The 72,089-nt window shown below is 42.2% G+C and overlaps 1 non-coding gene and 2 pseudogenes across 1 annotated transcript; 2 read left to right on the forward strand and 1 right to left on the reverse strand.

Moving 5' to 3' along the window:
* Positions 1-10,705: 10,705 nt before the first annotated feature.
* Positions 10,706-11,076, reverse strand: LOC135965320 (cyclin-dependent kinase 2-associated protein 2 pseudogene; annotated as a pseudogene).
* A 3,990-nt stretch (positions 11,077-15,066) lies between these two features.
* On the forward strand, positions 15,067-50,616 carry LOC135965265 (POTE ankyrin domain family member B-like; annotated as a pseudogene).
* On the forward strand, positions 26,047-26,153 carry LOC135965805 (U6 spliceosomal RNA). The gene has a single exon (XR_010578918.1). It is a non-coding gene; the product is annotated as a U6 spliceosomal RNA (small nuclear RNA).
* Positions 50,617-72,089: the final 21,473 nt, after the last annotated feature.

A 72,089-nucleotide genomic window follows, 5' to 3' on the forward strand; every position in this document is an offset into this window, starting at 1 on the left:
AGTCATGTTCTTTTAACTGGAATCCACAGATAAAGTTATGAAAGCATGGAAAAGGATGAAGAACCTTGACTCCTTCCCCTCTCCATCCCCCATTGAATTCAGTTCGGCCCAAACTTGTATTTGTTTTATTCTTCTGGAAAAGAAAGTATAGTCATTACCCTCAATAAATATACAATCTAGTTAGGGAGATAGGACTTCAGAGTAGGATTTCTTAGTTTTGATTTTGATTATCTTACCTTCAGATATTTGGAAAGACCCAAATGCTGTATGCTTGTGGACTACAAGCAGTATGAGTGGAAAACAAAAGTAATAAATGTTACTTATGACTTTATTATAATGTTAGGATTGTCAATAGTTAACACTTACTGAAGGAAGATTTAAATTGAATATTTCTAAATGGGAAAATTTTAAAAAGCAGGTGAGTCAATAAAGTTTAGGACCCAGAATCTACTGAGATAAAAACTCAATGAGAATTAATTCTCTATTGGTGGTGTAGCAATTCTCGAGGTTATTTTTGAAGACTCACATGAGAGCTAAACAGTAAAAAAGGGCTGAGACCATTTCAAGGGATGGAGAACACCTTCCTTTCTTGTTCAGATGATGCTCTGAGACATTGCCATTTATTTTTAAACAAACTTCCACTTAGGAACTTTAAAACCACTTATAAACCAATAGCCACAAAATAAGTGAGGAACTCAGTGTCTAAGCACTATTGTTCTGCCAGACACAGTACTGGGCACATATATAAATGCTATGATTTAAGCATGACATTAATGAGATAGGAATTGTACTATTATTCCAGTTTTACAGGTGAAAGAAATCGAGGTCTACAAAATAAATCAAATAATATGTTCAAATTCATAAGGGCTTTGATTTTAGAACTTTGAGATTTTTTGTTTAATACCTATTATTTTTCAATAATTCGTCTCAACGCAGAAGAAGTTAAAAAATACTAAAAAGAATGACCGTGTTATTTTCAGTCAGCTTTTCCCAATGATTATATCTAACGTAACCTAGTACGTTGCCAAAATCAGGAAATTGACATTGTTTCTATACCATTAACTCAGATTCAGACCCTATTCATATTTTGAAGGATTTTACATGTACTCTTGTGTAGGTGTGTGTGAGTGCATGTGTGATGTGTGTATAGATCTATGAAGTGTGGATTTATGTAACCATTACCATAATCTGGATGCAGAACAGCTCTATCACCACAAAGAAAGTGCACCATGTTTTCAGGTTATCCCGCACTAATCACATCTTCCAACCAACCCTAACCCTTGGCAGCCACTGATCTGTTCTCCATCACTAGGATTATGCTATGTAATTCAGGTATTTTTGAAGCCAAAGCTCATGAGGTTGCAAAATAATAATGTTTTATAAAATATTATTTTCAGTCTTTATAAATGGCAAACTGTATCACATATTCAAATGTGCTATACATGTGTAGGTGGCAAAGTTTGAACATGGATCTAAGTGCCTGAATGTAAAAAATATTGTACGTGGCCGGGCGCGGTGGCTCAAGCCTGTAATCCCAGCACTTTGGGAGGCCGAGGCGGGCGGATCACAAGGTCAGGAGATCGAGACCACAGTGAAACCCCGTCTCTACTAAAAACACAAAAAATTAGCCGGGCGCGGTGGCGGGCGCCTGTAGTCCCAGCTACTCAGGAGGCTGAGGCAGGAGAATGGCGGGAACCCGGGAGGCGGAGCTTGCAGTGAGCCGAGATCGCGCCACTGCACTCCAGCCTGGGCAACAGCGTGAGACTCCGTCTCAAAAAAAAAAAAAAAAAAAATATTGTACACTTTTATCACAACATCCTCATTTGTAATCTTTTCCCCCAAAAGCTAGTAGTAGCGATGTTTGCTTTCTCTTATTTAAACTATCAGAATTATAGTCATTACTAATTGAAAGTATGTTTGAATAATGCCTGATTCCACTTACATTAGGTATGTAAAATAGTTAAACTCCTAGAAACAGGGTAGAATACTGGTTGCCAGGGACTGGAAGGAGGGGAAATGGGGGTTGCTGTTCAATGGGTATAAAATTCAGTTATAACAGATGAATAAGTTCTAGAGGTATGCTGTCAACAGAGCACCTATAGTTAACAAGATTTTATTGTGCAGTTAAAAATTTATTAAGAGGCTATGTCTCATGTTAAACGTACCTACTTCGTTAACAGAAAAAAACATGGAATATTTTATGCATAAAAATTATGTATGTGTCTGAATTTCACATTTAGTTTCACAAATTGAACTGGTGCTAAAAAGGTATTTTTATATTGAAAAACATGTAGCTGAAGGAGAAGTTACAAATGAGGGATCATTCATAAATAAAATACAATCCTAGGGACTGCTGTTTTTCTATTTTGAATACCCTCCACAATTAGTCTTACTAATTATGTTGATTCAATGCAAAATAATGATTTCTCGAGAGACAATAGAGAGTAGAGAATAAGTCCATTCTTGAGAAAATTTGTAGTTAGTCAAAGTAATTTTTTCATCTTCTTTTCTTATTTAAACCTCAGGTACTCTCTGCCACTCTCTGCTCTTCTTTTCTGGTATAAAATATGCCAGCTATCCAGAGAGTCAGGGCTTTCTCTAACCGCTCCTCCCTAGAGATGTCAACAGACTTTTACTCAGCTAGACTGTCTAGTTGCCTGTCTTCATATCAAATTCGCAAGACCTGTGGACCTTTCTCTTAGGCCCTTGCAGGGCAGTGCATAATATATTCCATGCTAATTATCTAATGAAGTTCACTAAGTTAATATTTTATTATACCACATAAAATATTCTTAGATCTAACAGTACAAAAATTTCCAATTATGGGCTGGGCACGGTGGCTAGCACCTGTAATCCCAGCACTTTGGGAGGACGAGGCGGGCAGATCACAATATCAGGAGATCAAGGCCATCCTGGTTAACACGGTGAAACCCCATCTCAACTAAACATACAAAAAATTAGCCGGGAATGGTGGCGGGCACCTGTAGTCCCAGCTACTTGGGAGGCTAAGGCAGGAAAATGGCATGAACCCAGGAGGCGGAGCTTGCAGTGCGCCCAGATCAGGCCACTGCACTCCCACCTGGGAGACAGAGCGAGACTCCATCTCAAAAAAAAAAAAAAATTCCAATTAAGTCACTCCTTTGAATTACATCTAAAGGCTAATTTAAAGAGGGTATCACAAAAATAGAAATGATAGTGACAGAAAATGGTCCCAATCTTCACTGCACTGTTGCTGAGACCACCTTGCCACTCATGATTATAGAATGCCTTTCAGGTAACATAAAAAGAGCCTGTGTTAAAATGGAACCTTACTACACCCATGTGTGACAGGCAGGACCTCTATTATTATTCAAAGCTTACAGATGAAGCAGTTAGATTCGGCCCAGGTCACTGGCTTATTAAATTACAGGCTAAGACAGAACCAAGTTTTATTCTCAAAGAAGACCATAAAGAAGAACATTGATCCAAATGAATTATAAGTTTCTTACAGCCCCAGTAGCAATAATTGATAAGCTAATGATTTCTTTAATAAAAATCTGATAGGACAAGTAGAATGTGACAGAATCAACATGATCTATTAATCAGATTTGGGTAGTAGTTGGTAGCTAAATTTTGGATACTCCTGGACATAAAGATGACAATATTTATGACTATAAAGATGGCCATTCCACAGTTTCAGAATTTCTACAGAGAAAGAGATGAAGAAACTTTCTGAAGTGAATGAAACTGTGTGAAGATGAATTATTTGGTTGATAAACTGCTGTCATTCTAAATTGACTTCACTTTCTGAAAAAAAAAGTGCATAAGGATGAAATATGTATTGAATGAAAATTATCTTTTGTTTTTCCATTTTTTACGTAACAAAAAAATCAGAAAAACAGATTAAAAACAAAAAGAAAAGATGACAATAATAGACAATGGAGACTACTAGAGGCAGTAGGGAGGGCAGCCAGGGTTGAAAAACTACAGGGTACTAAGCTTCATACCTGCGTGATGAGATCCATCATACCCCAAACCTCAGCATGGCACAAAATACCCAGGAAACAAAGCTGCCTGCATACCCACTGTATCTAAAATACAATTCGAACTTAAAAATACTAAAAAATAAAGCATATCACTACTGTTAGAGTAGGACATTATTTTAATTTGGGCTGCCAGAACATATTTCCATAGACTAGGTAGTTTAAATAAAAGAAATATGCCTTCTCACAAGTCTAGAGGCTGGATGTGTCCTAGATCAAGGTGCTGTCAAGGTTGGTGTCTTCTCTAGCCTCTCTCCTTGGCTTGTAGAGGGCTATCTTTTCCATGCATCTTCACTTCATCTTCCCTCTGTACCTGTTTGTGTTCAAATTTCCATTTTAGCTTAATTACCTCTTTAAAGACCATGTCTCCAAATACTGTCACTGTATTTTAGGTACTGGGAGTTAGGAACTCAGCATATGAATTTTGAGTGAACACATGAGGCAAGGGTGAAATACAGTGATTATTTAAAAGGCTGTTGCATTATCCAAAAGGAAACATTTTTCTAATTGCACTAGAATACAAGTTATGAGATTCAGTAATTATATAACTTTACATAATTTTGTTGTTTATTTGGTTTTTTTGGAGGTTTTCTGTTTTGTTTTATAAGTAGGTTTCAGTATTACTTAGTGATAGTCATGGTGGATATTTGAAGAATAATTTCTCTCTTTCGGATTATTCCTCTAACACTACAAGCAAGTATCACTGTGTTCTTTCTCTAAAGGAAAATATAAAGCATAGACAAATTAAATGCTGCTCAGATTCTAAAACTTTGAAAATACAACAATGGAGAAAACAAATAGAAAGTTTGTAGCTACTCAATGACTTGAGCATTGAGTGAATCCTAGCATGCCTATTTTTGCATAGAATGAAAAAAGACACAGCAGGTTCCTTTGGAACAACAAAGTAAGAACATTGACTACAGCTTTAACACCCTTCAAAGAAATTTTTGGCAGAATGCAAAAGTATGCATAATTGAGAAAAGTACCCTAATCTGTAGAATAAAATAGGTATAAAAAGAGGCTAAACAAAAATGCTGCTGCCTGTTCTTTTCACAACAATTTTCCACCTGTCCCTGACTGCTGTGTTTAGGGAATCCAAGTTTAGAGCTGAAAAAAATAGGAGGTTGGAGAGTTTAGGACGAAGGCAGTGTAGGGCTGTGTAAATTGCAGAGAACTTGGAGCCAGAAGACTTGAGTGGAATGCAATTGTGGGTGGGCTATGAATCGGGGAGCCTGGCTTTAAACCCCAACTCAGACATGTACTAATCCTATGATCCCAGGCAAATACCATATCCCCTCTTTGACTCAGCTTCTACATTTTTAAGTAGAGATAAAAATAGTGCCTTACGGCCGGTTGCAGTGGCTCACGCCTATAATCCCAGCACTTTGCGAGGCCGAGGTGGGCGGATCACGAGGTCAGAAGATCGAGACCATACTGGCTAACACAGTGAAACTCCATCTCTACTAAAAATGCAAAAAATTAGCCGGGCGTGGCGGGCGCCTGCAGTCCCAGCTACTCGGGAGGCTGAGGCAGGAGAATGGTGTGAACCCGGGAGGCGGAGCTTGCAGTGAGCCGAGATCACACCACTGCACTCCAGCCTGGGCGACAGAGCGAGACTCCCTCCCAAAAAATACATAGATAAAATAAAAAAATAAAAACGGTGCCTTACTTTCTCAGTGCCTGACTCATATTATTTATTAAATATTAGCCACATTTTTATTATATAACTAGATTGGAACTGGGTACGTCACCTTACTTTGTGTCTCAATTTCTTCAACTGTAAAATGAAGTAGTTAGACAATGTGAGCATGTGATATCACAACCAGATGTGAAATTCTGTGGTCCTATCAGGACAGCAACAAGAAACTCACTGGATGCTATCACCCTACCATTAGAATAGGTTTGGAAATTATTTGAAGCCAGCAAAGTGAATATGAAAATAAAGAATTTGAAGCACAGTAGGGGAGAAAAGGAGAGAAGAGAAATAAGAAAAGTCACTTTTACAGAAAGATTTTTTATATCTACATTTATCATCTGAAGCTATAATTATATCAAATATATGATTGATTGCATAGGCAATAAAGTTACTCTAAAACAGTCATTTGTGCACTGCAAGAAGAGTGGTTTTTTCCAACTTCCTTTTGTAAGCCAAAAAGTGAATGAGGCAGATCTCAAGTGATTTAGAGATTTTGCTTTGCAAAGTGGAGGATACTTGCAAAGGGAAAATAGGAGGTTGGAGAGTTTAGGACGTAGGCAGTGTAGGGCTGTGTAAATTGCAGAGATCTTGGAGCCGGGAGACTTGAGTGGCATGCAACGGTGGGTGGGCTATGAAATCGCGGAGCCTGGCTTTAAATCACAACTCAGATATTTACTAATCCTATGATCCCAGGCAAATACCATATCCCCTCTTCGGCTCAGTTTCTACATTTTTAAATAGAGATAAAAATAGTGCCTTATGGCCAGAAAAAAGAAGCACAAGTCACAAGTAGGTGGTGTCCTGTGCTTTTTCTAAAGAGGGTTTTGGGAACTTAAGTGTTAAAGGAGAAAGAGCAAGCAGGCAGGAAATTAAAACCGGGGAGGAAAAGAGAGAGAGAGTAGGCAAGGAAGTTAATCGCTACATTCTTGCAAGGCTCTGATAGTTCTCAGTGAATCTGTATGTTACATGTGGCAAAAAAGAAAAAGAGGAAGGAGTCAGTTGTGCATGCATCCTCGCTCTCAATAAATCTACATTTTACATAAGTTAAAGTAAGCATGTGAAATTACAGCTATCTGTTTAGGAACAAAAGGATGGCAGTTTTCGCATGACTCAGGTTCCAAGCTTAATTTTCCTTTGTCATAGTGAGTTTGGGGTCCCGAGATTTTATTTTTGTATCACACTTTCTCCTAATATAAAGCTTCCTCATAGTTGCCTTCTTTTTTCAAACATTAACAGCCCTCGTGGTTTTCTCTCCTTTTAAGTACAGAAAAACATAATACTGTATAATAATCTTATCTGTCTTAAATACAAGACTGCTTATGATTCACTTAAAATTTAAAAAAAGCTCCACATTTCTGGCTTTTAGCTGGATTATGATTTCAAACACAAATCAGAGCTTTTTAACATTGAGCTTGAGTTTCATAGACACAGTAAAGTGGAAATATACACTTTTTCTTAGAACAGTGTTATGACAGTCAAAAGAATCGTGGCCAAAATTAATTACCTGTTGTAAACATCATTGCAGTTTTTTACTGAACTATCAGACACTTTCCAATGCCTATCACAGTGTATACTCTAAGTAAATATTATGGGTCCAGGCACACTGGCCCAGGCCTATAATTCCAGTGCTTCAAAAGGCCAAAGCAGCAGGATTGCTTGAGGCCAAGAGTTTGAGACCTGCCTGGCCAACATACCACAACCCCATCTCTAAAAAAAAGTTTTTTTTAATTAGCCAAGTATGGTGGCAGGTGCCTGTAGATCTAGCTACTTGGGAGGCTGAGATGGGAGGATCATCTGAGCCCAGGAGTAAGGTTACAGTGAACTATGTTCACACCACTGCACTCCAGCCTGGGTGACAGAGTGACACCCTGATTCTAAAAATAAAAAATAAATTAAAAACACATAAATACATAAATATTATGGAATCAGCAAATAAATAAATTGAACAAATGATTGAGTAAAATTACTTGGTAATGAGGCCTTTCTTGTCTATTCTTCCACAAAATAAATCCCCAGGCCCCCACATCCCCCTTACTATTCATATTTTCCTCCATACCATTCATAGTCATGTTGTACTACATATGTATTTGGTTATAGTCTTTCTCTTGCTGCTAGAATGTAAACTCCATGATAGAAGAGACATTGTTGGTGTTTTCCTTTGTATTTTTTTCACTGCTTAATTCCCAGTGCATACAGTAAACACACAATAAATATTTACTGCATGAATACTTAAGCAAGTCACTTCCCTAGATTTCTTTGAATTATTTATGTTACTTTGAAATTAAAATCTCTCTTCTGTACATCATTTTTCCTTCAATCTTCACTTTTAATATCTGTCACCAGCAAACTTAACAAGTCTGCTCTTTGTCCAGGTCAACAATGAGAATTTTTAAGCACTTTATTCAATGTGTACTGAGTGCTCCTCCATAATGGACACTCTACTATACATTTCTGCCTTACCTGTGGAATGTATTCAATGTAATTATGCCACACACGTAGACTTCCAGATCCTTGTGTCAAACTTGCTTTCCTTGGCTTTGTGTGAGAACACATACTCTTATGAAGCTCAGTTTAAGGCAAATATTTCTTGAAAATACAAAACTGATGGATATATGTATGCAGGGTTCCTTCTTATACGTGTTTTATAAACAATGAGGTTGTATTTCTCCTTTAGTGTTTAATGTGTTTCATCAGATAATGCCCTACAAGTTTTATCAAAGTTTTCGGTCTACGTTTTAAGGTTGTATGAGAGTGAAAAAACTGCAGTGTGCTGTTTCACTAATAAAACTAGGACAAAGGCCATTTAAACTTAAATATGTGAAACACTTGGTTTTATTAATTTCAAGCATTTTAAATGTCTAAATTTGGACTGGAGTAAAGACATTTCATAGAAAAACAAATATTTGTACTTGTTTATTTTTTAATCTTGATAACTTTTAATAGTTTACAGCCACAGTGGCAGCTTTTACATGTGTACATGCGTTTAAATATAGTTTCATACCATAAATAGCCATGTGGCAAAATACCTGCCTCTAGGCAAAAAACAAAAAAAACAAAAAAAAAAAAACAAAAAAAAACTTTGCCATTACATAAACACATTTAAGTAATACTGAAAATAGATGTGAGGTAACTTTTTATCTAAAGTGACTGTAGCCTATATTAAGACATATTCACTGTAACAATTCAAGTTTTAAAATCCTTGTTTTATAACTCTAAAATGTGCCTTTTTTTAAAAACACATCTTTACATTTATTGCTATTGTACATTTATTTGGCAGGAAACAGGGGTGTTTGATGTCTTGCAATGATAAAATTATCCTATTCAATAGAATATTATCTCACATTCTGCATGACTTTTGAACATTCTATAAGACAATTACATAAGAGAAAAACCAATTTGTAGATATCTGAGTGAGTACAACCATTTAATAAATGTGAATAAAAACATTTCCGAACATTTTAATATACACTGCATTTTCTGATAGTAAGATTTTAGGTTAAAATAAGATCATAATTTAAAAAGTTTACCATTTTGAAAAAAATCATATCACTGTTTGCAATGCCATTTTCATACTTGAGATGCTAGTCCAACATATTGCTTATCCATTTGCTTTTGTTTGATTTTATTGTTATTAGATTCATGATAATGCTAAAATACACACATGCACACACACAATTACTTCGGGTTTTTTTTATTATTATTAAAAGCCCAAAGAAAAGTGGTGACAATGTTCAGTTGAAATTTTGAAATTGGGTTTTATAATTCTGTCCACATAGCAAAAGTTGAAATCGTCGATGAAGAGGTAGTTTTTGAAATAATGCAGCAAGTAGTAAAATCAACAACACCAAGTGAAAATTATACAAGGAAACACAATAATAAGTTAACAAAGGAATTATATATAATACACTTTTTCTTCGTGTTGACAAGACATGATTAAATCCTTTTTAATATTTTCCTATCTCATAAATAAATAAGCTTGCTTGTTAATACTTTGTCTAACTCTAATTTTTATTCTGTTACCAATGTCAGTAATACTTTATTTTTCATTATTTCTCTTATAAAGTGACTTCTGAACTTCCTAGTTTGTTTAAACTATCACAAGGTCAGAAAACCAAACACAGCATGTTCTCACTCATAGGTGGAAATTAAACAATGAGAACACTTGGACACAGGGCAGGGAACATGATACACCGCGGCCTGTCATGGGGTGGGGGGCCGGGAGGAGGGATAGCCTTGGGAGAAATACTTAATGTAAATGATGAGTTAATGGGTGCAGCAAACCAACAGGGCACATGTAAACATATGTAACAAACCTGCATGTTGTGCACATGTACCCTAGAACTTAAAGTATAATAAAAATAAATACATAAATAAAATTAAATTAAAAGGTAAATGCAAACATATTAATCATAAGTAAATGAAATATCTGATGATCTCATTATGTCTGGTAGTAATGTCATCTCTGAGTACTTAAATATTCATCTATATATTCCGTTGCTAAATTTCCCTTTATTTCTCTTTTATATTAAACTTTTTTTTAGAGAGCGCAACTCCAAATCATCTTTTATTAATGTAGAAAGGTCATATTTAGCAAAAGACACAAGGCAGGGAAGTGTCAGACCTGAGGCCTGAGCCCGTGCTGAGGGAGAAGGAGGCTGGGGGCACGTGGGAGAAGTGCTGGGAAGGGCTGAGTGGTGGGGGCCGCAGAAAGTTCCAGTGGGCAACATTGTGGGCAGATCATGGGTGGGACTCACGGGGACCTCGCTGCTAACTCTTGTTGCTTTGGCAGAGTGGGGTGGGGGGAAGGGAGGATCGTTAGTGCTGCCACCTGGAGTGAGAGCCGCCCCTTGGTTCCTGAGGGCACCATCAAGGGACACAGGACAGGAAGCCCAGGATGGTTAGGGCAGCTAGGGATGAGGGCCAGGGAGAAGCAGGTGCCCTGGAGTGGCCGGGAAAAGTCCAGACACGGAGGCTTAGGAGCTTCCTGTTAAGTGTGTGGGTTCCGCCCTGTCTCTGCCAGGCACTCTGACTAGGGATGGATGATCTCCCTCTTCAGGTGCTCCGTGGTGGTCTTGCTCCCAGCAAAGGTGGTCCGGATCCCTTTGCCCATCTCCCCTGTGACCGACAGCAGTTCCCTGTGGGTGCTCTGGGAGCCCTGGGCGCCAGGTGGTGTCATGGCCTGCATGCAGCCGATGGAGGCGGTCCAAAGTCGTTAAATAGCGGTCTGAAAGGGACAGCAGCTCCTGGCACTGAGCCCAACGGCGACGGGACACTTCCTGTAGGGACCGGGGTGCCCAGCCCAGGGGTGCTGGAGCCTGGGGTGCTGCTGGGGGCAGGCGTGATGGGTTTGTAGGACATCCTCAACTCCTGGGCGCTGGGGATGCCAGCAGGCCGCTCCTCGGGGGTTGGCTGCCTGGCCGCTCAGCAGAGATCTGATTTGCAAGCTGGCTGCACGGCCCCCCTACTAAATCTGTGTTGAATTTTTTAACTGCAGTTTTTATTAATCTAAATACAGTTCAGATATTCTCGATGAAAATTTCACATTTGAGTTAGTTGAGACATACTAAAATGTAAAATACACAATGGATTTCAAAGATTTCATATGAAAAAAGAATGCAAACTATAGTAATTTTTACATTGATTACATGTTGACACAGTATTTTGGATATATTGAGTTAAAATATGCAATTATTTTTTTAAAAAAATCTATGCTACATTTTTGTTAAAAAATTTAAATAAACTATGAAATTACTTCTTGGGATAGAAAAGGGGACATTATTAAATATTTACCTAAATTTTTTCAAAAACGTATCTTTAACAAAAACACATTTTCAAACAAAAAAGTATTTTAATTTTGAATAGGTAAAATAAACTTATTCCTGCTGAAATTCAATCCTGGCATGATTTCTTTTTTATGCATTTGAGGACTCGGTTTATAACCCAGATAAAACATAAAGCTTATGAAACTCCTCTGAGAATGTCGAACACAAATTACCTGTATAGATATCAGGGTGCAGATGATGCTGAGGCCGGGCTGGCTGAAGAAGAGCAGGATGAAGATGCTGTACTGGCACAGGGGCTGGCCCCGGTTACCCGTCCTTCATGTACGTGGCGATGGTCACCTGGCTCACCAGCAAAGTGAACAACAGGTCGTTGGTGGCCAGCCGCATACCAGTGTGTAGAAGGCGGTCTCCTTCTGCTCCTCGCGCGACTTGCACAGCAACACGATGGCCACCAGCTTGCCCACCACCCCGAAAATGGACGGTCCCAGGCTGTCCAGCAGATTGGGCTCCAGGTGAGGGACACATTGACCTAGGAAGGGGTTAACATGACGGTGGCTGGTGGTGTGCAGCCCTGGAGTGTGAAGCTGAGTCTGGGGTGATAGAAGAGAGACAAAGCCTCCATGAGTGAAATGACCACCTGCAGGATGTCAGAGCCACGCCCAGGAAACGGGATGCTAACATGACAAGGGAGGATCTCAGTCCCACTCTCTGGATTGCAACCACTTACCAACTGCAGCCACCCAAATCTCCAGGCTCGCTCTGCTCCTGCCAGCGGCACACCATTGCTGATCTTAATATGTATAAACTGAGCCTCACATTCCTCTTCCTCTCCCCCGCACCCCCCCCCCCACGCCTATCTCACTACTCTGACAAGAGCCATCTTCAGGGAAAGGTAACTCCCTAGTATTATTCCTGACAGATTCTGAGTTAATAAAATGCTCACAGAAACCCTGGAAGACAATTTGGAGAGTGTTTTCTTTCCTCCCTGGCTCCGCTGGCAGTGCCCCATCTCCACGCCTTCTACCCAATGGCCCAAATCCCATGTCACGTGTAGCGGCCCCAGTGGTGGCCTCTGCACGACCCCCCATGGTCAGCCCTCAGCTGTCCTGGACCAGCCTCCAGCCTGCCTTCACCTCCTCCTGCTCAGCCTGGAAAGTGCCAGGGCTTTGGCTTCTGAGAGCCAGGTCTCAGTGGCTGCGGATTTAGGGATCTGAGGTCAGAGTAGCCAGTTTTCAAAAACGTGGGAAACAAGAGGGCCAGCGGGATGGATCTGGAAAGAACAGTGCTGGGTTACTCGTTCGATTTTTTTCCTTCCTTCAAACATGAGTCCCAGCTTTGCTGTGCCCCCCGGTGTAGGCTGTGGGAGGACAGCTTCCAGGTGTTCGCCGCACGCACAGGTGGCAGGAAGCCTGGGTTCCGGCTCTGGCCGCTGTCCGCCCCAGTCGCTAGCAGTGTCAGCAGCTACTGATGTTGGCGGCTGCCGCTCACTGACATTTATAAAGTACTCCACCCTTGGCTGGTTGCGGAGGCTCACGCCTGTAATCCCACCACTTTGGGAGGCCAAGGCGGGTGGATCACCTGGGGTCAGGAGTTGGAGACCAGCCTGGCCAATATGGCAAAACCCTGCCTCTACTAAAAATACTAGAATTAGCCGGGTGTGGTGGCGGGTGCTTGTAATCCCAGCTACTGGGGAGGTTGAGGCAGGAGAATCGCTTGAACCCGGGAGGCGAAGGTTACAGTGAGCCGAGATCAGGCCACTGCATTCCACCCTGGGCAAAATGAGCGACACTCTGCCTCAAAAAAACAAAACAAAACGAAACAACAAAAACCCCTGCTCCTCCACCCCCTAGCATCAGAATACAGCAGAACATTTAGGTACCCACAGAACATAAACCAAGATGGTCTGTGTCCTGCATTTTAACAAACATTAGAGTTTTAAAAGAACTGAAATCATGTAGAATGTATCCTCCAGCCAAAATGGCATCCAATTAAAAATAAAAAAGATAACAGCAAAATCTTAAATACTTGAAAGATAAACAGCACACATTTTAGTTTTGTTGATTTTTTTCTTTTTTACATTTTTATTTATTTTATTTTAAGTTCTGGGGTACATGTGCAGGATGTGCAGGTTTGTTACACAGGTAAATTTGTGCCATGGTGGTTTGCTATACGTATCAACCCATTGCCTTGGCATTAAACCCAGCATGCATTAACTATTTTTCCTGATGCTCTCCCTCTCCTGCCCCCATCCAGGGGCCCCATTGTGTGTTGTTTCCTTCCCTGTGTCCATGTGTTCTCATTGTTCAGGTCCTACTTATAAGTGAGAACATTAGGTGTTTCGCTTTCTGTTTCTGCATTAGTTTCCTGAGGATAATGGCTTCCTGTTCCATCCATGTCCCTGCAAAGGACATGATCTCATTCTTTTTTATGGCTGCATAGTATTCCATGTTGTATGTGTACCGCATTTTCTTCATCCAGTCTATCATTGATGGACATTTGGATTGATTCCATGTCTTTGCTATTGTGAATAGCGCTAAACAGCAAGGACACTCCTAAGGGAAACGACTCAAGGGAAACTATTAAATATTTTAAACTGAATAAAAATACGACATATCACACTTGATTCAACACAGGTAAATCCAGTGCTGGCAGGAAAATGTGTTTCACTAAATGTGTATGACGGAAAAGTAGAAATTTCTCAAATAAAATTTCAGCTATCACATCAAGAAAGTAGAAAATAGTAGCAAAATAAAACCAAAACAAATATAAGAAAGAAGCCTGAGCTCTGACCAGCAGCCGTGGCCACCCGCAACAGCACTACCACGAGTGTCTTGTGGGCTTTCCTCAGAGGAGCCTGTCAGCATCCTCCAGTTCCAGGCGCTCTAGCCCCTGTCCTGCTTCAAGAGGCTTTTTCCAACCAGAGGCCTCTCCTCCATAGCCTGAAGGCTCGGCCAGTTCCCACGAAGTTTGCCGGGAACGCAAGGCTGTCACTGATATTCGTGGCACCAAGACTTGTGCGCAGGTTGCACACATTGACCACTGTCTGTGCCACGTGCAATGACACCGCCTGAGGCGCGCACACCTCACGCGCACCCGCGTAACGGCTTGGCTAGCCTGTAACGGCTAGGCCTGGCTCTGCGTTCCTGGCTTGGCTTGGCGTTCCTCGCTTGGCTAGGCGTTAATCGCTCTGCCCGGTGTTTCTCGCTTGGATTGACGTTTCCTCCATCGCGTTCCTTTGCTGGGCTTGACCTTTTCGCTGCTGGGCTTGGCATTCCCTTGGCTGGGTTGGGTGTTTCCTTTGGGCGGGGCGGGGCGGGGGTTGGCCCTTCCTGGGGGGGGGGGGGGCGTGGGATCACCCCTGGTGGGCGTGGGCTTTCCCCGGCTGGGTGTGGGTTTTCCCGGGTGGGGTGGGCTGGGCTCGCCTGCTGGGGTTGGCAGGTTTTGGCTGGGATTAACCTTTCTCTTCAAACAGATCGGAAACCCAGAATTTCCTGCTAGTTGGTGAAACTGGTTGGTAGTCGCAATGTGCTGGCTAGTACCGGCCTCCCCTGGCTGTTCAAAGCAGATGGTGGCTGAGGTTTCTTCAATACCCGCTGCCTCCGCTGTGAAGAAGCCATTTGGTCTCAGGAGCAAGATGGGCAAGTGGTGCTACCACTGCTTTCCCTGCTGCAGGGCCAGTGGCAAGAGCAACGTGGGTGCTTCTGGAGACCAGGACGACTCCGCTATGAAGACACTTAGAAGCAAGATGGCCAAGTGGTGCTGCCACTGCTTCCCCCGCTGCAAGGGGCGCGGGGAGAGCAACGTGGAAGCTTGGGAAGACTACGACGACAGCGCCTTCATGGAGCCCAGCTACCACGTCCCCAGCTGCAAGGGGCGTGGGGAGAGCAACGTGGAAGCTTGGGAAGACTAGGACGACAGCGCCTTCATGGAGCCCAGGTACCACGTCCGTGGAGAAGATCTGGACAAGCTCCACAGAGCTGCCTGGTGGGGTAAAGTCCCCAGAAAGGATCTCATCGTCATGCTCAGGGACACTGACGTGAACAAGACGGACAAACAAAAGAGGTAACCGGGCCTGAGCTGGGAGGAGGCGGGACGTGGGGGGATGATGGGGGCATACCCTCCTGGAGGGATCGGGGTCCTGGCTTTCTGTTCCTCCGCAGGCCCCACACCACCCTGGGTGTGGAAACCTCAGAGAGGTCAGGGCACAGGCCCTTTATGAACAACAACACAGAAACAAAACTTTAGCTGATTTCCTATCCGATTATAATTTCCCTTATAGAACACTAATAGACTGTATGAAAGTGACTTAACTCGCAAAATCAAGTCGATGCAGCAGATTATTTTTAACGTACACATTTTAAAACAATGTTCTATACATTATAGAAAGGTGTATATTGAGAACTAAGTCCCATAATATATCCACTTCTGGGCTAAATATTTTTCAAATAAAATCCAATATGGATTTGATATCAATGTACCCTATGTAAATATGTCCTTTACTGAGGAACCTTACAAGGAAACTGAAATGGGAAGATGGTTTGTGTCCTTGAATAGGAAGATTCGTTTTTCTTAAGATGTGAGCTTTTTCTGTGTTTATCACTTTTACGTAAGCCAAATAAAAATAGCAAAGTTTTAGCATTTTTACACTGCACATCCTGTATTTTATTGCTGTAATAAGTTAACTTTTTGTAACAGAATGGAAAAAGACTTGCTTTTCCAGATATCAAAATGTGAATGTGCTATTTCCACAAATTGTTTACTAACAGCTGAAAAAATATCAATGAATAGAACAGAATAGGAAATCCAGAAATACCCAAATATATGTAAGAATTTAGCACTTGATAATGGTGATGTTTCATATTGATAAAGCAAGATTAATCATTAATAAATGAAATGCATGCTGTTTGGAGAAAACGAGCTAGATTTTTATGTCACAAAAGTAAGTTCCTGGAGTATAGATTAAAATTTTTAAATATACAAAAGGAGAAAAATACCAGAAGAAAACACAAAAGCCTATTTATATATGCAACTATTTATTTATTTATTTATTTTTCTGGGACAGAATCTCACTCTGTTGCCCAGGCTGGAGTTCAGTGGCGCAATATCAGCTCACTACAACCTCCGCCTCCCGGGTTCGAGCAATTCTCTGCCTCAGCCTATTGAGTAGCTAGGATTACAGGTGCCCGCCACCACACCCGGCTAATTTTTTGTATTTTCAATAGAGGCAGGATTTCACCATCTTGGCCAGGTTGGTCTTAAACTCCTATCCTTGTGATCCACCCGCCTCAGCCTCCCAAAGTGCTGAGATTACAAGCCTGAGCCACTGAACCAAGCATATATATGCAGATATAATAAAATAAGCTCAATTTAAGATTGGGCAAGGTACTTTTTTGCATATCTACCAGTGACCTGTGCACATAGGAAAACGTAGTGTTCCTGGTAAGAGAAGGAATTTAAGTTAGAAGAGGAATGAAATACTGTTTTCTATTGAAGTTAGAAGAGGAATGAAAGGCCGGCCGCGGTGGCTGACGCCTGTAATCCCAGCACTTTGGGAGGCCAAGGCAGGTGGATAACGAGGTCAAGAATTTGAGACTAGCCTGGCCAGCATGGTGAAACCCCGTCTCTACTAAAAAATACAAAAAATTAGCCAGGCATGGTGGCATGCACCTGCAATCCCAGCTACTCAGGAGGCTGAGGCAGGAGAATTGCTTGAACCAGGGAGGTGGAGGTTGCAGTGAACTGAGATTGCACCACTACACTCCAGCCTGGATGATGGAATGAGACTTCATCTCAAAAATAAATAAACTAATTAATAATAAAAATAAATAAATAAAGGAATGAAATACTGTCTTCTATCCACAAAGTTTGTGAGGGTGAAGAACAGTGGTACTTATGTAGTTGCTGAAAGTTTAAGCTGCTGCAACTTTTCTAACACACTTTGATGATAAGAACCACATGTTAAAAATGTGTATGCCTTTTACCTATCAACTCTATTATACTGAAATATCTATATGAAATAGAGACATATGTTTTTCTTAGTATTGCTTAAAATAGCAGTGTATTAAGAAGAGCTCACATAAAGATTTTATGAAAAAATTTCAGTGCATCCATAGGATGGAATAACATGTAACCATTGAAGGTGTCAGTAGATACAGAGATATGTTGTCGTGCAAAGATGTGCTTTGCTATATCAAGTGAGGAAAAAATCAGTTTGTTATACACCTACACAAACAGAATCTGCTCTTGTGTTACTTGAAAACATGTATAAAACATAATCAAACTTATTTCTGGGGATTTGTAAGTGAAGTTCTTCCCTTTCTCTTATCTGTGATTTCTGCAATGAATATCTGAAAAGTTTTAGTTAAATTTCACTAGTAATGAAATAATCCTTGGGAAGAGAAGGAATGTGCTACTTGCATAGATACAAATAATTTCTCACATTTAATTATTTATTTTTATTCCTGTGGATAGCTATCTTCTGTGAACTTTTACCCTCTTGAGAAGTAGAGGGTTTCTGTTTACCTGTTCCTGTAGATTTTATTGTATATACATTTTATTATAAAATTATCTTTTCATTATATATATAAACATGTGTAAAAGGTATGAATTAATTATTTTATTTTAGTTATATATTTATGAAAACTAAAATAGCAAATATAAATGACCATTACTATTGTAAATGTATTGCTCTACTCAACAGGAGCATTCTTTAAAAATATTGAACTCCCAAGCTGTGTTTATGCATTCTTTCAATCCGTTTAGTCATCAAACATAAGCCAGACACCTATTATGTGGAAGGCATATTCTACCATCTCTCAGGATCCTTCCGTCTTTGAAAACTTCATATTTACCTGCTGGGCCTAAGCAAGTTGAGAGATTTAAAATTGGGGCATTAGGAGGTAATCTCAATTGAAACTTTTCTTCCCTCCTTTCAAACAAAAGCATTTCTGAAGGTAGACAACAGTAAAAGATAACCCTCAACTACCCTTCTGAAAATGTATAAGTCTTGGGTAAAGACTGTTTTAGTACTTTTAAGAACTAAAATGTGGTACACAAACAGCATGGAATACTATGCAGTCATAGAAGAAAGAACGAGAGCATGTCCTTTGCAGGGACATGGATGGTGTTGAAGGCCATTACCCTTAGCAAACTAATACGGGAACAGAAAATCAAATACCGCACGGTCTCACTTATAGGTGGGAGCTAAATGATGAGAACACACAGACACCTAGAGGGAAGCGACACACACTGGGGCCTATCAGAGGGTGGAGGGTGGGAGGAGGGAAAGAAGCAGGAAATAGAACTAATGGGTACTGGGCTTAACACCTGGGTAATGAAATAATTTGTACAACCAACCCCCTTGACACGTTTTTACCTATGTAACAAACCTGCACATCCTGCACCTGTACCCCTGAAAGTAAACGTTGAAAAAAAGCTCCACAAATAGTTTCATAAATTCATTTTAAAAGGAGAAGAATTATAATAGTCTTAAATCCTAATATGAATGATTGGAAATATCTAATGTACATACATTGTATAAATCTAAGTATTGATAAAAATGAGCCCATGCCATTCATTTGAATTTCAAGCTTTCTTTGGCTTAAAGTTTTTGAAAACCAAAGTAAGAAATAGATTATTTTAGAAATTTGTTTGTGTTTTCACCTCAGCCCTCTTATTCCATACTTCTTTTAAGAACTAAAATTTATCTAAATGCTAGTCATCTGACTGGAACCGCCCCAGACGTGTTATATTGTAACATATTCTACTTAATGTAAGGCACCAGGGATTGTATGATGCCCCATTATTGTATGTCTCAATAAGAGAATTATTTAAATGCTGCCAATTATAGTAAATCATGAATTATAAGTGGCATTTCAGTGTGAGAAATGGTGAAACATAGAGACAATGATCATCTTAGAATCAATAAAATATATCGTTACCTGTAATCTTTAAAACATACCTGAAAGTGTAGGTATAATTGTATCATCTTACTGAATTCAAATGTTGTCTTTAGTGGTATTAGTAAAAATTATAATATCTTACAATTACTGAGCTGTTATTTGTGTTAGGAACTATTCTATATCTTTCGTGTAGAGTCTTATTTAAGCATTACTGTGGTTTCCTCTGAGAAATCGACTCTTTTCATTCCCATGTTATTGATGAGGAAATTGAGAGCCAAAAAAGGTAAGCAACAGCTGGGAAGCATCAGAGCTTCAAGTAGGATTCCAGCCCACGTTGAATGCCATTCAAGGGCTCTGGTCTTCCTATTCAAATAGGCTGCTCTTTCATTCATACAGTGAGTCATGAGGTAATAAGTAGTGTGCTTTCTTCAAAGGGAAATTAAGTTTGTTTTGAAGGCAGAGTAATAGCAGGCTATTCTGTGTTTGCTATTGCATGAATCATTGATGTAGCTGTAGATAGTGCACTACAATTTCCTAAAAAGTCTTCTCACTCTCATAGGACTGCTCTACATCTGGCCTCTGCCAATGGGAATTCAGAAATAGTAAAACTCCTGCTGGACAGACGATGTCAACTTGATGTCCTTGACAACAAAAAGAGGACAGCTCTGATCAAGGTATGCAGTAGTCAACTATATCAGCATGAGATGGCTTTGATTTCAATACATAGCATAAAAATGAGTTTTCTCATTTAAATGGAACTAGTTGGTGAAAGCTGTGGAATGTTAGTTTTAATTCTCAGGACTTATAATTTATTTTTGGTCTAATACTGACAGGCTGTACAATGCCAAGAAGATGAATGTGCATTAATGTTGCTGGAACATGGCACTGATCCAAATATTCCAGATGAGTATGGAAATACTGCTCTACACTATGCTATCTACAATGAAGATAAATTAATGGCGAAAGCACTGCTCTTATACGGTGCTGATATTGAATCAAAAAACAAGGTATAGGTCTACTAATTTCATCTTCAAAATACTGAAATGCATTCATTTTAACATTGACCTGGGTAAGAGCCAGTTTTCCATATTTGGAAGCTCAAGCATAACCTGAATGAAAATATTTTGAAATGAGTTAATTATCTAAGACTTTATTTTAAATATTGTTACTTTTAAAGAAGCATTCGAGGGTACAGTTTTTTTTTTTTAATGCTCTTGTGGTTTATGTTTTTTTAAAAAGCACTGAATTTGTAAAAGGTAATACTTTGTTTTTTTTCATGCCAGGTTTTTTTTTCCCCTAATAAATGTAAAATGACAAAATTTGCCCTGGAAATAGGTTTTACATTAAAACTCCAAGAAAACTCAAACACAGTTCAGTGAATAGTAATCCTGCCCCTTTGGCAAGTTCCCCCCCCAAAAAAAACAAAACAAAAAACAGTAATAGATACGAGGTGATGGATTTCTCAGTGACAAGTCTTTTTCTCAGTGACAAGTCTTAAGATATTTCTGATTGCACATGAGGCAGAAGCGGAAAGGGAAAAGGATAGCAATCAGAAATATCAAGACCAATTTGGAAATTAGGTAATGGAGGGAAAGACCATGAAGAGGTTTTCTGTGTGTGTGTGTGTTGCTGTTGATCATTCATTTGTTTCCTTTGTATGGTGAGACAAGGTTCTTTTCAATTTTATAGAATGACAGTTTTCAGTTTGGGAGAGGGAGTTAGTGGGTTGTAAACTGCTTAGAGATCAATTTCAGGAAGCCTCTGAGGATCCAGATAGGCAGTGAATAGGTGGTAATGTAGTGGGAAACACTTGAGCAGAGGGAACGACAAGTAATTAACTGACTTAGTCTCCTATTCTGGTAAAAATGGCCAATTGGAGTCTCAACTCTGCTTTCAACTCTAGAATATCTTGATGGGAAGGTGGGTGATAAGGGGCTTATAAGGAACAAGATCAGGTTGGATTTTGAGTTTACTAGACCTTGTTCTACTCTTACCAGGGAAAATTATGTGATGTTTTCAGCAAATGAGTCTCTCTCCTGCTCTTTCCTCTTTTTGGCCAAATCCTCAAATGATAAAGGGAATTGGTTATGTGGATGAGCGCTGAGACTGAAGTAATCATCTATTGCACTAGCTTCCAGCTAGAGTTGTGCATTCCAGTTACCTCAGGAAAATTTTTAAATAATCCACAAGTCTAGGCTTTCCCCCTGAAGATTTTCATAGAGTAAGTCTAATATGTACATTTAAAAATGTTTCCTTGAAGCCAGGCATGGTGTTGCATGGCTGTAGTCCCAGCTGCTGGAGAGTCTGAGGTGGGAGGATTGCTTGAGCTCAGGAGTTCGAGTCTAGCCTGGTCAACATAATGAGACCCTGTCTCTAACAACAACAACAACAACAACAAATTTCTCAAAATCTGGATACACTTCTGCTCAAGAACCATGAATACATAAGTGTAATATGTAAATTCTTATGTCTCAGAAACTTAAGATATTTCTAGAAGAGTTGGAGTTGGATATGTGCTAATTCCTTTAAATCTTTCCTTTCCAATAACATTAATCTAACTTTTTTTTGGTTGGTTTTTGAGATGGGGTCTCAATCTGTTCCCCAGGCTGTAGTGCAGTGGTGTGATCACAGCTTACCACAGCCTTGACCTCCCCAAGCTCAGGTGGTTCTCCAATCTCAGTTTTTTGTTTTTGTTTTTGTTTTTGTTTTTGTTTTGTTTTGTTTTTAGTAGAGATGAGGTTAATGCCATGTTTTTCAGGCTGACCTTGAACTCCTGGGCTCAAGCGAATCACCCACCTCAGCCTCCCAAAATGCTAGGATTACAGGTGTGAGCCACCATTCCTGGCCAAGTCTGACTTTTATATGTGGATGAGACATTAAAATGAATATTATTGGCACTATCAGCTTACGGAATAATACCTTTTCCTTTATACCTTCAGTTATTCCCTGCCATTCAGAAGGTCTTTAGAAATTTGCAGTGAGTAGTCTTTCATTAAGTAGAGAATGGCCCTCTCAGGATTTTGTGTCTCTTTGTTCACTTATTCAAGTGCTTAGGTCAGTAAGTCATTGTTAAGAGCAGAGTTTTCTCAATTAGAATTGTAGCAAATTCTAAACCTTTTTTTTTAATCAATTGAAGCTGTATTGTGGACTATCCATTATGTCTCTTATGTTTGCAGAGCTTTGACATAATCAAGATGGCAGGTTTAAACACTAAAAACCATGGAGTTATTAAGAATACAGATGGGAATTCTGTTAGTTTCAGTAATCCTATGAACTGATGATTTAGTTAACAATCTGGAAAAAGTAAATACAAATAGATTTTAAATGAATGAATGGAAAAATTCTTCAAATGGGCAGTAGGAGTGTTAATAGCAATTTTTATTGCACATTGGAGCTTGAACTTTTGGTAAAACATGTGAAACTAAAGAAATATTTTACATTCAAATTCTTGCTTTATACACAAGAATTTTGTCTTAGGGTTGGATAATATAGAGATAAAAGATACATCCCCTGCCCTCAAGAAGCTCTTTGTTTAAATGGGAAAAAAATCATCATCCAAAAGTGCCATGCCAAATGCTGGGTTAGAAGCAAAGAGTCTTAGAAGCAGTAAACGTTGAAAGTGAGTTTTTGAGATGATCAGAGTTGATGTGGTCAGGCAGCGAAGGGGTGTTTCCAAGGGAAGCAGCAGCATGTGGGAAAGCACAGAAGAGTGAGATGGAAGCAGCTACATTTGATTTACTTTCTATGAGTGTAAGTCCATGGGATCTTATATAAAGTTTCCAGTTCAGCTGAGAAATAGGTAATTTTTTGAATTACATATTGTTTTTGTTTTATATTGTTTTACAGCATGGCCTCACACCACTTTTGCTTGGTGTACATGGACAAAAACAGCAAGTGGTGAAATTTTTAATCAAGAAAAAAGCTAATTTAAGTGCACGTGACAGATGTGGAAGGTATAGTTATTTCTTTTAATCTGTGTGTTGTTCGAGATTGATAGCAGTCACTTAAGTCATAAATAATAAATTAGTAAGATTAAATTATACTTATTGGGACATAGTGATGAGTATCAACACAAATCAGTTAAGTAGAAAAACAATTATTTGGACTGGGCAACATGAAGAACAGTTTTAGTAGGATTCATCTTCTCTTATTGTATTGACTGATGTTATTTGTTGTATGGTGTTTTTGGTTAGATGATATTATGTTAGCTAAAGGGATTTCATGTTAATTTTATGAAATGTGAACTTTAGGTTTAGTTTACTTTATGACCCAGTATTGAACTTCTTAACCTTTTCTAGTAGTTTTTAACCTCTGTGTCTTATATGCTTTTCTGCTAAATATGCTGCATGAAACCTAAATAGGAGTTGAAAATCCTTTTTTCTATTCAATGACTCTGCTTTAAGTTGCCTTGTTTGAAGAATATTAATGTTAGCTTATCCCTACTTGACAATTAATTGCTATTCCCACATACTGTGGGTCCAACAGCTTTTCCTTTTCTATTTCCAGTGTATTTTGATGGTTTTATTTTTAATTGGTATGGAGAGAGGGAGTGAAGATAGTTTTAAGTGGATACACTTTTCCTTTAATGAAGGCAAGCCGTAGGTGGGTGATAAAGAGAAAAGAGCTAGGCTTTGGATTCACACAAGACTGGGTTTAATCCCTAGCTTTCTTACTTGGTAAGTGTGTGACCTTGGGAATCTTATTTACCACCAAATGTGTTGTCATATATGAAAAGTAGGAGAATATATCCTTCAAATTGATTGTGCATAAGTAAGGAAGATATATATGGCATTTAATTCAGTGCCTAGCACATGCTTATTGGCATCATTAACTGAAACTCTTGTGACTATTCTTACCATTATTATTAATATTACTGCTTTCAGCAAGCAGAGAGCTCTTACTTATCTTACCCTCTAGCTGATTTTCTATTACAGCATATCAGTCTAGGGAAGCTGTAAGGAAATCTTCACTTATAACTTTGTCCACTTCAGATAAGTGGCCCTAGCATTGTTTCTTGCCCATTGAAAGACTTTAAATTAATGTCTTCTACTTTCCAATACCTCACCGAGATAAGAGGTTTCCTTGTTGTCCCTTCCTTTAAACCTTGTTGGTATTTTACAAAGATGAACACTTAAGCACCCAAGTGCTTGTGTGTTTTAGTGCATGTAAATCTTTAATTCTGCATGGACAGGCAAGATGTTAAGTTGATAAAGTATATCAAATTAGCTTTTAAAATAAGTTTATTACAGTTCCTAAGGGAGAAATTATCTCTGTCATTTTAGAAATGCTCTCATACTTGCTGTACATTGTGGATCAGCAAGTATAGTCAGCCTTCTACTCGAGCAAAATATTGATGTCTCTTCTAAAGATCTATCTGGACAGACAGCCAGAGACTATGCTGTTTCTAGTCATCATAATGTGTAAGTGTTTACATTAAAAGGCGAGTTAATGCTAAATTGAGGTTTAAAATAATTATAACAATAACATCTTACATATCAGGTGAGATGTCATAGTGCCATTCAGCTAGTTTTAGAGTGGCAGTCAGTTAGTCCCCTGCATCAGCCAGAAATCAGAAAAAAAGCAAGACAATTTAGAAGTACCAATGGATACAGGATTCTTTATCTCAGGACTTTTAAGACCTTGATACTTTGAGATCCCAACATTGTTCATTTCATCCAAGTATAACACCTATGGATGGGATTAAAAAACAGTGTCATATCTTTCATTTTTCTGATTAGTTATTTGGGTCTTGAAATGTCCAGCTTAACAAAAAACCTTGTACTGTCTTCTGGAGACTATTTCCTACATACTCCTTGAATTTTTCAATAACTGAAGGGATTCACTAAATCCAAGGAAGACAGTCCCTTTTTTCAAGTCAAAAGGAGCAGAATAAAAAGGACATTCCAGTCATTTTGATGTTTCCCTTGTTTCTGTTGCTGCGTTGTTGCCACTCAAACTGGTCCTGTTGCCTGGTAATGGTTGACCTTTGACACCAAGATGCCCTTACTGATTCAGATCCCTCAAGTCTTTAAGTTCCCATATCTATGCTTCTATGCTCAGCCATTGTTCCCAAAGCACCAGCACCCTGCTCTGGCAGCTGGGTATCCTGACTTGATCTGCAGACAAAGTGAGCAAATTGACACTTGCCCCCATATTCAGAACCTAATGTGGAAACCACATCTTAGCCAAGAATTAGCTGAGACCTTCATGGTACAAAATCCTTTGAGGCCGTTGTTGGTCTTTTCTCTGGCAGATATTAATTAGGCTTGTTCTAAAGAGTCAGAGGGGTTCAAATAATGTGACAGAAAGAGATCAGTGTTTGTTTCTTCTTCTTTGCTATCAGATCTGTACTGTGAGGCACCTTTATATTCTCTATAGAACCTTAGGCAGTAGAAAGTCCCATATGAAACTTCTCCAAGCAGTGACTCCCAGTTGTGGTCGGCCCTTGAGTGATCTGTTTTACATGATAATGAAAATCGTCCAAGCTACTTTCATCTGTAACTCAAGATTTTAAAATATTTTCAAATTCTACCTCAAGGGAGCCATTGAAGAGAATTCTCAGAATCTCAAGTAGGTTATTTGGACTTAACAGAACCAAGCCCTGTGCATGACTCATCACTAATCATGTGTAAAAGTAGGGCTTTGTGCTTGCTTCTGCAGCACATATCCTAAAATGGGAACAATACAGAGAAAATTTGCATGGCTTCTGCATAAGGAAGCAGCACAAATTTTTGAAGCATTCCATAGGTTGGTCAGTCACTGGAAGGTCATTTGACTATTTGCTGACTAGCTCTAAGGAAACAGTGTGAATCAAAGCAAAAAATGGGTGCCACCAAAATATTGAAATTGTGATTTGCACTAAAAAAATAGTCATGTAAGATGGTCTATGAGGTGATTCAGAGCTGAATAATGTGTTTGGTGCAAAATATGTTGTTAGTGTGTATGTCAAAAATTAGAGAATGTCAACTTACTACTTCTTCATGGAAACTAAAAAACATATAGGTAGAGTTTTGGTCTCCATGTCAGCTGGAATTGAACATCAATATCAACTATTATCCTAAGAAACATCTGCTGGCTCAGAGTTGGAGTCGGTAGAGAAGGATCACTGGTCCAAGCCAGGTCTTAACATCCATTGGTTTTTCTGCCGTTGGTGTGATTGGTCAACTCCGTAATAGTGGACACTCACATTATCTACTTTAATGAGATATTTATGAGTAAATTTAGTTACAAACTAAGACGTAGTTGAGATGCCCAGAATTATAAGCCCTAAGGAGCAGGAAAACTAAGAAGCAAAATTAAGACTTAATAACATTTGCTGAAAACTATAACATTTGCATATTAGAACCTATGAACAAAATATGCATTGGGTTTTATTTGGGATTCCAAGATAATTCTAGTTATAATGTTTAGGAACAGATTATTCCTTTGCTTTACTATTTCTCTGAGCATTTAAAAAATGTTATCTTGTTAAATCTTTGTAACAACCTAGTGAAAGAAGGCAGCAAAGTCCTCACTTTGTTGAAGAAGATAAGCAAGTCATCCAAGAACAAATAGCAGCTGTTCATTATGGAGCTAGGACTTAAGCAGAGTTGGAACACTTTCTATTATGTCATGCTAATGCAAGCTAATTTACTGGGTCACACTGCTCTCAATTTATGAGCATTACACCCTACATTTTTGTCTTCTTAGAAGCTTCAAGAGAAGTTTGTAGAATGTACTCATAAGTGGATGGGATAATACTGTTAAGTTCTGATATTATGATATTGTTTGAAATACTCTAAGAATTTTATATTTGGTAAGTGTTTTACATCAGTATTAAAATAGTAATTTGGTTTATTACATTTTTATACATAGAATTTGCCAATTACTTTCTGACTACAAAGAAAAACAGATGCTAAAAATCTCTTCTGAAAACAGCAATCCAGGTAACACTTGTGATAGTGAATTACTTTAGGTCAGTTGTCCCCGATCTTTTTGGTACCAGGGACCGGTTTTGTGGAAGACAGTCTTTCTATGGGCTGGGGGAAGGTGGGGATAGTTTCAGGATTATTCAGTCATGTTACATTTATTGTGCTACTTTATTTATATTATTATTACATTGTAATATATAATGAAATAATTATACAACTTACCATCATGTAGAATCTGTGGAAGCTCTGAGCTTGTTTTTCTGCAACTAGATGGTCTCATCTGGGGGCAACATGAGACAGTGACAGATCATCAGGCATTAGATTCTCATAGGAAGCACACAACCTAGATCCCTTGGGTGGGCAGTTCACAACAGGGTTCATGTTCCAATGAGTACCTAGTGCTATCACTGATCTAGGAAGGGGCAGAGTTCAGGCAATAATATGAGCCATTATTATTGGTTGGCCGTAAGTACAGGTGAAGCTTCCCTGGTTTGCCTGCTGCTCACCTCTTCCTGTGTGGTGTGGTTCATAATAATCCATGGACTGCTACCGGTCTGTAGCATGGGAGTTGAGGACCCCTGCTCTGGGTGGTCCTACCATAGATAAAAAAGTAAAAGTAAGGAACTTTTGATCTCAAAAGAATGCTGAAGCAAAGTTATGTTACATATGCTTGTCCCAAAAAGGTCTCACTATTACTGACTTCATTCCTCCTCATTTGAAGTCGGAAAGAGACACATTTACTTTGTTGGAGCAAGATGTGCTCTTCTACCTGCTGGTTAGTTGTCATGATAACAGCAATTTTGTTAGAACAAGTGCTCTGCTACCATTTGCCAAAAGATTGTCATAATAAATATACAAATTTCTCAACTCTAGGCTCAGGAGATTATAATAAAATTAGAAAAATGTTTCACAATAACAAAAATGCTAGTATGCTACCTGGTTGTGGACACCTAATACATTGTATAACCCAAACGGTATGAGGACACCTTTAATTTAGCCATCAATTTATCAAAGAACTTTTATAAGTTTGGTTTTATAAGTTGCAGGAGATAAAGACGGAGCAGATGTAGTTTTGATCCTTAAGGTTCTCATAATAGAGCTGTCTCTATTTCATTTCTGTGCTTTTTCAATAGAATTTACAAAGAAAATATTTCCATTTATGTTTTCACTTCACTTAACAAATAACTGTCAAATGTCTTTTAGATACTAATCATTTTTCTAATGCAACAGAACACAATTAAAAATACAGACAGGAGTTTGTTATTATCATTGTCATTATTTTTTTATTTCACTACTTTATTCAGTTCTTACTGTGTGCTAGATGCCCACTGGAAGCTTTTAATTTATTATATATTGATTATGTGCCAAACATATGTGATGAGGAATGAAAGTTTTGGTAAAAAAAAAAAAAAAAGTAGGTATGATTCAAGGGAAGCATGCAGAGTGAGAAGAATTTTTCTAGGTAAAAAAGCAGAAGAATAATGTTTGACAGAAGGAACATGCAACAAGATTGTGTGTTGGCCAGAAGGAACATCTAAGGAGATTGCCTGTTTGGCAGGAAGGGCAGCAAGTGCAAAAGACAAGATGCTTGAGTGAACTTTGCAGGGTTTCTGAGCAGTTCACTTTTGCTAGCACCAAAAGAGGTTGGGAATGAGGTGAATACTTGGGTAAGGCAAGTTTATGACAGACTTTTTAATACTACAGAAATGAGTAGGTTTCGCCCTGTGGGCCATGGGAAGTTTACCAGGTAGAATGCTTTGGACTGCAAATACTGATGAACAGTGGTGAAAACAGTAGGAACCAGAGTTGTTTTGTTTGTTCAGTGATATCCTAGGGATCCCTCTTGTCCCTCTTTCTGTGCTGTCGACAGTGTTTTATTCATGTCTCCTTTCATGGTCGGGTAATCTGCAACAGCTCCAAACATCTTGTTCTCAAAACACAACATCTCAAGGGCTTCTTTTCTTCACCTGTGTTTTCTAAACAGGGAGAAAATTTTGAAGCACACAAGGGGCTTCCTGTAACATTTCATTGGCTGTGTTACACTACCTGCTCATTCCCAAACCAGGCACTGGGAATGCAAATACGTGATTAGCTTAGAATTAAGTTTCTCTTTCTGAGGCTGAGGAGGGAGATTGGGATAATAAACATCCCAATAGACTTGTGTTTCTTCTGCAAGAAAGAATAAGGAATGGCTATTGGTAGGGAGTCGACAATGTTTGCTGCAGGGGCTCATTGGAGACATGGGAGCAGGGGAGTCACAAGATTAAATTTGAGTATTAAGGCATTCTGGTTGTGGTGTAAAATGGGTTAGCAAGCTTTTCCTGTAAAGGACCAGGCGGGAAATATTTTAGACTATGTGGTCTCTGTCATAACTACTTACCCCTGCTGTTGTCTGCTGTTGTAGAGTGAAAGCCACCATGATTCTATGTAAGCAAACAGGCATGACTGAGCTCCTTTAAAACTTTATTTACAAACCATAAGGCAGATTTAATTTGGACTGTGGCCTATAGTTTCCTGGGATTGGTGGAAGGTTACCATGGAAAGAAACCAGGAGACAAAGGAAGCTTTTGCAATAGTCAGCTATAGTTTCCGTCACACATCCTTGGACTAGTATCAATGTATTATAAGGTTTTCACCCATCCATGGTGGAATAAAATTAGGAATCTCAGTTACTCATTTTAATATGTTGGTCTTTGTTTTTATGGTGTTATGCCTTTTTATTTGTTTTGCTTAATTTTTTCATGTAAGAACTAACATTAGTAGTTGACGGTTTTCTTTTAAATAGAAGCCATTTTGTAAAGTTTATGTTCCCAGTGGCAGTGGAAATATAAAGCAGAGGCAGAAGAGAGGTATAGTCCATATGATTTAGTGATAATTGAATGAGAAAGGCTTGGGGGACCGAGAGAAATGTCAGATGATTTACAGGTTTCCAGGTCGTACACTAGTATTTAACCTGGACATGAGGAAGGAGTAGGAAATTTTCTGGTGAATACAGAAGAGCAAAGAGCTGCAGGTCAGCAGAAATGACCATTTTTTTCCTATGCATGTTTAATGGAATATTCATGTAGTATATTTTGAGTAGGTAATTGGATAACCAGCATTTATAACTCACGTCCTACTACTTTGACTCTCAGTAACAAGACTTATCAAAGATCAAAGAATCTGAAAGTTGATGAAAATGTCATCATTTTCATCATCCATGTGTATCACCATCAGTGACCGAAAGTTGGCATCCACAGAACACAGAATTGGGATAGGTGAACTTAATAGATAAAGATGAATATCAGAATTGTGTTCCTCTTAGGGAATGATAGTCTCCATGACCTGTGTGAGTCACGGCTGCCAGAAAAGAATGAGAGCAAGGAGTGTATTAAAGAAGCACAGCAAATTCAGTCCTAGAGTGCCCTGCTTGACTTCATGTCATAGTTCTGATTTCTAAAATACTATTTTCTGCAAAATATGCTTTCTGTTTTTCCCTTCTTGTAGCCTGCAACCAAACAGAATCCCTTCAGTGGGGCATTTTTGTGTTCTTCCTTTAATGACAGCAACATATAAATAACAAAAAGAAGTAAGAGAAAGAGTGTTTTTTTATAGGCTAGTATTTAACATAAACTTGAGAGTGAGTACCAAGATTATACTTAGAATTTACAGACCGGGTAGGAAGACGAGATAGAAATCTGAAGATTACTGACTCAAACACAGTGTAGTTTCATTGCTTTATTGTCACATCTCTGAATTCGCAACTAGGAATTATATTCGTATGCACTATAACTTTAGAAAGCACCTTCCCAAACCAAATATTAAGTGATTTATTGTAATTTCTTTGACTTATTATAGAATTGACTTTCCAAGTGCTCATGAGAATTATTGAGAATTTGCTACATAGTAACATCTCAGCTGTGTCCACAAGAGCTATCTGTCACCTTGTCTTAATGACTATTGGCTCACTAGGAATATTGGTTTTGGCATTAAAATGATATTTTTCTAAATGCAGATAGGACCAGGGATCACTCTTGAACATTAATGTCCAAGCATCTTAAAATTACACATCAGGTTTCATAATCTGACTTCTGCCCCACTCTCCATCTTTAGCCCTTTTCCCTGTGTGCCCTTTCTCTGGCATTACTGAGTTGCTGGTAATGTCCTACTCACTCGTTCACTCTTTCAGGCCTCACTCCTGCTCTTGCTGCTGCGTGGAATGCTGTTACCCTTTCCTTCTGTCTACCGCTTTTAATCTGGCTAGCCTCAATATTTCAGTCTGTGCTTGGGCATGTGTTCTAGAAAAGCCATCCCTGATATGCTTTATTTTCATTGTTTTTAAACCCTAATGCCTAGCATGTATGTAGCAGGACTCAATAAGAAATTTCTGAGTAAAATAAAGACTGTTTTTACAAAGATGATGTGCAGGACTGTTCTCTGCAGTCTTGGAGCAGAGGAGACAGACATGTGGGGGAATAATGTACAGTTCAGGTGGTAAAGATGCGGTAGAAAAATCAGTGAGGTCAGAAGGCAGCCTCAAGAAGGAGGTACCTTTTTATCTGGGGAAAGACATGCAGAATCAAGGAAGACTTCACATATCATTGTTTTAAAAGATGAAAATAAGGCCAGTTGTTGTGTCTCACAACTGTAATCCCAGCATTTTAGGGGGCTGGAGGAGGTGGATCACAAGGTCAAAAGATCAAGAACATCCTGGCCAATCATGAAACACCATCTCTACTACAAATATGAAAATTAGCTGGGCATGATGGTGCATGCCTGTAATCCCAGCTTCTTGGGAGACTGAGACAGGAGAATTGCTTGAACCAGGGAGTCAGAGGTTGCAGTGAGCTGAGATTGTGCCACTGCACTCCAGCCTGGTGACAGAGAAAGACCCTGGCTCAAAAAAAAAAAAAAGAAAAAAGAAAAAAAAAAAGAAATAAAATAAATTTGTCAGAATAGTAGAGGGAAACATTTTAGATATTAGGAAGACATTGTGCACTAATAAAGGTGTCAGTAGTAGTTTTGGAAATCATTTATAAGGTACTATTGGGCAGGAGAGACCCAGTGGGTGAAACAGGAGGATTTTATTTAGGTGCTCACCAGTTCAGTGGATTTGCATCCAAATGCTGAGTCCTGAACAAAGACAGAGCCTGGCTTATAAAGGCAAGCTTACAGAAGCAGAACAAAGGCAGTTAATCATATAGTGACAGTTTTGCAACCTCAGCATAGCTTGTGACTTTGCAACTACATTGAAGGAAAAGAGGAACTTGCAAAATATAAACATTTGTACAAAGAGCTATGAGTAAATGCTGAGGGGAAGGGGAGACGGTAAAGGAATTTGTTTTCTTAACCTTGCTCTGGGATGTCTGGACCCATACCTGTGGGCTCTGGCTTCTTGGACAGGGTCAACATGACCTTACCTGGGCCCTGCCTGTTACTATCCTTAGAGTCAGAGTAGCTAAGTGCAGGAAAACTTGTTTCTCTTTAAAACTAAATTTCCTTTTCATTACGTTTACTGCTTCATGATTAGGAAGTGGAGAACAACATACTGTGTTACCTTATATGTTTCTACTGTATTTTAAAGTTGTGTTTCTGGTGGTTTTGTTCATTTATGTTGGGTGGATGAATTTGTGAGTGAATCTCATCAGGCGTCTCCCCAAGTGGTTTGTTGAAGTCTTAGAGAATGATTTCCTAAGTAACTATTTCATGAAACACTAAACACTCAATTTATGAGATAAAATAAAATGTTGTCTTAAATCTATTTTTATAAAGGCAATAGTTTTTAACTGTTCTAAGTGGTTCATTTTAACTGAATATATGGATTTCTCAACAGAACAAGACTTAAAGCTGACATCAGAGGAAGAATCACAAAGGCTTAAAGGCAGTGAAAATAGCCAGCCAGAGGCATGGAAAATTTTACATTTAAATGTTTGATTTAATGTTGTTTTCTTTGCTTTAATAATATTAGGTAGTCCAAATGAAATTATCTTTCAGACTAGGTTTTGAGAATCAATAGATTCTTTTTTCTAAGAACTTTTTAATAGATTCATAAAATTTAATAAATTCAGCAATCTCATTAACAGAAGAATCAATAGATTCTAAGTTAGCATTTGAAACTTAACTTAAAAAACATAACCACTATAAACTTTAAAATACTCTTACTTTACAATATTCTTATTTAAAATATTCTTATCTGCCTTTTTGATTAGCTTATAGGTAATCTTTCCTTTTGGAATAGAGGCAAAAGAAATTCCAGAACTTTGTTCTTTTATTCTTACAACACCCTGACATGATAAAGAAAGTAACATCGATTATTGGATTATGTTATTAAGCAATAGAATTATGAGCAATGTAACACTGATGGTCCCTGAGCTGGATTCGTGGTTGAAGAGTAATCATGGCCAGTGATTGAAAACTGCAGTTTTATATTGCAGTCACTGATAGCAAGGTGAAAGATACATTCTGCCTTGTGATCTCTCATTGACCTCAGCGTTTCTCTTCAGGGAGGGAACCAGGTCATAAAAGCAACCCAAATGCCTATTACAAGAATCGTATCTTGCAGAATGGGACCTTTGGTGTTAGTGCAGAAACACAATAACATTTGAACTTACTGCAGTTGCAGAAAATCAGTACAGATTATTAAAATTTTTATCCACTGTCGTTAGTACACATTAGAATATATTAGAACTGGACTTAAGCAGATAAACTAGATACATAACACTATCATATTACAACATATAATCTCAATTAAAATTTAAGAATTTGCATTTCTTTCTGTTTGGTGTTGATTTCAGCTCCTAATAATTGAAAGCATGCCTACAATCCAGTTAGTAATCTGTAGAGGCTCACTGGTTAGGGTTTGGTGAGGTAAACTCTTTTCAAGTGAGGAAGACTTTGCAACACTACAAATCATCCGCTGATGCATTTTTGGCAGATTTAACAAGTAACAAATTAAGTGGAGTCCAAACAAATGGTGACAAAGTTAAGTTTGCTGGTTCATGTTGATCTTCTCCCGTTGACTAAGGTGAATTATTTTTCCCATGTTAGTCAGAAGCCAGTGATGTGGCAGTAGCTGAACGTAGATTAAAAAGTTAATTTTTAATTTTAATTAATTATTTATTTTAACAGTTAAATTTTAATTTTAATTATTTTCTAATTTTTCATTGTCTATACTTGATTACTGAAAATAAACTTATTTTTAAAACATGCATTCCAAAAGAGGAAACATCACAGAAATACAACAAATTAACCTTCTATTTTTGCATTTGCAGGAAATGTCTCAAGAACCAGAAATAAACAAGGATTGTGCTAGAGAGGTATACCATTATATTCAAACGTTTCTGTTGAATTAGATGTTTACATTATGTTGTTTAATAAAGTGTTGTAAGTATAGGCATACATGATCCTATCATGTAAGTAGCATAAATCATCAGTGAAAAAATTAATATTTAACTCAGAAAGAATTCTGTAGATTGAGTTTTAAAGAGATACAAACCCCAGAAATATTCTTTCATTATTATGGAATAATCCTGAATGGTGCCGTAAAGTGCTAGGTCATGCGACTTTAGGAGCTTTGGATCAACCATTTTATCTTTCTTGGTTTTAGTCTGATTATCAATAGTTAATGTGGCTAAAGAAGATAATTTCTTATTCTGTGTATCTTCCAGCTAGAAAATCGTATGGCTATGGAATGTGAAATTTGGGGAGCATCTTATTTTCTGGGCATCCACGCTTGTACCTCAGCAGTTTCACTCTGCTCCTTGTGTTGTGGCGAACTTTGGTTCCCATGTTTCAGTGAGAACCATCATGTTTTTGATATCCCAGGGACCAAATGAAAAAAAATGATCAAAGGCAGTGGGGGAGAAGAATATCTCAGTGCAGAAAAGGGCAATCTTCCTTTCTATTCCTGAAGCCTCACAGTGTCTCATCCTCTAAATCTGACTGCTTAATGTGAGATCTAGGTGGTAAAGACAGAAGAAGACACATTTTGCATCTTTGTCTTTTTATTTGTGTGTTCCCACGAGTCAAATGGGATAAATATATATATAAGATTCTGAAGAGTCGTTGGGAATAAAAGCACAAAATGAAGGAGGGCCCTTTTTGAATTTTGAAAAATTCTATTTTATTCAGTCAAACAGAAATGAAGCAAATATTACAATGATATGATAATTACATCTTAAAATTAGAGGGTAATTGTTCTGTATATATGATCAAACTTAAGTGTGAAATATTTTTAATGACTACAGTAATGACAAACTGAGTCAATTGATAAAATCAATTAAAAAGGTTCTTTTTATTCAATAAAGTGAATATCCTTAATATCCTTAATATCAAACTTCCACTCAAGGCTGAAGAAGACATGAAGAAGCATGGAAGTAATAATATGGGATTACCAGAAAACCTGACTAATGATGCCGCTGCTGGCAATAGTGATGATGGATTAATTCCACAAAGCAAGAGCAGAACACCTGAAAGTCAGCAATTTCCTGACACTGAGAATGAAGAGTATCACAGGTAAGCCTATGGCAACATTTAATAGGAGACAGCCATATGCTCTCAAACTAATCCTAATTTGGGCTAATATTCATGATTAAAAATTTTATATTTTTCCTAGGATATTCAGCCTTGCCTGGTAATCAGAAAAATGAAAATCAGCAAAAAATGAGTTACCATTTTTTCCAGTCATTAATTTATTTGAAAAATAACGAGTATTGGCAAATGTGAGGGGAAAGGAATTTCTTTACGTTTTAGTGAACTTTTATTTTAGCTTCAGAGGTACATGTGCAGTTTGTTATATAGGTAAACTGTATCATGGAAGTTTGGGCTACAGATTATTTCATCAGCCACATAATAAGCAAAATACCCAAAAGGTAGATTTTTGGTCATCTCTCTCCAGCCATGCTCCACCCTCAAGTAGACCCTTTTGCCTGTTATTCTCCTCTTTGTGTCCATGAGTTCTCATTGTTTAGTTTCCACTAAATGATTAAGAATATGTGGCATTTGATTTTCTGTTTCTGCATTAGTTTGCTTAGAATAGTGGCCGCCAGCTCCATCTGTGTTGCTGCAAAGGAAATGGTCTCATTGAAAAAGACATGTCGTACACTGTTGGTAAATGCATTTCGAACATTAATTGAGTAGCATATTCACACACACATATATAACATAGTAAGGATATATATGTATATTAAGGATACTTGTATAGATTTGTTACGTATATACTTACATATAAGAACATTTATTACAGCATAATTATATCAAAAGATGGATCCTTATCAGTAGGAATTTATCATTATTAAAAGCAAATCCTTACCAATAGGAAATAGCTCAATTTTCATTCCCAGAAAATAATGTAGTATGGAACCATTTTTTACAAATGAGGTTAGATCTAGAGTATACAGATTATTTCACAATTAAAATGTATTTAAAACCTTTACTTTGATAACACATCTTAAGATAATTTTGTTAGAATTCTTGTAATATCTGCTGTGTTGCAAATGGAAGCTGCATGCTCCATTGACACTGTACCTTGATTGCTAGTTATTAAATTTTTGTTGTCAGTGCCTGAGTGCTGAAATATTGGATCTTCAATCTGAATATTGCCAAGGGATTGTATGGGGATCTATATTTAATATAAACATTTCAGTATATTGGGTAAAACTTTTATTAAAATGTATCAAAGGATCTTTCATCTACTAAACCAGGATTTGGTCAGATTTTTCTGCAAAGAGTCAGTTAGTAAATATTTTAGGCTTTGCAGACTGCATATATAATTTTGAGACAGGGTCTCTGTTGCCCAGGCTGGAGTGCGGTTTTGTGATCATGGCTCACTGCAGCCTCAACTTTCTGGGCTCTAGTGATCCTCCGACCTCAGCCTCTCTGCTAGCTGGGACCACAGGTGTGCAACATCACACCCAGCTAATTGACTCTGTGAACTGTAGAGTGAATAAGCGTGGCTGGGTTCCAAGATACTTGACTTACAAAAACAGGCAGTGGGATTTGGCCCACAGGTGCTAATGTGCTGGCCTTGTGCTAAAAGGAAGGTGCTGCTAATGCAGTAACTCTTATTCATAAAAGTGTCCTGCATGTGTGACATTATCCTTCCTTTGAGAAAAGGATATATTTCAGTATTCACCACACCACATTTTTCCACAGTGACTTCATATAATTTTTAAAATTTCATTTATAACATAGGACTATTTTCTGCATTTCTGCCACTTTATTCCTGTTAATAGAACTCAGTAGTTTACTGTGATCAATTACTTTGTATATTTGATGAGTATCAACTGTTCTAGAATTGGCTGATTTTTATCAAGCCAGAAATACTCTCCTTGAAACGTTTAGTGTTTCTTGGTCTTTATGTATAAGCATGAACAAAGTGATATTCAGCTTATGGAATCTAGAAATGTTTAAGGTGACTTTTAGTTCTATAGTTTTAAGGATTTAACACCTCAGTCTGGCATTTTTAATGCCACATGTGTATAATTTTATAACTTTTAAAATATATAATTGTTATGTAAAATTTGAAGACTACACCTGTTATATAAAATTAGAAATTAATTGTCTATTATTTTCCATGACTGTGGAAGAAAATTACAACATTCTCAGCCATGACTTCTAAGTATGATGTCCTTAAAAGAACTGTCTAAGTATGATGTCCTTAAAAGAACTCATGAACTCAATTATCTTTTCATTCACTCTTGATCTCACACCAGTAAGTCTTCAGTTTCAGTACTCCTCCAACGTTGTTTTTCCTCAAGATTATCACTAATTTTTTTCTGTAATAAATCTAGGCATTTTTCGTACACTTCATTTTATTTAATCTGTTAGCAGAATTTGAGCCAATGGAGGACATCTCCTCTCTAACAGCATCTTCAACTTGGCTTCCAGGACCTCAGTCCCTCAGGCTTTTCCTCCTGCCTTTCTAATCCATTCATCATGGCCTCTTTTGCTTGCTCCTCCTCATCTTTCTCCATTTGGACATTGTTTTTTCCAAGGGCTCAGTCCTCAATCTTCTCTCTCATGACTTTTTCTTTTTTTGAGACAGAGTTTCACTCTGTCACCCAGGCTGGAGTTCAGTGGTGTGATCTCGGCTCACTGCAACCTCCACCTCCTGGGTTCAAGTGATTCTCCTGCCTCAGCCCCCTGAGTAGCTGGCATTACAGGTTGGTGCCACCATGCTCGGCTAATTTTTGTATTTTTAGTAGACACAGCATTTCCCTATGTTGGCCAGCCTGGTCTCAAACTCCTGACCTCAGGTGATCTCTCTGCCTTGGCCTCACAAAGTGTTGGGGTTGCAGGCATGAGCCACTGCACCCAGCCCCTTGTGACTTATTCTACCGTGTATATGCTAGTGATTTCCAAATGTATGTCTCTGGCTCAGATCTCTCTCCCTAATTCCAGATTTCCATATGAGCCTGCCTACTTGATATCTCTATTTGGTTAGCTATTGGGTATCACACACTTGTCAGACCCAAAATTGGGCTACTGATGGCCTTCCTGAAATTTACCCCTCATGTAGTCTTTCCTACTTTGGTTAAGGGCAACTCTTCCAGTTGCTCTGCCAAAAATCTCGTTGTCATTCTTGACTCATCTCTCTCTCCGTCTCTGACACCTTACATCTATTCTCTCAGTAAATCTTGTCAGGTCTACCTGAAGGTATGTCCAGAAGCCAGTCATATCTTCTACATCTGAGCCACCCTCATCTGCAGTCTACATGAGTGTCATAGACTGGTAATTGATAGTCCTGGCTTTTAAAAACTTCCCTTTTCATCAATTCTTAACTCAGTGGATGTACTTAAAATATAAGTCAAATTGTGTCAATCCTGTGCCCCAGCCCTTCTGATTGCCTCCCATTTCACTCTGAGTATGTGTCAAATTTCCTCCTAATTATCTCCCTTGCTCTGCTTTAGCCACACTGAACTTCTTGCCATCCCTTATCTACCCCTAGTGCTTAAAGACTCCAAGCACACCTCTGTACTTGGAAGTTCCCTGTGTCTGGAATGCTTTTTCCCCAGATATCCTCCTAGCTTACTCTTTCCATTCCTTCAGTTCTTTATTTAAAACCTCCTTTCTGCTAAGAAGTAGAAAAAGGGTAAAAAGAAACACATTATGGAACAACCACTTTCTGAGGAAGAACCATGTACTACCCAGATGCATCATGCTTAAGATTCAACTGGGAGTGTACCAGGGAGGCTCTCTAACGTAACCAAGGGAAGGTTCAATGAAACAAAGTGATTTATCATCTCTAACTTCAAATCCATTTGTATCTTGACATCAACACTCTTAACCTTATATCATCATTTCTTAGAGTCTTTGATATACAAATAAAAGGTTTTTTGTATTAGAAAGAAAGAAATCCCCTTTCTCAGCAGAGACTTTTCTGACCATCCCAACTTTCCCACCACCCTCCCCATCAAACACATAAACATTTCATTTTCCTGCTTTAGTTTTTTCTCCTCTAACGTACTGTATATTTTGTCTTCTCTGTCTGTTGTTATTGTGTGTTTATCTCACTCTCATGAATAAGGATTTTATTTTTCACTACTATATCCTCACTGCCTAGAAAAAGGCCTAGCGTATTGGATGTAGCTACCTAATAAATCCTTATTAAACGAGTGAATGGAGTTTATCCTGGGTATGTTGTTTGATTGATTCTCACTTTAAAATTTTGACATGGGTCATTCTATTAGTTTTGTCTGGTAATTATATGCATTTTAATTATTGTTTTGGCTTTTTATAATAAGCTACATTCTTTATATTAATTTTTTTATTTAGGGAGAAAAGCCCAATATTGTGGTTATTCATTATTTATTATTTTATTTGTAATCATAATTGTAATTATGGTAAACTGAGTCAGAGGAATTGCAAACTTTACTAGTATTTTATTTGATTTGATTTTTGAGATAGAGTCTCACTCTATCGCCCATGCTGGAGTGCAGTGGTGGGGTCTCAGTTCACTGCACCCTCCGCCTCCTGGGTTCATGTATTTCTCCTGCCTTAGTCTCCTGAGGAGCTGGGATTACAGCGGCATGCCACCACACCTGGCTAATTTCTGTATTTTTAGTAGAGACTACTAATTTCACTTTGTTGGGCAGGCTGGTCTCGAACTCTTTACCTCAGGTGATCCACCCACTTTGGCCCTTCAAAGTGCTAGGATTACAAGCATGAGCCACTGCACCTGGCCACCTGCTTTAAAAAAAAAAAATGGGGTGGCACATTTAATGGACTTACAAATTCTTTTCAAGGGATTATGAACCTTTGGTATTTGAAATAAAAAGACAGAGTTGGAAATTTTTTGCTTCCTATAGTAAGAGGAATACTGGTCCGGCACTGGCTATTCTGATGGAGCAGGTGCTGCTGCTTGGCTGTATTTCAGAAGCAAGCTGCTCACATCTGTATTGGTTGGTGAGCAAGACCAGTGGTCATTGATTGGTTGATTAGATTTCAAATTGGCTCTGGGTGGCTTCTTGTTACCATTGGTACAGGTCATTTCTTTCCTAAGTTAGACTCAACTTTAACTGAACATTTTCTGTTTAAAAGTTGCCTTCAATTAACTATGTTCAAAATGAAACTATTTTATATTCCAGAATTTTAGACCTCATTTTAAAATTGTGGTCACGATGAATTGGTTAATAATAGCTCTCAGGAAGATCTATTTACATTTTTTAAAATACATATTTCTTTGCATAATTTATTCCTTAAAATTAATTGCCTTGTTTCTGTTATTGGTATTTCTAGAAGCTTTTGTTCAAGTCCTAACATAAACTCCAGTAGGAGGTTTTAGTCTCTTTGTCAGTTAATATATGTATATGGTAGTGATATTCTCTTTTTAAATTCCTTTTCTTGTTCACTGTCTTCTCTGTACAATAACAGTAATATTCTTATGCATTTTTACCTCATTAAAAATAATTACAGTTTGCAGGTCATGTGATGCCAACATGCTTGTTCCTTTTGCTTGGTGTGTGTGCTGCTATTCAGGCTCTGTTGTGGTTCTACATGAATGGCAGCTTTTTAAAATAACTCTGTGAAGAATGACATTGATACTTGGATAGAAATTGTATTGGATCTGTAGACTTCTTTGGGCACTATGATCATTTTCACAATATCAGTGCTTTCAGTCCAGGAACATAGGATGTATGTTCATTTATTTGTGTCATCTTTGATTTTCTTCAGTTGTGTTTTCCAGTTATGCTTTTATAGTTGACTCACCTCCTTCGTTACATATTTTCCTAGGTATTTTACTCTTTTGCAGCCATTGTCAAAGGGACTGGGTTCTTGATGTGACTCGCAACTTGGTTGTAGGTAGTGTATAGTGGTACTACTCATTGGTATTTGTACATTTTGTAGCCTCTGAGACTTTACTGAATTCATTTATCAAGTCTAGGAGTGTTTTGTAGGAGTCTTTAGGGTTTTCTAGGGATAAGATCATATCATTGGTGAAGAGATAATTTGACTTTCTTTTTTCCAATTTGGATGTCCTTTATTTCTCTTGCCCAATTGCTCTGCCTAGGACTTCCCAGTTTTATTCTTAACATGCATGAAATGAAAGTAAAATCAAAAGTGATTAATGATTACTTTATTTCACATCTCTGTCGCATACACAGATAAAATTAATTCAAAGTTGTATGTTAAAAACACAATATTAGACCCTGTCTTGTTCCAAAAGGAATTTCTAAGTTGTCTATAAAATACAGAGGAATCAAGAATATAAGTGGAAAGTGTTTCCCAAAAATAAATATAAAAAGTATGGGTTAACACAGGGCTTCCCAATCCCCAGGCCATGGACCAGTACCAGTCCCTGGACTGTTAGGACCTGGACCACAGAGCAGGAGGCTAGTGGCAGGTGAGCAAGCAAAGTTACATCTGTTTAAAGCCACTCTCTGTCACTCACATTACTGCCTGAGCTCCTCTTCCTGTCAGATCGGTGGTGGCATTGGATTGTCATAGGAGTGTGACTCAAACCCTGTTGTAAGCTGCTTACACAGGGTATCTAGGTTGTTCACTCCTTATGAGAATCTAATGCTTTATGATCTGTCACCATCTACTGTCACCCCCAGATGGGACCATCTAGTTGCAGGAAAACAAGCTGAGGCTCCCACTGATTCTACATTATGGTGAGCTATGTAATTATTTCATTATATATAAGTAATAATAGAAATAATATGCACAATGAATGTTATGTGCTTGAGTCATCCTGCAACCATCCCCCAACTCAGGTCTACAGAAAAATTACCTTCCACAAAACCAGTCCCTGGTGCCAACATGGTTGGGGAGAACTGGGTTAAGAGATGTGAGACCCCTTTGCCTTGTCTTGGATTAATGTGCAGATATGCATTGTGTGAATGACATCTGATGGCACCATGTTGCCCTGTAGATCATTTTAGGGACACCTCCAGTATTTCATGAAAATCAAAATTTCTTCTAGTGATGAACAAAATGATACCCAGAAGCAAGTTTCGGAAGAACAGAATGCTGGAATATCACAAGAAGAGATTCTGACTGGTAAACAAGAGCAGATGGAAGTGGCTGAAAAGAAAATGAATTCTGAGGTATTTTCTTTAGTCATTTTCAAATGTTTTAATATGTGTATTTATTTAAAAGACAACTTTATGTATTTTGGAAAGTGCACAGGATTTTTAAAACAGAAGTGCAATGTTTAGATACCTATGTGTACATTGTGGAAGGGTACAATGCTTAAACAGTTATGAATAAATGCAATTCTTATAACTGACTGTAAAAATATTAGAAAAGTAGTATATTGATAAAACTTTCTTCAGAAAAAGGAACTTAAAGAACTTTAAGAAATTGCTTCTGTCCAAATATATGCATAGCTAAGGTTCTTACAATGGTGTAGTTGATAGATTAGATATCAGAGAATAAACCCAATTTAAAAAATATACTCAAGCATATTAATCTTATATTTTATGCATTTGGGTTTTTTATAATTCAGAGAAAGGCTTTTCCAATTCTGAAATTCTAAAAATCCTCTAGTGACTTATTTTTCATGGTCTTTAAATAAGTATTTCAACTTTTTGGAATTTACACATTTTTAGATTTGAAGTTTTGTCCAACTTTTTTCCAGTTAAATATCCACTATGGGAATTCTTTCCTTATACAAATATAAATGTCATACTTTAATTTCAGAAGAAATCATGATATGTCATTCTCTTGAGTGCTAATTAAAAGTTCCCTTTGTTTACTTAGGTTTCTCTTACCAATAAGAAAGAAAAAGATCTCTTGCATGAAAATCGCATGTTGCAGGAAGAAATTGCCATACTGAGAATGGAAGTAGACAGAATAAAACAGCAGAGCCAGCTAAGGGAAAAGAAACTTTTGGAGGAAATTGAAAGTGTGAAAGCAAAGAAAGATAAAATTCTAAAGGCTGTAAAATTAAGGGAGGATCATTAACAAAAATCAGCATTTAAGTACAGTGGACAGCTTAGCATTTTGACAACTGAGAATAATGATAAACTTCTTAAGGCTGTAAAATTGAATGAGGAAGCATTAGCAAAAATCAGTATTTCAGTAGAGTGGACAGCTTAGCATTTTGACCGCTGAGAATGCTCAGTTCTGAACTGCAGAATGTAAGACACAGCTAGGAAACACTGGAAATGGAAATCCTATCATGTCGTTTTAGACTGACTACTGCCCTACATGACTGTGATCAATGTCAAATAGATGAAACAGACTTCTTTACAGAGAACAAACATGAACAGGTTTATTTACAGGAAAAAAATGAATTCTCATATATCTAACCTAAAAGATAACAGTGAGATTCTTTCTGAACAACTCTAATGTTGACAGCAAAATTAACAGGCTAAACATTAAGCTGCATCACACAGGATAAATTCTGAGAGACAAGATGGGGCAGGCCCCCATCTTTCCTGTTCAGACAACTTAGTCATTCTAGTGTGTGGGCTTTGGAGACTACAAACCCATCAAGGGCAGAAGAGATCCTGTGGCACGGCACAGCTGCTTTACCAAATCATGGCCAGACTGCTTCTGTAAGCAGGCCCTGATCCTGTTCCTCATCACTGGACAGGACCTCCCACCTGAGGCCTCTAGCTACCCCCACCAGTGTTCCCTGGCCAACGGAGATTTGAAACCTTCCTGGGACAGAGTTCCCAGAGAGAGGGGAGGGCCACCACCTTTGCTGTTTGGGCACCTAGCCGTTCTGGCCCATGGGCTTTGGAGAGCCCAAGCTGACCAGGGGTGGAAGTGGTGTCTCAGTGCAGCACAGCCACCCTCCAAAAACGTGGCCAGACTCTTGTTTAAGTCAGTCTCCGACCACATTTGTAAACACTGGGTGCAGGCTTTCAACCAGGGTCTCCAGCCACCTTCACTGCTGTTCTCTGGCTGACAGAGGTTTCAGACCTCCCTGAGTCAGAGCTCCAGGGGAAGGACCAGACTGTCATCTTTGCCGTTTGGACAACTTAGCCATTTCAGTCTTCAAGTTTCAGAGTGTCTGAGGCAACCAAGGGCTGAAGTGAACCCCCAGCACAGCATAGCCACTCTACAAAAATGTGACCAGACTTCTTTTTTAAGCAAGTCCCTGTTCCTGTTCCTCCTGACTGTTCAGGACTTCTCAACTTGCCTCCAGCCACATCCTACAGGTGTGTACAGATTGGCAACTGGTTCATACCTCCGAGGTGCAGAGCTCTCAGAGGAAGGGGCAGGCTATCATCTTTGCCTTTTTGCAGACTTCACTGCTGATACCTTCAGGCACTGGAAAATAGGAGGCCATTGGGGACTGGAGTGGACCCCCAGCATACCACAGCAGCCCCACAGAAAAGTGGCCAGACTGTTATGTGGGTGCCCATTTCCATATCTCCTCAATGGGTAGGCCCTCCTGGCAGGGTCTCCAGCCAGCCCCCCACTGGAACTATCAAGCCTGTAGCAACTTGGCAATTCCCTGGACTGAGCTTCCAGGAGCAACTGAAATCCTCTCTGCCGCTGCCTCTGCAGTGGAACTGCCCTTGCTTCCCTCAGAATATCAAGGGAGCAAAGACCCTAAGTGCCATATCGACACCTCCAACAAGCTGCAGTTGACCCAAGGAACACACCAGTCCATTTCCCACAGGTACCACACACCCTGCACTGTTCATCACCAGACAGGGAACCCTGACTTGGGCTCACAGCACAGACCCTCCATCCTGGGGTGATTATATTAAGTAACTGCTAACTTACATCTCTCTCGGGTGGAGCCTCCAGGAGACAAAGTTGTAGAGCAACAAGTCAGATGATATGCAGCCCAGAGGGCAGGGACAGCTATCTCTCTAGCTCTGCTTGCTTTTATGAGACACTTTATCCCAGCACTTAAGGAGTGCTGCGGTCAGACCAGCCCTGTCTCATGTGCAAGATTGCCCAGCACAGATCAGGTCTAAGAGTTACCTTCTTTAAAAAGGGGAGTTGCTTAAAAAAGAAGTCTGGCCATGTTTGTGTAGAGCAGTTGTGCTGTGCTGGGGTTCACTTTTGAGAGAGTTCTCTGAGACCTGATCTCTGCTAGGCAGTTTTGCACATCAGGTGAGGCTGGTCTGACCTCAGCACCCCTTAGTCAGCTTGCCTCTCCCAGGACCCCAGCCAGGCCACACCTGCTTACAGGACACTCTCGGGTGCACACACTATAGCTTCTGTACCAGTGGACCGTGCCTGATTAGTGGAGAGCTGCAGCAAGGTGGCCCCTACAGCCATGCACCAGCCTGCACATCACTTCTCCATACTGCAGCTCTTTATATGGAAACTTCTCACATCCCTTTGCTGTGTGTGTTTACACAGGTGGGTTTTTCTGTACTTGCCCTGATAGCACATGGGAGTGCAGCACACACCCCAACCCACACCAACTGCCACTGAAGACGAAGCTGTGGTTGGAACAGAGCCAAAAACCCCATCCCTGTCAACATCTCACCCTTGAGGTAATGCTGTGCAGAGAAAAAGGGACCTTCTTATATCCTGAGCGACCACTGCTGCTTTGGGGGAGGGGGGGCTCAGAGAAGGCACCCAGAGGTGCACTGGCCAGCAGTCCACCCCAAACCAGCACTGCCTCCAGTGTAACAGCACACAGAGTCAGCAGGGGCCCCCTGGCCCACACCCCAGCTGTCTTGCCTCCACCCCCTTGTCAACGCTCTCAGGGAGGCAGGGACTCCTGCATCCACTAGCATTCCGCTGCAGCTGCCGCACTTGGATCCCCTCAGTGCAGTGGACTCCAAACCTCGAGGAGCCAGAGAACAAAGATGGGGCCCAATACACGTTCCCCAGAGTTAAAGCACACAGTTCAGGAATTGGGAGCTGCATGTTGGCCCCCTAAAATCCTCCAAAAACAAAACCAGTTGGCTGAGTCCACCTTACACCACAATCAAATCCTCAAGGTCATCAGATATAATAAAAGAAAAATATCCTGTCCAAAGGTCAGCAACCTCAACGACTGAAGGAGGATAAGCCCATAAAGATGAGAAAGGATCTGTGCAAGAATACTGAGAACTCAGAAAGTCAGCATGCCTCCTTCCCTCCAAATGACCGCATCAGCTCTCCAGCAAGTGTTCAGATCTGGGCTGAGGCTGAGATGTCTGAAATGATACAAGCAGAGTTCAGGATATGGGTAGGAATAAAGTTCACTGAGTGAAAGAAGTACGTTGTCATCCAATACAAGGAAGCTAAAAATCATTGTACAACACTGCAGGAGACGACAGACAAAATAGGCAGTACAGAGAAAAACATAACTGACCTGATAGAGCTGTAAACCACACTACAAGAATTTTCATAATGCAGTCACATGGTGATTGTGTGTGATGGCATTATGAAAATTATTGTAGTGTGTGTGGGCACCCGAGAGTGCCCTGTAAGCAGGTGTGCCCAAGCTGGAGCCCTGGGAGAGGCAAACAGAGTAAGGACGGCAGAGGTCTCACCAGCTCCATCTCATGTGCAAAACCACCCAGCAGAACAGATGAAGCAGAGGAAAGAATCTCAGATCTTGAAAACTGGCTTTCTGAAATAAAATAGGCAGACAAGAATGGGGAAAAAAAAGAATGAAAAGCAATGAACAAAATATCTGAGAAATATGGGATGATATAAATGACCAAATCTGTGACGAATTAATGTACCTGAAAGGGATGAGGAGAATGGAACCAACTTGGAAAACGTACTTCAGAATATCATTCATGAGAATATCCCCAACCTAACCAGACAGCCAACAATCAAATTCAGGAAATCCAGAGAACCTCAGTAAGATATGTCATGAGAAGATCATCCCCAAGACACACAGTCATCAGATTTTCCAAGGTCAAAATGAAAAAAAAGTATGTTAAAGGCAGCTGGGGAGAAAGGCAAGGTCACCTACAAAGGGAATTCCATCAGACTTAGCAGACCTCTCAGCTGAAACCCGACAAACCAGAAAAGATATTCAACTTCTTAAAGAAAAGAAATTTCAACCCAGAATTTCATGTCCAGCAAAATGAAGCATCATAAGTGAAGGAGAAATAAGATCCTTTTCAGACAAACAAATGCTAAGGGAATTCATTATCACCAGATCTATCTTACAAGAGCTCCTGAAGGAAGCACTAAATATGGAAAGAAAAAACCATCACCATCCAGTACAAAAACGCACTGAAGTACACAGTCCAGTGATGCCAAAAACCAACCACATACACAAGTCTGCAAAATAACCAGCTGACAGCATGACGACAGGATCAAATCCGCACATACCATGATTAACCTTAAATGGAAATGGGCTAAACGCTCCAATTGAAAGACACGGGGGCAAGCTGGATAAAGAACCAAGACCCATTTGAGTATGCTGTCTTCAAGAAACCCATCTTGCATACAGTGCCATACATAAGCTCAAAATAAAAGAATGGAGAAAAATATTTCAATCAAATGGAAAACAGAAAAAAGCAAGTGCTGCACTCCTAGTTCCTGACCAAACGAACTATAGCAATAAAGATAAAAAAAGAAAGAGGGCCGGGCGCGGTGGCTCACGCCTGTAATCCCAGCACTTTGGGAGGCCGAGGTGGGCAGATCTCGAGGTCAGGAGATCAAGACAATCCTGGCTAAGACGATGAAAACCCGTCTCTACTAAAAATACAAAAAACTAGCCGGGCACGGTGGCGGGTGCCTGTAGTCCCAGCTACTCGGAAGGCTGAGGCAGGAGAATGGCCTGAGCCTGGGAGTTGGAGCTTGCAGTGAGCTGGGATTGTGCCACTGCCCTCCATCCTGGGTGACTGAGCGAGACTCCATCTCAAAGAAAAGAAAAAAAAGAAGGAGATTACAAAGGTGGTCCTGACCTTTGATAAATCTCATTATTGATTGATACCAACCTGGGCTATCTTTATTGCCCAAACCAATAGGATAATTTGCTGAGGTTGGGGAGCTTCTCCCCTGCAAAGAGTTCCTGATCTCCCAAAATTTGGTTGAGATCTAAAGTTGATTTTGCTGTACAAGTCCTTTTCTAAAGTTTTACTCATTTCCAACAACGAAGGCAAATTTTCCTGCTTCCATGGCGATGGAGAGCAGGCACCTCCTTTCCTGAGTTTCGGCTTGCTTCTGACAGGAAAGGTGAGTGTCAGTTTTTTCCAGCTTCTAAGACGGCAGAGAACGATCACCAGCCTGAGCCTTATTTCCAGGTAAGTAACTGAATTAGACTTTTGTCTTAAAATTTTTTCTAATGACTAAAATTTAAGATTATCCACCAGCTACTTTTAATTTCTCCTTACCATGAGAACACTCAGTAATCATACAAATGGTGCATTTGTTTGTTTTGCTTTGTGTGTGTTTGTGTTTGGGGTTTTATTGTTGTTGTTTCACTTTTCTCCCATCTCTTCCTGACTTGGTCAAATCCAAGGGAATGTTCCAAATTGTGGGGAGCAAGGCATCTGAATTGGCTAAAAGCCCTGTGGCTGCAAAAATGAAAAAAAAAAATTCCAGTTATCAGAAAATATTTTTAATTTTTATTTTTTTCGTTTGTACATAAGCGGGCTCACCTACATAACAAGGCCATCTTTTGCTAGCCAAGGCCAGGCTGAAGGAGTAGTCTTGGTGACCCAGTGTTAAGATTCTGCCTGTTAACTACAGAAACCTGAGTTTGGTTCCTAAGTCTAGTTCTTTCTGTTTGATGTTTGTGTTACTTTTAAAATATCAGCAGTTTGTCCAAGCTATGATGTGGTAGTAAAAGATTCAAAAGGATTTTTTTTTTAAAGTTCTATGATTAAAAGTTTACTTAAAAGCAAATTTCCTTTTTTTAAAATTATACTTTAAGTTCTGTGGTGTATGTGCAGAACATGCTGGCTTGCTGCATCCATCAGTCCGTGATCTACATTATGAATTTCTGGTAATGCTATCCCTCTCCTAGCTCCCCACCCTGACAGGCCCTGGTGTGTGGTGTTCCCCTTCCTGTGTCCATGTGTTCCCATTGTTCAACTCCCACTTATGAGTGAGAAGGCGTGATGTTTGGTTTTCTGTTTTTGTGTTAGTTTGCTGAGAATGATGGTTTCCAGCTTCATCCATGTCCCTGCAAAGGATATGAACTCATCCATTATTGTGGCTGCATAGTACACCATGGTGCATATATGCCACATTTTCTTTATCAAGTCTATCCTTGATGGGCATTTGGGTTGGTTCCAGTCTGTGCTGTTGTCAACAGTGCCTCAATAAACATATGTGTGCATGTGTCTTTATATTAGAATGATTTATATTTTGGGGGGTATATACCCAGTAATGGGATTGCTGGGTCAAATGCTATTTCTAGTTACAGATCCTTGAGGAATCATCACACTGTCTTCCACAATTGTTGAACTAATTTATACTCCCACTAACAGTGTAAAAGTGTTCCTCTTTCTCCACATCCTCTCCAACATCTATTGTTTCCCGATTTTTTAATGATGGCCATTCCAACTGGCATGAGATTGTATCTCATTGTGATTTTGCTTTCCATTTCTCTAACGACCAGTGGTGATGTGCTTTGCTTCACATGTTTGTTGGTTGCATAAATGTCTTCTTTGGGAAGTGTCTGTTGATATCTTTGCCCACTTTTTGATGGGGTACTTTGTTTTTCTCTTGTAAATTTGTTTAAGTTCTTTGTAGATTATGTATATTAGCCCTTGGTCAGATGGAGAGATTGCAATAAATTTCTCTCATCCTGTGGGTTGCCTGTTCACTCTGATGATTGTTTCTTTTGCTCTGCAGACACAGTAGTTTAATTAGATCCCATTTGTCAATTTTGGCTTTGGTTGCCATTGCTTTTGGTGTTCTAGTGATGAAGACTTTGTCCATGCCTATGTCCTGAATGGTATTGCCCTACTCAAGGACATTTCTGTGCCTGAGTGCCATACCACCTAAAGTAATTTATAGATTCAGTGCTATTCCCATCACGCTACCACTGACTTTCTTCAAAGAATTAGAAAAACTGCTTTAAATTTCATATGGAACCAGAAAAGAGCCCACACAGCCAAGAGAATCCTAAGCAAAAAGCACAAAGTTGGAGGCATCACAGTACCTGACTTCAAACTATTCTACAAGGCTGCAGTAACCAAAAGAGCGTAGTGCTCATATCAATCCAGATATATGGACCAATGGAACAGAACAGAGACCGCAGAAATGACACCATGCAACTAAAACTGTCTGATCTTTAACAAACCTGACAAAAACAAGCAATGGGGAAAGGATTCCCTATCAATAAATGGTGTTGGGAAAACTGGCTAGCCGTATGCAGAAAACTGAAACTGGGCCATTCCCTTACACTTAATACAAAAATTATATTAAGATGGATTAAAGAGTTAAATGCAAAACCTAAAACCATAAAAAACCTATAGAAGAAAACCTAGGTCACCAACTGCAGAGAAAGGTACTTGCAGTGAAATGCATGGTACAAACACGCATTCCCGGCTTCCCTGAGTGGGTCCGGTTGACGAGTGGTCCACCTGCTCCTGGCGGATCCCTGCAGACATGGCTGGTTGCTCTTTGAGCCAGCTTGGCCTTGCCTGGCATGCACAAGCTGCAGTGCAACAACTGTGCTTCAAATGGAGCCACACAGAGAAAAGTAGCAGCAGGATCAGGAGCAGGGTGTGCGCTGCCTTCAGAGTTCTAGTCCATTCCTCAGGGCTCAGATGGCACTGTGGGCTTCTTCATTGCAAAGAGGGAGACCACAGGCCATCTTGAGGAGGACTTTATGTTCAAGTGCAGAAAGCAGCCAGGAGTTCCACCCAGTGGACTCGGCCTTCTGTGCCCCTGGCCAGATTTAGAATTTGACCCGAGGCAGGACAAGCTCACTCAGAGTAGCATGGTGGTAGCTGGGGTCTATGCATGCCAGGTAAGGACAAGCTAGCTCCAGGAGCAAGCAGCCACGTCTGCAAAGGTGTGGCTGGAACAGGTGGAACAGCCACTGACCTCACCCACTCAAGGAAGCAGAGATGGTTTCAACAGCCAGACTGGCTGCCACCTGATGGCTGATGGAGCTGAGGCCTGAGGAGAAGCAGATGGCACTGGGGCCCTACCTCTAGGGTAGAACTGATGTACCATGAGCGGCAGAGAGTGAGGTTGGTGGCTGGTCCACCAGCTCCTGGCAAACCCTTGCAGAGGTGGTTGGTTGCTTTTTGAGCCAGCTTGGCCTTGCCTGGCATGCACAAGCCTCAGTGCAACAACTGTCTTACACATGGAGCCACATAGAGGAAAGGAGCAGCAGGCTCAGGAGCAGGGTGTGCGCTGCCTTTAGGGATCCAGTCAATTCCTCAGGGCTAATATGGCACTGTGAGCTTCTTTGTTGCCAAGAGAGAGACCACAGGCTGTCTTGAGGAGGACTTTCTTCGCAAGTTCAGAAAGCAGCCAGGATTTCCACCCAGGGGTCGAGGCCTTCTGTTACCCTGGCCAGACGTAGAATTTGGCCCTAAGCAGGACAAGCTCACTAGGAGCAGTACTTTGGTACCTGTGGTCTGTGCATGCCAGACAAGGCCAAGCTGGCTCAAAGAGCAACCAGCCACCTCTGCAAGGGTGCCCCTGGAGCAGGTGTAGCAGCCACCAACCTCACCCACTCAAGGAAGCAGGGATGGCCAGTTTCCAACAGACTGAGTGACTGCCACCTGATGTCTGGTGGAACTGAGGCATGAGGAAAAGCAGATGGCACTGGGGCCCTACCTCTAGGGTAGAACTGATGTACCATGAGCGGCATCGAGTAAGGTTGGTGGCTGGTCCACCGGCTCCTGGCACACCCATGCAGTGGTGGCTGGTTGCTCTTTCAGCAAGTTTGGCCTTGCCTGGCATGCACAAGCCTCAGTGCAACAATTGTCTTACACATGGAGCCATATAGAGGAAATGAGCAGCAGGCTCAGGAACAGGGTGTGCGCTGCCTTTAGGGTTCCAGTCAATTCCTCATGGCACAGATGTCACTGCGGGCTTCTTGGTTGCAAATAGGGAGACTACAGGCCATCTTGAGGAGGACTTTATGTTCAAGTGCAGAAAGCAGCCAGCATTTGAACCCAAGGGACTCGGTCTTCTGTGGCCCTAGCCAGACTTAGAATTTGGCCCAAGGCAGGACAAGCTCACTTGGAACAGAATGTCCGTAGCTGGGGTCTGTGCATTGCCAAGCGAGGCCAAGCTGACTCAAAGAGCAACCAGCCACCTCTGCAAGGGTGCGCCTGTAGCAGTTGGACCAGCCTTGAACGTCACCCATTTAAGGAAGGAGGGATGGCCAGACTTAGAAATTGGCCCCACGCAGGACAAGCTCACATGCAGCAGTGTCTGTTTCTGGGGCTTGTGCATGCCAGGCAAGGCCAAGCTGGCTCAAAGAGCAGCCAGCCACCTCTGCAAGGGTGCGCTCAGAGCAGGTGGAGCAGCCACCAATCTCACCCACTCAAGGAAGCACGGATGGCCAGATTCCAACATACTGAGTGGCTGCCACCTGATGGCTGATGGAGCAGAGGCCTGAGCAAACGTAGATGGCACTGGGGCCCTACCTCTAGGGTAGAACTGATGTACCATGAGCGATAGCGAGTGAAGTTGGTGGCTGCTCCAACTGCTCCAGAGGCACTCTTGCAGAGGTGGCTGGTTGCTCTTTGAGCCAGCTTGGCCTTGCCTGGCATGCACAAGCCTCAGTGCTACAATTGTCTTACAAATGGCGTCATATTGAGGAAAAGAGCAGCAGGCTCAGGAGCCACGTGTAGGCTGCCTTTAGGCTCCAGTCAATTCCTCAGGGCTCAGATGGCACTGCGGGTTTCTTCATTGCCAAGAGGCAGACCAGAGGCCGTCTTGAGGAGGACTTTATGTTCAAGTGCAGAAAGCAGCCAGGATTTGCGCCCAGGGCCCTAGGCCTTCTGTGGCCCTGGCCAGGCTCAGAATTTGGCCTCAGGCAGGACAAACTCACTCAGAGCAGCACTTTGGTACCTGAGGTCTGTGCATGCCAGGCAAGGCCAAGTTGGCTCAAAGAGCAACCAGCCACCTCTGCAAGGGTGCCCCTGGAGCAGGTGGAGCAGCCACCAACCTCACTCACTCAAGGAAGCAGGGATGGCCAGATTCCAACAGACTGTGTGGCTGCCACCTGATGGCTGATGGAGCAGAGGCCTGAGGAAAAGCAGATGGCACTGGGGCCCTACATCTAGGGTAGAACTGATGTATCATGAGCAGCAGTGAATGAGGTTGGTTGCTCATCCACTGTCTCCTGGCACAGCCTTGCAGAGGTGGCTGGTTACTCTTTGACCCAGCTTGGCCTTGCCTGGTATGCACAAACCTCCGTGCAACAATTGGCTTACAAATGGAGCCATATAGAGCAAACGAGTAGCAAGCTCAGGAGCAGGAGGTGGGCTGCCTTTAGGGCTCCAGTCAATTCCTCAGGGCTCAGATGGCACTGCAGGCTTCTTGATTGCAAATAGGGAGACCGCAGGCCCTCTTGAGGAGGACTTTATGTTGAAGTGAAGAAAGCTGCCAGGATTTCCACCCAGGGGACTCGGCTTTCTGTGGCCCTGGCCAGACTTACAATTTGGCCCCATGCAGGACTAGCTCACTCAGAGCAGAATGTCAGTAGCTGGGGTCTGTGCATGCCAGGCAAGGCCAAGCTGGCTCAAAGGGCAACCAACCACCTCTGCAAGGGTGCACCTGGAACCAGTGGACGAGCCGACAACTCATCCACTGAAGGAAGCAGGGATGGCCAGATTCCAACAGCCTGAGTGGCTGCCGCCTGATGGCTGATGGAGCAGAGGCCCGAGGAAAAGCAGATGGCACTGAGGCCTTACTTCTCAGGTAGAAGAAGTTATGTACCCTGACCGGCAGCGAGTGAGATTGGTGCCTGGTCCACCGGCTCCTGGCGCACCCTTGCAGAGGTGGCTGGTTGCCCTTTGAGCCAGCTTGGCCTTGCCTGGCATGCACAAGCCTCAGTGCAACAATTGTCTTACAAATGGAGCCTCATAGAGGAAATGAGCAGCAGGCTCAGGAGCACGGTGTGCGCTGCCTTTAGGGTTCCAGTCAATTCCTCATGGCACAGATGTCACTGCGGGCTTCTTGGTTGCAAATAGGGAGACCACAGGCCATCTTGAGGAACACTTTATGTTCAAGTGCAGAAAGCAGCCAGGATTTGAACCCAAGGCACTTGGTCTTCTGTGGCCCTAGCCAGACTTAGAATTTGGCCCAAGGCAGGACAAGCTCACTCGGAGCAGAATGTTGGTAGCTGGGGGTCTGTGCATGCCAGGCAAGGCCAAGCTGACTCAAAGAGCAGCCAGCCATCTCTGCAAGGGCGCACCTGTAGCAGTTGGACCAGCTGACAACCTCACCCACTTAAGGAAGCAGAGATGGCCAGATTCTAACAGCCTGAGTGGCTGCTGCCCGGTGGCTGATGGAGCAGAGTCCTGAGGAAAAGCAGATGGCAGTGGGGCCCTAACTTTAGGTGTAGAAGAAATGGTGTACCCTGAGCAGCATCGAGTGAGGTTGGTGGCTGGTCTACTGGCTCCTGGCACACCCTTGCAGAAGTGGTTGGTTGCTCTTAGAGCCAGCTTGGCCTTGCCTGCCCTGAACAAGCCTCAGTATAATTATTGTCTTACAAATGGAGCCATATAGAGGAAATGAGCAGCAGGCTCAGGAGCGGGGTGTGCACTGCCTTGAGGGCTCCAGTCCATTCCTCAGGGCTCAGATGGCACTGCAGGATTCTTGGTTGCAAAGAGGGAGACCACAGGCCATCTTGAGGAGGACTTTATGTTCAAGTGCAGAAAGCAGCCAGCATTTGAACCCAAGGGACTCGGTCTTCTGTGGCCCTAGCCAGACTTAGAATTTGGCCCAAGGCAGGACAAGCTCACTCGGAGCAGAATGTCCGTAGCTGGGGTCTGTGCATGCCAGGCGAGGCCAAACTGACTCAAAGAGCAACCAGCCACCTCTGCAAGGGTGCGCCTGTAGCAGTTGGACCAGCCTTGAACGTCACCCATTTAAGGAAGGAGGGATGGCCAGACTTAGAAATTGGCCCCACGCAGGACAAGCTCACATGCAGCAGTGTCTGTTTCTGGGGCTTGTGCATGCCAGGCAAGGCCAAGCTGGCTCAAAGAGCAGCCAGCCACCTCTGCAAGGGTGCGCTCAGAGCAGGTGGAGCAGCCACCAATCTCACCCACTCAAGGAAGCACGGATGGCCAGATTCCAACATACTGAGTGGCTGCCACCTGATGGCTGATGGAGCAGAGGCCTGAGCAAACGTAGATGGCACTGGGGCCCTACCTCTAGGGTAGAACTGATGTACCATGAGCGATAGCGAGTGAAGTTGGTGGCTGCTCCAACTGCTCCAGAGGCACTCTTGCAGAGGTGGCTGGTTGCTCTTTGAGCCAGCTTGGCCTTGCCTGGCATGCACAAGCCTCAGTGCTACAATTGTCTTACAAATGGCGTCATATTGAGGAAAAGAGCAGCAGGCTCAGGAGCCACGTGTAGGCTGCCTTTAGGCTCCAGTCAATTCCTCAGGGCTCAGATGGCACTGCGGGTTTCTTCATTGCCAAGAGGCAGACCAGAGGCCGTCTTGAGGAGGACTTTATGTTCAAGTGCAGAAAGCAGCCAGGATTTGCGCCCAGGGCCCTAGGCCTTCTGTGGCCCTGGCCAGGCTCAGAATTTGGCCTCAGGCAGGACAAACTCACTCAGAGCAGCACTTTGGTACCTGAGGTCTGTGCATGCCAGGCAAGGCCAAGTTGGCTCAAAGAGCAACCAGCCACCTCTGCAAGGGTGCCCCTGGAGCAGGTGGAGCAGCCACCAACCTCACTCACTCAAGGAAGCAGGGATGGCCAGATTCCAACAGACTGTGTGGCTGCCACCTGATGGCTGATGGAGCAGAGGCCTGAGGAAAAGCAGATGGCACTGGGGCCCTACATCTAGGGTAGAACTGATGTATCATGAGCAGCAGTGAATGAGGTTGGTTGCTCATCCACTGTCTCCTGGCACAGCCTTGCAGAGGTGGCTGGTTACTCTTTGACCCAGCTTGGCCTTGCCTGGTATGCACAAACCTCCGTGCAACAATTGGCTTACAAATGGAGCCATATAGAGCAAACGAGTAGCAAGCTCAGGAGCAGGAGGTGGGCTGCCTTTAGGGCTCCAGTCAATTCCTCAGGGCTCAGATGGCACTGCAGGCTTCTTGATTGCAAATAGGGAGACCGCAGGCCCTCTTGAGGAGGACTTTATGTTGAAGTGAAGAAAGCTGCCAGGATTTCCACCCAGGGGACTCGGCTTTCTGTGGCCCTGGCCAGACTTACAATTTGGCCCCATGCAGGACTAGCTCACTCAGAGCAGAATGTCAGTAGCTGGGGTCTGTGCATGCCAGGCAAGGCCAAGCTGGCTCAAAGGGCAAACAACCACCACTGCAATGGTGCGCCTGTAGCAGTTGAACCAGCCGACAACGTCATCCACTGAAGGAAACAGGGATGGCCAGGTTCCTGCAGCCTGAGTGGCTGCCTCCTGATGGCTGATTTAGCATAGGCCTGAGGAAAAGCGGATGGCACTGAGGCCTTATCTCTAGTGTAGAAGATATGATGTACCCTGACCAGCAGTGAGTGAGATTGGTGGCTCGTCCACCGGCTCCTGGCACACACTTGCAGAGGTGGCTGGTTGCCCTTTGAGCCAGCTTGGCCTTGCCTGGCATGCACAAGCCTCAGTGCAACAACTGTCTTACACATGGAGCCACATAGAGGAAATGAACAGCAGGCTCAGTAGTGGGTTTTGCACTGCCTTTAGGGTTCCAGTCAATTCCTCAGAGCTCAGATGGCACTTCTTTGTTGCCAAGAGGCAGACTACAGGCCGTCTTAAGGAGGACTTTATGTTCAAGTGCAGAAAGCAGCCAGGATTTATACCCAAGAGACTCGGCCTTCTGTGGCCCTGGCCAGACTTAGAATTTGGCCCAAGGCAGGTCAACCTCACTCGGAGCAACATGTCAGTACCTCGAATCTGTGCATGCCAGGCAAGGCCAAGCTGGCTCAAAGGGCAACCTGCCACCTCTGCAATGGAGCTCCTGTAGCAGTTGGACCAGCCTTCAACCTCACCCACTGAAGGAAGCAGGGATGGCCAGACTTAGAATTTGGCCCCATGCAGGACAAGCTCACATGGATAAGTGTTGGATTGTTGTGCCTGTGCCTGCCAGGGAAGTCCAAGCTGGCTCAAAGAGCAACCAGCCACCTCTGCAAGGGAGCGCCTGGAGCAGGTGGAGCAGCCACCAACCGCACCCACTCAAGAAAGCAGGGAAGGCCAGATTTCAACAGACTGAGTGGCTGCCACCTGATGGCTGATGGAGCAGAGGCCTGAGGCTCCTGGCACACCCTTGTAGAGTTGGCTGGTTGCTTTTGAGCCAGATTGTGCTTGCCAGACATAGACAAGCGTCAGTGCAACAACTGTCTTACAAATGGAGCCATTTAGAGGAAATGAGCAGCAAGCTGTAGAGTGGGGTGTGTGCTGCCTTTAAGACTCCAGTGAATTCCTCAGGGCTCAGATGGCACTGTGGGCTTCTTTGTTGCCAAGAGGCAGTCCACAGGCCATTTTGAGGAGGACTTTATGTTCAAGTGCAGAAAGCAGCCAGGATAGCAATCCAGGGGACTAGGAATTCTGTGGCCCTGACCAGACTGTGAATATGGCCACAGGCAGGACAAGCTGACTCAGAGCAGCACGTTGGTACCTACGGTCTGTGCATGCCAGGCAAGACCAAGCTGGCTCAAAGAGCATCCACCCACCTCTGCAACGGTGCACCCGGAGCAGGTGCTGATGGAGCAGAGGCTTGAGGACTCTGCCTTCTGTGGCCCTGGGCAGATTTAAAATTTGGCCCCAGGCAGGACAAGATCACTTGGAGCAGCTGGGGCATGTGCATGCAATGCAAGGCCATGCTGGCTCAAAGAGCAACCAGCCACCTCTGCAAGGGTGCGCCTGGAGTAGTTGCACCAGCCACCAACCTCACCCACTCAAGGAAGTAGGGATGGCCGGATCCCAACAGCCTGAGTGACTGCCACCTGATGACTGATTTAGCAGAGGCTTGAGGAAAAACAGATGGCACTGAGGCTTTACCTCTAGGGTAGAAGAAATGAGGTACAGGAGTGGCAGTGAGTGAGGTTGGTGGCTGGTCTACCTTCTCCTGGCACACTCTTGCAGAGGTGGCTGGCTGCTCTTTGAGCCAGCTTGGCCTTGCCCGGCGTGCAAAAGCCTCAGTGCAATAATTGTCTTACAAATGGAGACATATAGAGGAAATGAGCAGCAATCTCAGGAGCAGGGTGTGTGCTGCCTTTAAAACACCAGTCAATTCCTCAGGGCTCAGATGGTACTGCGGGCTTCTTCGTTGCCAAGAGGCAGACCACGGGCTGTCTTGAGGAGGACTTTATATTCAAGTGCAAAAAGCAGCCAGGATTGCAATCCAGGGACTAGGCATTCTGTGGCCCTGGCCAGACTTTGAATGTGGCCACAGGCAGGACAAGCTCACTCAGAGCAGCACATCGGTACCTGGGGTCTGTGCATGCCAGGCAAGGGCAAGTTGGCTCAAAGAGCATCCAGCCACCTCTGCAAGGGTGCGCCTGGAGCAGGTGCTGATGGAGCAGAGGCCTGAGGACCCTGCCTTCTGTGGTCCTGGGTAGATTTAAAATTTGGCCCCAGGCAGGACAAGATCACTCGGAGCAGCTGGGGCATGTTCATGCAAGGCAAGGCCATGGTGGCTCAAAAAGCAACCAGCCACCTCTGCAACGGTGCACCTGGAGCAGTTGCACCAGCGTACAACTTCACCCACTCAGGGAAGTAGGGATGGCCAGGTCCCAAAAGCCGGACTGGCTGCCACCTGATTGCTGATGGAGCAGAGGCCTGTGGAAAAGCAGACGGCACTGAGGCCTTACCTCTAGTGTAGAAGAAATGAGGTACACGAGCGACAGTGAGTGAGGTTGGAGGCTGGTCCACTGGCTCCTGGCACACCCTTGCAGAGTTGGCTGGTTGCAAGCCAGTTTGGCCTTGCCCCGCATGCACAAGCCTCAGTGCAACAACTGTCTTACAAATGGAGTCATATAGAGGAAATGAGCAGCAGGCTCAGGAGCAGGGTGTGTGCTGCCTTTAGGGCTCCAGTCAGTTCCTCAGGGCTCAGATGGCACTGCAGGCTTCTTCATTGTGAAGAGGTAGACCACAGGCCGTCTTGAGGAGGACTTTATATTCAAGTGCAGAAAGCAGCCAGGATTTCCACCCAGGGGCCTAGGCCTTCTGTGTCCCTGGCCAGACTTAGAATTTGGCCTCAGGAAGGACAAGCTCACTCAGAGCAGCACTTTGGTACCTACATTCTATGCATGCCAGGCAAGGCCAAGCTGTCTCAAAGAGCAACTAGCCACCTCTGCAAGGGTGCCCCTGGAGCAGGTGGAGCAGCCACCAACCTCACCCACTCAAGGAAGCAGGGATGGCCAGATTCCAACAGACTGAGTGGCTGCCACCTGATGTCAGATGGAACAGAGGCCCGAGGAAAAGCAGATGACACTGAGGCCTTGCCACTAGGGTAGAAGAAATCAAGTACCTTGACCGGCAGCAAGTGAGGTTGGTGGCTGATCCACCGGCTCCTGGCACACCCTTGCAGAGTTGGCTGGTTGCTCTTTGAGCCAGCTTGGCCTTGCCTGGCATGCACAAGCCTCAGTGCAACAATTGTCTTACAAATGGAGCCACACAGAGAAAAGGAGCAGGAGGCTCAGGAGTAGGGTGTGGGCTGCCTTTAGGGCTCCAGTCAATTCCTCAGGGCTCAGATGGCACTGCGGGCTTCTTCATTGCCAAGAGGCAGATCACAGGCCGTCTTGAGGAGGACTTTATGTTCAAGTGCAGAAAGCAGCCAGGATTTTCACCCAAGTTCCTAGGATTTCTGTGGCCCTGGCCAGGCGTAAAATTTGGACCCAGGCAGGACAAGTTCACTCAGAGCAGAATGTCCATACCTGGAGTCTGTGCATGCCAGGCATGGCCACGCTGTCTCAAAGAGCAACCAGCCACCTCTGCAAGGGTGCGCCCAGAGCAGGTGGAGCAGCCACCAACCTCACCCACTCAAGGAAGCAGAGATGGCCAGATTCCAACAGACTGAGTGACTGCCACCTGATGACTGGTGGAGCAGAGGCCTGAGGAAAAGTAGATGGCACTGGGGCCCTACCTCTAGGGTAGAACTGATGTACCATGAGCGGCAGTAAGTGAGGTTGGTGGCTGGTCCACTGGCTCCTGGCACACACTTGAAGAGGTGGCTGGTTGCTCTTTGAGCCAGCTTGGCCTTGCCTGGCATGAACAAGCCTCAGTGCAACAATTGTCTTACAAATGGAGCCATATTGAGGAAAAGAGCAGCAGGCTCAGGAGCCGTGTGTGGGCTGCTTTTGGGCTCCAGTCAATTCCTCAGGGCTCAGATGGCACTGCGGGCTTCTTCATTGTCAAGAGGCAGACCAGAGGCCATCCTGAGGAGGACTTTATGTTCAAGTGCAGAAAGCAGAAAGGATTTCCACCCAGGGGCCTAGGCTTTCTGTGGCCCTGGGCAGACTTAGGATTTGGCCTCAGGAAGGACAAGCTCACTGAGAGCAGCACTTTGGTACCTGCGTTCTCTGCATACCAGGCAAGGCCAAGCTGGCTCAAAGAGCAACCAGCCACCTCTGCAAGGGTGCGCCCAGAGCAGCAGGAACAGCCACCAACCTCACCCACTCAAGAAAGCAGGGATGGCCAGATTCCAACAGACTGAGTGACTGCCACCTGATGGCTGAAGGAGCAGAGGCCTGAGGAAAAGCAGATGGCACTGGGGCTCTACCTCTAGGGTAGAACTTATGTACCATGAGGGGCAGCGAGTGAAGTTGGTGGCTGCTCCACCGGCTCCTGGCACACCCTTGTACAGGTGGCTGGTTGCTCTTTGAGCCAGCTTGGCCTTGCCTGGCATACACAAGCCTCAGTGCAACAATTGTCTTACACATGGAGCCATATAGAGGAAAGGAGTAGCAGGCTCAGGAGCAGGGTGTGCACTCCCTTTAGGGCTCCAGTCAATTCCTCAGGGCTCAGATGGCACTGCGGGCTTCTTGTTGCAAATGAGGAGACCACAGGCCATTTTGAGGAGTACTTTATGTTCAAGTGCAGAACGCAGCCAGGATTTAAACCCAAGGGACTCAGCCTTCTGTGGCCCTGGTCAGAGTTAGAATTTGGGCCTAGGAAGGACAAGATCACTTGGAGCAGCTGGGACCCGTGCATGCAAGGCAAGGCCATCCTGGCTCAAAGACCAACCAGCCACCTCTGCAAGGTTGCACCTGGAGCAGTTGCACCAGCCACCAACCTCACCCACTCAAGGAAGTAGGGATAGCCAGGTCCCAACAGTCGGACTGACTGCCACCTGATGGCTGACAGAGCAGAGGCTTGAGGAAAAGTAGGTGGCACTGAGGCCTTACCTCTAGGGTAGAAGAAATGAGGTACACTGACCATCAGTGAGTGAGGTTGGTGGCTGGTCCCCCGGCTCCTGGCACACCCTTGCAGAGTTGGCTGGTTGCAAGCCAGCTTGGCCTTGCCTGGCATGCACAAGCCTCAGTGCAACAACTGTCTTACAACTGGAGTCCTATAGAGGAAATGAGCAGCAGGCTCAGGAGCAGGGTGTGTGCTGCCTTTAGGGCTCCAGTCAGTTCCTCAGGGCTCAGATGGCACTGCGGGCTTCTTCATTGTGAAGAGGTAGACCACAGGCCGTCTTGAGGAGGACTTTATATTCAAGTGCAGAAAGCAGCCAGGATTTCCACCCAGGGGCCTAGGCCTTCTGTGTCCCTGGCCAGACTTAGAATTTAGCCACAGGCAGGACAAGCTTACACAGAGCAGTGTCAGTTTCTGGGGCCTGTGCATGCCAGACAAGTCCAGGCTGGCACAAAGAGCAACCAGTCACTTCTGCAAGGGTGCACCTGGAGAAGGTGGTTCAGCCGCCAACTTCACCCTCTCAAGAAAGCAGGGATGGCCAGGTTCCGACAGTCTGAGTGACTGCCGCCTGATGGCTGATGGAGCAGAGCGCTCAGGAAAAGCAGTTGGCACTGTCGCCCTACGTTTAGGATAGAAGAAAGGATTTACCATGTCTGGCAGCGGGTGAGGATGGTGGCTGGTCCACCTTCTCCTGGCACACTCTTGCAGAGGTGGTTGGTTGCTCTTTGAGTCAGCTTGGCCTTGCCTGGCATGCACAAGCCTCAGTGCAACAATTGTCTTACAAAGGGAGCCATATAGAGGAAAGGAGCAGCAAGCTCTGGAGCAGGGTGTGCGCTGCATTTAAGACTCCAGTCAATTCCTCAGGGCTCAGACGGCACTGCGGGCTTCTTCGTTGCCAAGAGTCAGACCACAGGGCATCTTCAGGAGGACTTTATGTTCAAGTGCAGAAAGCAGCCAGGATTGCAATCCAGGGGACTAGGCATTCCGTGGCCCTGGCCAGACTTAGAATTTGACCCCAGGCAAGACAAGCTGACTCAGAGCAGCACATCGGTGTCTGTGGTCTGTGCATGCCAGGCAAGGCCAAGCTGGCTCAAAGAGCAACCAGCCAACTCTGCAAGGGTGCGCCTGGAGCAGGTGCTGATGGAGTAGAGGCCTGAGGTCTCTGCCTTCTGTGGCCCTGGGCAGATTTAAAAGTTGGCCCCAGGCAGCACAAGATCACTCGGAGCAGCTGGGGCATGTGCATGAAAGGCAAGGCCATCCTGGCTCAAGGAGCAACCAGCCACCTCTGCAAGGGTGTGCCAGGAGCAGTTGCACCAGCTGCCAACCCCACCCACTCAAGGAAGTAGGGATGGCCAGGTCCCAAAAGCCGGACTGGCTGCCACTTGATGGCTGTCGGAGTAAAGGCCTGAGGAAAAGCAGATGGCACTGGGGCCCTACCTCTATGGTAGAACTGATGTACCATGAGCGGCAGTGAGTGAGGTTTGTGGCTGGTCCACTGGCTCCTGGCACACCCTTGCAGAGGTGGCTGGTTGCTCTTTGAGCCAGCTTGGCCTTGTGTGGCATGCACAAGCCTCAGTGCAACAATTGTCTTACAAATGGAGCCGTATAGTGGAGAGGAGTAGCAGGCTCAGGAGCAGGGTGTGCACTGCTTTTAGGGCTCCAGTCAATTCCTCAGGGCTCAGATGGCACTGCGGGCTTCTTGGTTGCAAATAGGGAGACCACATGACGTCTTGAGGAGGACTTTATGTTCAAGTGCAGAAAGCAGCCAGGATTTCCACCCAAGGGACTCGGCCTTCTGTGGCCCTGGCCAGACTTAGAATTTGGCCCCAGGCAGGACAAGCTCTCTCAGAGCAGCACTTTGGTACCTGCAGTCTGTGCATGCCAGGCAAGGCCAAGCTGGCTCAAAGGGCCACCAGCCACCTCTGCAAGGGTGCACCCGGAACAGGTGGAGCAGCCATCAACCTCACCCACTCAAGGAAGCAGGGATGGCCGGATTCCAACAGCCTGAGTGACTGCCACCTGACGGCTGATGGAGCAGAGACCTGAGGAAAAGCAGATGGCACTGAGGCCTTACCCCTGGGGTAGAAGAAATGATGTACCCTGACTGCCAGTGAGATTGGTGGCTGGTCCATGGGCTCCTGGCACACCCTTGCAGAGGTGGTTGGTTGCTCCGTGAGCCAGCTTGGCCTTGTCCTGCATGCACAAGCCTCATTGTGACAATTGTCTTATAAATGGAGCCATATAGAGGAAATGAGCAGCAGGCTCAGGAGCACGGTGTGCCCTGCCTTTAGGGCTCCACTCAATTCCTCAGGGCTCAGATGGCATTCTGGGCTTCTTTCCTGCCAAGGCTCAGACAACAGGCCATCTTGAGGAAGACTTTATGTTCAAGTGCAGAAAGCAGCCAGGATTTCCACCCAGGGGCCTAGGTCTTCTGTGGCCCTGGCAAGACTTAGAATTTGGCCCCAGGCAGGACCAGCTCACTCAGAGCAGCATGTTGGTGCCTGGGGTCTGTGCATTCCAGGGAAAACCAAGCTGGCTCAAAGAGCAACCAGTCACTTCTGCAAGGGTGCACCTGGATCAGTTGCAGTAGCCACCTACCTCACCCACTCAAGGAAGTAAGGATGGCCAGGTTCCAACAGCCGGACTGTCTGCCACCTGATGGCTGATGGAGCTGAGGCCTGAGGAAAATCGGAAGACACTGGGGCCCTACCTCTAGGGTAGAGGAACTGATGTACCCGACCGGCAGTCAGTGGGGTTGGTGGCTGGTTCACCAGCTCCTGGCACACCCTTGGAGAAGTGGCTGGTTTCTCTTAGAGTCAGCTTGGCCTTGCCCCGCATGCACAAGCCTCAGTGCAACAACTGTGCTACAAATGGAGCCATATAGAGGAAATGAGCAGCAGGCTTAGGAGCAGGGTGTGCAGTGCCTTTGGGGCTCCAGTCCATGCCTCAGGGCTCATATGGCACTGCGGGCTTCTGGTTTTAAAGAGGCAGACCACAAGCCTTCTTGAGAAGGACTTCATGTTCCAAAACAGAAAGCAGCCAGGATTACCACCCAGGGGACTCGGCCTTCAGTGGCCTTGACCAGACTTAGAATTTGGCCCAAGGCAGGACAAGCTCACTCAGAGGAGCATTTCAGTAGCTGGGGCCTCTGCATGCCAGGTGAGGCCAAGCTGGCTCAAAGAACAACCAGCCACCACTGCAATGGTGCACCTGGAACCGGTGGACCAGCCAGCAACCTCACCTACTGAAGGAAGCAGGGATGGCCAGATTCCAACAGCCTGAGTGGCTGCCACCCGATGACTGATGGAGCAGAGGCCCAAGGAAAAGCAGATGACACTGAGGCCTTGCCACTAGGGTAGAAGAAATTATGTACCTTGACCGGCAGCGAGTGAGGTTGGTGGCTGGTCCACGGGCTCCTGGCACACCCTTGCAGAGTTGGCTGGTTGCTCTTTGAGCCAGCTCGGTCTTGCCTGGCATGCACATACCTCAGTGCAACAATTGTGTTACAAATGGGGCCATATAGAGGAAAGGAGCAGCAGGCTCAGGAGCAGGGTGTGCGCTGCCTTTAGGGCTCCAGTCAATTCCCCAGGGCTCAGATGGCACTGCGGGCTTCTTTGTTGTCAAGAAGCAGACCACAGGCCGTCTGAAGGAGAACTTTATATTCAAGTGAAGAAAGCAGCCAGGATTGCAATCCAGGGGTCTAGGCTTTCTGTGGCCCTTTCCAGACTTAGAATTTGGCCTCAGGCAGGACAACTCACTCAGAGCGGTACGTGGGTAGCTGTGGCCTGTGTATGACAGGCAAGGCCAAGCTGGTTCAAAGAACAACCTGCCACCTTGGCAAGGGTGTGCGTGTAGCAGTTGGACCAGTCACCAACCTCACACACTGAAGGAAGCAGGGATGGTCAGGTTCCCAAAGCCTGAGTGCCTGCCACCTGATGGCTGCTGGAGCAGAGGCCTGAGGAAAGCAGATGGCACTGAAGCCCTACCTCTAGGATAGAAGAAATGATGTATCCCGAACGGCAGTGAGTGAGGTTGGTGTGCTGGTCCACCGGCTCCTGGCACACCCTTGCAGATTTGGCTCATTGCTCTTTGATCCAGCTTGGCCTTGCCAGGTATGCACAAGCCTCAGTGCAACAATTGTGCTGCAAATGGAGCCAGACAGAGGAAATGAGCAGCAGGCTCAGTGGCAGGGTGTGTACTTGCTTTAGGGCTCCAGTCCATGCCTCAGGGCTTGTATGGCACTGCGGGCTTCTTGGTTACCTCCACAAGCCATCTTGAGGAGGACTTTATGTTTTAAAATGCAATTCAAATGAGCATAAAACATTTACAGCCTAGGAAAAGGCTTATGGCATTAGAATCCTTATTTATATGATTATTTTGTGTTTTTTTTGAGATATGGTCTTTGTCTCTCATCCAGGCAGAAGTGAAGTAATTTTGTCATAATTCACCACCGCCATGAACTCTGAGTCCAATCCATCCTTTTGCCTTGGTCTCCCAATTAGTTGGAGCTGCAAGCATAAGGCACCATGCCTGGCTAGTTTTTTAAATGTGGTTTTGTTGTTGTTGAGAGTATAGTATCATTATGTTGCTCTGGCTGGTCTCAAATTCCCAGCCTAATGTGATCTTTCTGCCACAGCCTCCTAAAGTGCTGGGATTACAGGCATGAGCCACCATGCCTAGCATAGAGTAGTACATTATTTTCAAAGTCTTATTCTAAGATCCATTTATTGACTTTGGCCTGAATAACTCAATATAATATCTCAGAAACTTTTTTTTGACAAATTTTGGGGCATGATGATGAGAGAAGGGGGTTCAAAACTTTCTAATAAGAGTTAACTTGGAGCCATTTAAGGAGGAACAAACACAAATTATCAGAAAAATAAAAGAAAGATCAAGTGGAGAAGTTCTGTGGCAAAGATGATAGTAAAGAATATATGATTGTGACTCATGGTGGCTTTTACTTTGTTCTTGAATTTCTGAGTAATTTAAGGGTTAACATTTAAAGAATGTATGTTATAGATAACATTTTACTGCAAGTAAATATATTTCAAATTTTGTTACTGGTTTTGTATGAGATTATTCTCAGCCTCCTTCATTATCAAGCTGTATTATTTTATTAATGTAGTTTGATGATCTTACAACACAGCTGGGAGCTGTATCTTCAAAATATGTCTATTTGACTAAATAAAATCAAGTTATTCAATGGGAGTTACTATCTATGAAAAAAGTACAACAGGAATGTAAAAAATTTGAGGAGGATAAAAATATGTTGGAAGAAGAAATATTAAATCTTAAGATGCTTATGGAAAGAACACACTGGTGAAGACAAATTGGTGACGTACAAAATTATAAATTGGATCTAGAAGAAAGCGCATTGCAGGCAATAGAAAAATGAGTAGAAATCCCTTTACAGGTTAGTTTGTAAAATCAGGTAAGTTTATTTATAATGTGCTTCTATTTATTTCACTGCAAATTATATTTTGGAGATATATATATATTTCCTCTGCCTCTCTAATAGCAATTTGCCTTGTAGAATTCTAGCAATAAGGTGGCATCTGTTTTTACTTTCAAGTATTTAAATTTCCATCATTATAACAAAATTGATTTTTCAGAGTAATGATTCTCACTGTGGAGTCATTTGATTAATAAGACCCATTGGCATAAGATTACATCCTCTGACTACAAAAATCCTGGAAGAAAAACTAGGAAATATTCTTCTGGACATTGCACTTCGCAATGAATTTGTGGGTAAGTACTCAAAAGCAATTGCCAGAAAAATGAAAACTGACAAGTGGGATTTATTTAAACTAAATAGCTTCTTCTGCACAGCATGAGAAACTATCATGGGATTGAACAGACAGCCTACAGAATGGAAGAAAATATCCACACACTATGCACCTGTAATCCCAGCTACTCGGGGGGCTGAGGCAGGAGAATCATTGGAATCCGGGAGGCGGAGGTTGTAGTGAGCTGAGATCACGCCATTGCACTCCAGGTCGAGACTGCGTCTCAAAAATAAATAAATAAATAAAATAAAAACAAATAAATAAAAGCTAGAAGTTCTATGAAAACATTAATGCACATATAATCTTTTAAAAATGTTCATTGTTTCTCTAGAGAGTTCAATACCTATTCTAGCTTATTACAGTAACCTACAGTTTATATTATATCAACTATGGCATAAAAACCTTAAATTGTATATTTCTGTTTCCTCCCTCCTTTACACTATTTATGTCATGCACTATAGTCTCAAATATTATGAATTCCATGATGTGAAGTTACTCTTTTAAAAAAAAAAAAATTTAGACAATCCATGATCTTTAGAGCAATGTAAAATAATTGGGCTACATATCTTTATATCTTCCCTGGCACTCTTTATTTCTTTGAGTAGTTTCAACATTCATCTGCTTCCATATTCCTTTTGCCTCAAGAAATCGTTTTGACGTTTATTTTAGTGCAGACCTGTTAGCAAGGGACTCTTCCAGTGTTAATCTGAAAATGTCTTCATTTAATTGTTATTTTAGTTATATAGTTAATGGATATAAGATTGGGGACTGATTTTGTTTTAGTTATTTAAAAATTTTGTATCATTGGTTTGTGACTTGTAGAGTTGCTGACAAGCAGTTCACTGTAATGTTTGTTTTTGTTTATCTCTGTACACAATGTTCCTATTTTTCTGTAACTGAATTCAAGATTTATGCTAATCGTTGGTTTTCATCAGTTAGACTAGTGTGATTATTCTAAATAATCTTTAAATTTTTTATTAATCTTTCTTGGAGCTTTTTGAGGTTGCTTGGGGTCCTCAGTCATCTTTTTCCAATTTTTCTTCTCTCACACTCTGTTTTTAATCTCCTTCTGGAATTCCAATTAATTGTATTTTAGTTAATTTCGTATTGGCAGAGAATTCTTGGACTCACCGGAGTATTTTATTTGCTTGGTTCATTGGTTTATTTTGTTTTCCTCTTTCTTCCCTTTGTGCTGCCATTCAAATAATTTGTGTTGGCCTAGTATAAAATTAGCTGCTTCTTTCTTAACTCTGATGACCAGTCTGCTAATCAGCTTGCTGATGTAATTCTTCATCTCTGTTCTCAAGCTTTCACTTATTTCTAGCTTTTGCCTTTTACTGTTCCCATCTCTGCTGAAATTCCTCATTTTTCCATGCATGTCTTTTTTTTTAACTAGATCCTTTAACATTTTGATCATTATTATTTTAAATTACTTGCATTTAGTTCCAACATTTGAATTATCTCTGAATTTGATTCTGTCGACTTTTTATCTTTTGAAAATATTATAACTCATAACTCAAATTTCTAACTTGCTTTTATGTGTCTCCCAATTCCTAAAAAATGCAAATCATCAGATGTACAAAAACAGTAGCTCATGAGATAATTACTTATGTCAAGATTGTTTTATGTTTCTGTTTCATTTTGGTTTGTGTCATGCTATTAGTGTGGGCAGGAACAAAGGCTGGTTTTTGCTGTGGTGTCTGAAACATTCAGTGAACCATGTAACTTCAATTTCTCCAGCAGTAGGCTGCCATACCATATGCCTTGTGTGGGGCCTTAGGCTCTGCAGGGCATATGCCAATGCTCCTGTTCCACAGTTACCTTCCGGTAGTCCTTACCACCTATGTCACAGAGAGGGTCTCTCTCCACTTTCTTGTTCCTCTCTAACTGTAGAACATCATTTCTTGTGTGTGTGTGACTATGCAGAAAATTGAGGTTGGGAGCAGAGGGATGATTCATGTTATTTTGGAGCCAGTTTCATCATCGGAGTCTCAGAGAAGGGATATTTTTAGCACTTCGCGACTCTTATTCCAGTGGGAGTCAAACTGTCCCTTATCTGTGTTGGTTTTTGAGGAAGAAATAATATCTTGCCTCCTCCCACCTCAGTGGTAGAAAACCTTTGATTTATATCATTGAAAGTTTTCAAACCCACCATAAGGGCTAACTCTTTTCTTTCTCCTTCCATAGGAACAATGTACCTTTGTCTGTGGTCACTGGATGGAGATTTTCCAACCCTTTACCACAGTAGCACGACTCTGCATTAGTGCAAAATCCTGGGCCCCAAAACAATCCTTGTTCCTCTCCTGATGGAGAAGTATTTTTCCTCCATCCGTGCCCTAGAAGCAGTGATCCTTTGCCTGGTCTCAGGTGGGGTGGAGTAGGGTGTGAGAGGTTTCTTAACCTTCTCTGAAAGCTGATGTGTTTTGCTTCTTCTTATCTCCCAGAAACAGTAGACTTTTCCAGCTGCATCCATGTCATTCTTAGCAAACTATCACAAGAACAGAAAACCAAACACCGCATGTTCTCACTCATAGGTGGGAACTGAACAATAAGATCACTTGGACTCAGGAAGGGGAACATCACACACAGGGGCCTATCATGGGGAGGGGGGAGGGGGGAGGGATTGCATTGGGAGTTATACCTGATGTAAATGATGAGTTGATGGGTGCAGCACACCAACATGGCACAAGTATACATATGTAACAAACCTGCACGTTATGCACATGTACCCTACAACTTAAAGTATAATAATAATAAATAAATTAAAAAAAAAAAAACCAGTAGACTTTTGCATGGCTTGTGGACCTAGATGCCTTTAAGCCACAGCAAATTAAACGTTTTGATTCTTAGGAGAGAAGCAAATGTTCATGTAGTCCATTTTTTTCTTATTTATTTTTTGCTGTGTTTTCTTATTTCAGTCATGATGAGTTGAATATGATCATGATTTTCCAGTTAAGCCGCTTGCATTTCTAAAATTTTATTAGTCCCCCTTTGACCTTTCAGCACTAAATCAAATGCAGATAATCATCACTTGTGTGAATAAAGTGTTTTTATTGAGAACAGAATTGTTCATATACACACGAATGTGGATATTATCTACTTAGCACAATATGTCATTGTTTCAAAATGTAAAATCTGCTTTAAGCTGAACAAAGAATGGTTCTTGAAACTATTTTCCCTTTGTGATCAATTAAAAAACCCAGTGCTTTCTATCTCATGGGTAGATTATTAAAATAATGACATACCTGATCTTCATTTTAGGTTCTCTCTCTTCGAGATATTTCCTTCAAAATTACTTTGACTGATTAGTCTCTTTTGGATTATGTTATACTCTGTATTTTCTTCACAAGCTCATCAGGGTAAATCCTGCCTTTACATTTGTTATAAAAATTCTCTCTCTCTCTCTTTTTTTTTTTTTCAAATCTTATTTGAGCTGAAAGCTCTCCACCAAATGTCTCCTATGCCACAAAGCCTTATTTTACTGATCTCTCCTGTCCTCCTTGCTCAAGCTCATTTAGGAATTTTTTTAATGAAAATATTCAAGGAATACTTTTTTTAAAAAAGTATGAATATATAGTATTTTCAATTTGAACACAAAATACTGCTCTACTTGAAAACAAGTTTTAGAAACAATTAAATGTTTCTAGAAGGAGAATCAACAGTGTCATAAATATCATAATCCAATTTTCCTGTTTGTACTAAAACACACATTAGCAAATATTTACTGAGAAATTACTATCTGCCTTAAAGTATAATGTTTTTGATACACGTTATAAAAACTAGGTACTATTATTAGCAGTATTTTAAGAGTAAAAATATCGAGTCTTAGAGATGTTAAGCAATGTGCACAAATAGCATAGGGAAAGTTGGAGTTCTGAAATTCTGACTATGCTGTATGTATGATAGGAGAATCAATTCTTGTCAAATGTAACTGTCAAGTCATTGTGCAGATTTGGAGGTCTCTGATTGCTAGGGTCAGTACACTTAAATTATGTCACAACTTAGTTAAATCTATTTCATTAAAGCAAAATTCCATGTATAATTTCACAAAGATTATTGGCACCAAAAACATTATTTTTCCTTCCTTCCTTTCTTTCTCCTTCCTTCCTTCCTTCCTTCCTTCTTTCCTTCCTTCCTTCCCTCCTTCCTTCCTGCTTTCTTGCTTTCTTTCTCTTGTTC

The sequence above is a fragment of the Macaca fascicularis genome, chromosome 10 (assembly GCF_037993035.2).
Source record: "Macaca fascicularis isolate 582-1 chromosome 10, T2T-MFA8v1.1".
Taxonomy (NCBI): Eukaryota; Metazoa; Chordata; class Mammalia; order Primates; family Cercopithecidae; genus Macaca; species Macaca fascicularis.